This window comes from Schistocerca gregaria, chromosome 10 (genome assembly GCF_023897955.1).
Source record: "Schistocerca gregaria isolate iqSchGreg1 chromosome 10, iqSchGreg1.2, whole genome shotgun sequence".
In the NCBI taxonomy this organism is placed as follows: Eukaryota; Metazoa; Arthropoda; class Insecta; order Orthoptera; family Acrididae; genus Schistocerca; species Schistocerca gregaria.
Genome location: NC_064929.1, coordinates 169,205,377 through 169,277,465, shown reverse-complemented (window position 1 = coordinate 169,277,465; position 72,089 = coordinate 169,205,377). Strand labels below are relative to the sequence as shown.

The 72,089-nt window shown below is 45.8% G+C and overlaps 1 protein-coding gene across 1 annotated transcript; it reads left to right on the top strand.

The window, feature by feature from the left end:
- Positions 1-11,522: 11,522 nt before the first annotated feature.
- On the top strand, positions 11,523-66,352 carry LOC126293228 (trithorax group protein osa-like). Its single transcript, XM_049986349.1, has 5 exons — positions 11,523-11,706; positions 26,345-26,587; positions 44,877-45,386; positions 48,173-48,872; positions 66,207-66,352. The coding sequence occupies exons 1-5, from the start codon at positions 11,575-11,577 to the stop codon at positions 66,350-66,352; spliced, it is 1,731 nt and encodes a 576-aa protein (XP_049842306.1). The 5' UTR covers positions 11,523-11,574.
- The last annotated feature ends 5,737 nt before the right edge of the window (positions 66,353-72,089 follow it).

Here is a 72,089-nt window from a genome sequence, read left to right as displayed (position 1 = left end):
CGGCTCCGGTGTCGGAAACTGACATTCGACCGGGAGAGCGGTGTGCTGATCACATGCCCCTCATATCCGCATCCAGTGACGACTGTGGGCTGAGGATGACACGGCGGTCGGTCGGTTCTGTTGAGCCTTTATAGCCTGTTCGTTTTAGTTTATAATATGATATGTATAATGATTGACGTTCTTGCTTCTTTTATGAACATTCAACAAATGTACTGGTGCTGGCGACAACATATCAACATACTGCCCCCAATACAGTCTGCAGCGCCTTACTGCTTCATCCTTGCCGGAGCACATCGATAACCACTCGCGATCGTCTCAGTATATACGTCGTCCTCCTACTAGCGACTATCTTGACGCAGACGTCTCTATGGAATCAGCATCACGCAAATTTTCAACCACTGCTGCCACGTGCCGATCTGTTACCATTGGCTCTTTTAATCTGACGTGTTCTTACCTTACACGATTACAACCAATGAACTGATATAATTAGTTGCTAGCTACTTTTCGTATGGTGTGATAAAAATTTTTATATTTTGTTTAGCATTTTATTAGTTCCTTTGAACTCATCTTACGAAAGTCATTGCCCACTGACTGAGGCTTACGACATGCGGCGTAAGCGCGCGCTTTCCACTCTATTTAACCCGTGTCAGATTAGCCGGCAGCAGCAGTAAGCGATTGTGATTTCACGTAACTGTTCCGTGCGCCGCCCGCTGCAGCTATTTGGGTAAATGCTACTTCATTTTAACTCTTCTTGGTCTCTATTTTCTTTATTTTTTCACACGTTACGTGATTTTCTGACTTCCCAATTTAATTTGGTGCTTCTGATATCTTTACAGCGCGTTAGATCTGAAGAGGGCCAGCATAAAAGCCGAAACCTGTTATCATTTTTAAATAAATGATTGTTGCGATTGATTGATAATCTATAATAGATCGAAGTCAAATCTCAAAAACATGTTACCTAAAATTACTGAGTACGATGTCTTGGGGAAAGAGCCAAGACTATAATCCATCGATACCGAAGACAGACAGTAGCCAATTTCCTAAAAAGAGACAATAGTCTTCTACTTGTATATTGGAGACAGCGTGGGGAAGGGAATAGGTCCACACGCTAGACGTGAATTTTATATATATATATATATATATATATATATATATATATATATATATATAAATTTTTTTTTGAGAGGTCAGTGTTAAAATATCCAGACTAGTGAACAGGGGGTCGACAAGAGGTTCGCGAACTTATACCATTTATTGCCTGAACCACCCATTTCTGAGGCAAAAATATTCTTTTAGAATGGGAAGAGTTTCCCCAAATATAATACCATATGACATAAGCGAATGAAAATAAGCAAAGTAGACTAATTTTCGTGTCGAACGATCACTTACTTCAGATACTGTTAGAACAGTAAAACTGGCAGCATTAAGTCTTTGAACAAGCTCCTGAACGTGGGCTTTCCACAACAGTTAACTACTTATCTGAACACCTAGAAATTTGAACTGTTCAGTTTCACTAATCGTATTCCTATTCTGTCAAATTAAAACGTCGTGTTTTGTTGAATTGTGTGATAGAAACTGTAAAAACCGAGTCTTACTGCGATTTAGCGTTAGTTCTACAAGGCACTGCACTATTTGAAACCGAGCCAATGTTGCACTCAACATCCTTTACTACCAAGCTAGTGTCATCAGAAAACAGAAATATTTTAGAGTTATCCGCAATACTAGACTGCATATCATTTATGTAAATAATGAACAAGAGTGGCCCCAACTCTGATCCCTGGGGTACTTCCCATTTGACCGTACCCTCACATCACAGCCATTCTCAACAGTGTGAATAATGATCTTCTGCTGTCTGTTGCTAAAGTAAGAGGTTGACCAATTGTGAGCTACTCCCCGTATTCCGAAATGGTCCAACTTCTGTAGCAATATTTTATGATCAACACAATCAAACGTCTTAGTTAAATCGAAAAAACTACCTAGCGTTCCAAAACTTTTGTTTAACCCATGCATGTCCTCACAGAGAAAAGAGAATATAGCATTTTGAAGTTGCTAAATGACTTCTAAAGCCGAACTGTACATTTGATAGCAAATCGTGTAATATAAAATGGTCAATTATCCTTACATACATAACCATTTCGGTAACTTTAGCAAACAGTGATGGCATAGAAATAGGTCTAAAATTGTCTTCATTATCTATTTCTCCCTTTTTATAAAGTGGCTTTACTACTGAGTACTTTAAGGGGGGGGGGGGGGGGGTAGGACGTCAAACGGGCCGACTTGGAGCAGGAGAGTCACCACAGGACATTTTAATTTCCACTGTCTATACTTCTACAAATAAATTCATAAAACTTTGTCAGAATGACCAGCAAGGATTCAGAATTCACACTCATAGCAGTGTAAGTTCACAAACATGACAAAATAATTTGTTTTACATGTGAAATTTCATCATTTTTTCAGTTACTGTTGGTTGAATTTGATGCTTAGGTACACTTTTCTTCATACGTAGGAGAGACTCTTCGATGAATTTTACTCAGCATACAAACCATATTTATAGGTGTATGAAACTCTAGAATTTATTTAATTTATGAAAAAAATGAATAAGTTGTTACATTTTAAACTTTATGTTTAGAAAAAACTCAAATTTTATAGTTAATTGTCTCAGTTTTTACCACAGTTTTTAATAGATTTGGAAAATTCTAGAATTTCATACACCTGTAACTATGGTTCGTATGCTGTGCAAAATTCATCGAAAAATCTCTCCTAGTTGTGAAGAAAAGTGTACCTATAGGAACAAATGCAGCCAATAATAAGTGAAAAACTGATGAAATTTCAGATACCTGAAAAAATTATTTTGTTACGTTTTTGAACTTCCACTGATGTGGGTGTGAATTCCGAATCCTTCCTGGTCATGCTGAAAAAGTTTTATAAATTTATTTGTGTAAGTATAGACAGTGGAAATTAAAATGTCCTGTAGTGCCTCTCCTGCTCCAAGTCAGCCCGTTTGACGTCCTACCTCCCTTAATCTTTCAGGAAACCGACCATTCCTAAAGGAAAAATTACAAATATGGCCAAATACAGGGATAAAATGTGCAGCACAGTACTTTAATATCTGCTAGGCACTCCATCGTATCCAAGAGAGTTCTTAGTCTTCAGTGATTTAATTATTGACTCAATCTCCCCCTTGTCCGTATCACATAGGAGTATTTCACACATCAGTCTCCGAAAGGCATTTGCGAAGAGAGTTATATGATTCCCTGTAGAAAGTAAAATTTTATTTAATTGACCAGCAATCCTCAGAAAATGATTATTAAATACTGTACGTATTTCTGAATTATCAGTAAGAGTACAGTACCGGTAACTGTATGGTTGGTGATCGGAAATGTTCCACTGAAATTGCTCTAGGGGCCACTGGCTGCACCAGCGCTGCGAGGACAGGCGTTGTCACGGATCAGAACAATTCCAGAACTCAGAGTATCTATTCCACCAAGCCTGGGTGCACTACGGGTTCCCACCTTTCGCTATATGAGGCAACGTCCAGTACTGCCAAACGTGATCGTTATGGTGGTCCAGGTGTTACGATGTGATGAAGCCTGGTGTTACACGGGCGCACTGGCCTCTAAATCATTGAACACGGTCGCCGTCCTTCTCCATCTGCGTCTTTTTATGAGTGTCTCCGGCCCGGACTCCGTTTTTACGGATGACAATGCGCGACCGCATAGGACAGGGCAGGTGGAGGAGCTATTGAAACGACAGGACATTCGGCGAGTGGATTGGCTGTCCGTTCCCCGACTTCAGCGCCATCGAGCAGGTGTGGGAGACTTTGGGGAGACGTAATGCAGAAGGTCCACACTCCCCAACGAGCGTCCAGTGGGGCTGGAGGAGGATTAGCACGCCCTACCACAACAACTCCATACCAGTCTCATGGCAGCACGTTGTAGAGAATGCACTGCCATCCGCGGTGATAACAAACCCTTATAAGAGGGGACGACTGAGAAAATACACAGGTACATAGAAGCTAATGTAACTTTCAGCGTCTGAGAGATAACTGAACCTAATTTTGCTCATGTAGTCATTACATTATTGGTTACATTCTGCATTTTTTCAACTTTTTGTAAAAATAACTTGATCAGAACGTTGTAGGATGGTTTTGAAATACATACTGTCATATGAGGAACATTTTCTCAAAGCTAACTTTCTTATCAATTTCAAAATGTGTTAGACTATTCTTAATAACTAGATAAACAAATCCGTGTACAAGTTTTTTAATATCACTCTTGAACTCCCGCAACAATTTTTAATTGTATTTGTGTGATACATACTAATTTCACAAAAAACATTAATAAATTTGAGAGCACATTTCGTAACACAGTAAGTTTTGTTATACTGTGTACAAACTCTGCGACAAATTTCCTCATTTTATGTGGAGCAGCTCAGCAGAAAATGTGCCTCATATACTGAAAAATGAAAGATGCGACAATTATATAAAAAAGATTTTACTAGCATTTATGCCAAAGACAAGTACCCTAATAGTTCGCCATAATCATAGATCTTTGTGACGTGCCCTTCGCTGACATTTCAGAAACAGCAATACGCATATTATCGGTCTTTTCCGATAGGTTTTCAGTGAAGCAACTCGCCTCAAATCCTAGTCTCATGAATGTCCTGTTTCTTGCATTGTTACCACCACTGAACAGCAGACAAGCATCATGTGAGTAAATTTTAACAATAGTAGATGAGCAAAAAGTTTCGTAGTACATACTTTTTAATTGAGATTACCAAATATTTCATTCGCCTTTTACGTTCCATCGCCGGCCAGGGTAGTAGAGCGGTTCTAGGCGCTACAGTCTGAACCGCACAACCGCTACGGTCGCAGGTTCGAATCCTGCCTTGGACATGAATGTGTGTGATGTCCTTAGGTTAGTTAGGTTTAAGTAGTTCTAAGCTCTAGGGGACTGATGACCTCAGCAGTTAAATCCCATAGTGCTAGGAGCTATTCGAACCATTTTTCGTTACATGATGTGACTATTTCCTTAATAAATCGTAATTCATCGCATCATAAATGGATTCACAGTCTTATATACTCTAATGAAGTCTTCTCTTTTCTGTGTAAATAATAAAATATCGTAGAGAAAGACAGAGTCGTGTAGAAAACAGGATTGAAGTAAGAAGACTTTTACATCATTTGTAGCACGCATTGAACAATGTAAATTGGACATAATATTTCTAAGATGCTACAGAACTGAAACTTCCTGGCAGATTAAAACTGTGTGCCGGACCGAGACTCGAACTCAGGACCTGTGCCTTTCGCGGGAAAGTGCTCAATCATCTGAGCTATCCAAGCACTACTCACGCCCCGTCCTCACAGCTTCACTTCTGCCAGTACCTCGTCTTCTACTTTCTAAACTTTACAGAAGCTCTCCAGGAGTGCTAGTTCTGCAAGGTTCGCAGGAGAGCTTCCGTGAAGTTTGGAAAGTAGAAGACGAGGTACTGGCAGAAGTGAAGCTGTGAGGACGGGGCGTGAGTAGTGCTTGGATAGCTCAGATGGTAAAGCACTTGTCCGCGAAAGGCAAAGGTCCCAAGTTCTAGTCTCGGTCTGGCACGCAGCTTTAATCTGTCAGGAAGTTTTATATCAGCGCACACTCCGCTCCAGAGTGAAAACCTCATTCTGAATGCTACAGAACTATCTGATAGCAGAAGAGCTTTCGGTATTTTTGACCAATTTTACATACATGACCCCGTCAGATGCATGCCTCGCCTTTTGCAGTGTCCAGGGGACCATAATAAATCATGTGACTTTAATGTAATTACTGTCTTCGAATAAAAGTGTAATTTCTGTTCGCCTCAGTTACTTTGTGTACTGTACTGTAGCGGTTCTTTCCATGTCTGGTCCAAGTCTCATCGAGCTACGTTACTCGGCAGTGACACATCATGCGCAGCTTACTTTCGTCCTTAAGTTTTGCACTCCAGTGTATTTGGATGAAGAGCGACTTCCGCTCTTCGTATTAATTGAAATAACTAGTAAAAATGTCTCCCTCAGTTCACGATGGTTCACCTGAAGGTTGTTGACACGTGCATTGCCGTAATATCGAGCAGTGAAGTCAGTGACGACCGACTGCAGGCCCGAAACCTCTTTGAACAGAGTTACTCTGTCGGAGTAAGAACGTACTAGGAAATACACTATAACCCAAAAAAAGAAAAAAGCGCACCGCTAAGGAATTCAAATCGGATGGAAATAGTAAATGTGTTGTACGTGTAAGATAAGCAGTGATTAAAGTTTCATAAAAATTGGGTGAGTTACTCGAGAGAATTAACTTCACAAACTGGGCTTCGGTCTACTTCTGACTCTTTTACAACCAGTTATTCGGCTTGGCATTGATTGACAGAGTTGTTGGATGTCCTCCTAGGGGATTTCGTACCAAACTCTTCGCTCGTCATAGAGCTCATTGGGAAGGGGGCCCCATGAATGAAGACAATTCTACTCCAGTCAATGAGATCCCAGGCTAAAGACATGTCTCGAGACGCCTCGGACAGCAGTGCGATACGAACCCGATTGTCCTTCACCAAACCCCCCAGCAACCGGGGTGATAGACTGGGTTGCCATTTCCGTTCACAGCAGGTCTCCTTTGATGGTCATTCGCGGAACCCTTACATAACAGCGGTACGTGGACGTCATTCTACGCTCCGTTTTGTTGCCCTTCATGGGAAGCCATCTTCGGCTTACATTTCAGCAAGATAATGCCTGCCCACACACGGCGAGAGTTTCCACTGCTCGTCTTCTTGCCTGACAGTAATGAACAAAGTAAAAGCATATGGACTATCAGACCAATTGTGTGATTGGACTGAAGAGTTCCTAGATAACAGAACGCAACATGTCATTCTCAATGGAGAGAAGTCTTCCGAAGTAAGAGTGATTTCAGGTGTGCCGCAGGGGAGTGTCGTAGGACCGTTGCTATTCACAATATACATAAGTGACCTTGTGGATGACATCGGAAGTTCACTGAGGCTTTTTGAGGATGATGCTGTGATGTATCGAGAGGTTGTAACAACGGAAAATTGTACTGAAAAGCAGGAGGATCTGCAGCGAATTGACGCATGGTGCAGGGAATGGCAATTGAATCTCAATGTAGACAAGTGTAATGTGCTACGAATACATAGATCCCTTATCATTTAGCGACAATATAGCAGGTCAGCAACTGGAAGTAGTTAATGCCATAAATTATCTGGGAGTACGCATTAGGAGTGATTTAAAATGGAATGATCATATAAAGTTGATCGTCAGTAAAGCAGATGCCAGAGTGAGATTCATTGGAAGAATCCTAAGGAAACGCAATCCGAAAACAAAGGAAGTAGGTTACAGTACACTTCTTCGCCCACTGCTTGAATACTGGTCAGCAGTGTGGGATCCGTACCCGATAGGGTTGATAGAAGAGAGAGAGAAGATCCAACGGAGAGCAGCGCGCTTCGTTACAGGCTCATTTAGTAATCGCGAAAGCCTTACGAAGTTGATGGACAAACTCCAGTGGAAGACCCTGCAGGAGAGACGCTCAGTAGTTCGGTACGGGCTTTTGTTGAAGTTTCCTTCACCGAAGAGTCAAGCAGTATGTTGCTCCCTCCTACGTATATCTCGCGAAGATACCAAGAGGATAAAATCAGAGAGATTAAAGCCCACACAGAGGCATACCGACAATCCTTCTTTCCACGAACAACACGAGACTCGAATAGAAGGGAGAACAATACGAGACTGGAATAAAAGGGAGAACCGATAGAGGTACTCAAGGTACCCTCCGCCACACACTGTCAGGTGGCTTGCGGAGTATGAATGTAGATGTAGATGCAGACTCTACCTTGGCCAGCAAGGTCACCGCACTCTCGTCAGTTAAGAACGCTTGGATCATTGTGGGCACAGCCCCACAACCATCTCAGGATATGACGATCTGACGCGCTGATTGGATCCCTCAGGAGGACATCTACCAACTCTGTCTCCGGACACCAAGCCGAATAATTGCTTGCATGAGGGCCAGAGATGGACCAACGTGTTATTGACTAGCAGAAATCGTGAAGCTCTTTCCCTTAAAAAATCATTAAGTTTTTCTGAAACTGAAATCATTTGTTTGTCTGTAGTACATATTGGTCATAACTACCGATTTTCGATGCATTCGTGGTCATCGAGCTTATTGGGAAGGGGGGCCAATGAAAGAAGACAATTCTACTCCAGTCAGTAATATTCCAGGCCAAAGACATGTCTTGAGACACCCCAGAAAACAGTGCGATACCAAACCAATTGTCGTTCACCTACCCCCCCCCCCCCCCCCCCCCCCCAGCAACCACGGGTGATAGACAGCGTTGCCATTTCCGTTCATAGCAGGTTCCCTTTGATGGTCATTCGCGGAACAGTTACAGGACAGCAGTACATGGACGTTATTGTACGCTCCGTTTTGTTGCCCTTCATGGCATGCCATCTTGGGCTTACATTTCAGCAAGATAATGCCCGCCCGCACAAGGCGAGAGTTTCCGCTGCTCGTCTTTTTGCCTGATAAGGCCTACCTTGGCCAGAAAGGTCTCCGCACTCTGGCCAGTTAAGAACGCTTGGATCATTATGGGCACAGCCCCCCAACCATCTCAGGGTATGACGATATGACGCGCCGATTGGATCCCTCAGGAGGACATGTAGCAACTCTGTCTCCGAATCATTGCTTGCATGAGGGCCAGAGGTGGGCCAACCCATTATTGACTTGCTAAAATCGTGAAGCTCTTTCCCTTGAAAAAAAATCAGTTTTTCGGAAACTGAAATCATTTGTTTGTCTGTAGTACATGTTAGTCATATCTACCGAATTCCGATGCGTTAAGATAACTCCTTCGAGGTGCGATCTTTTAGTGTAAGTTTGGGTACCCTCGAAGTGTGAGGTGCGAGGCGAGGCTCGGATGACTGCCGCCTCCGAGCGCCGCTCTCGGGCCCGCAGCGTCCGCAGTCGGTGTCGGCGGCGGCGGCGGCGACGGTAGCGGCTGGTTGGGCGGACCGCCGCAGGGCGGCGCGCGCGTCGCCGCCGGCGCCGTCTGTGGGCAGCTCTGGCCGCCGCGTCTTCAGTCGGCAGGCAGAGGGCGTCCGCGACCCACCACTCCGCCTGCCCGCGCGTCAGCCGCGACACACCAGCCACGGCGTCTGCACCTCGGGCCACTCCGCCGTACCGAACGCCTCGACGACACCCGCGTCTCTCACCACATTCCAACGGCAGCTATCGAGCCCGTCTGAATGTTACACCACCCGCGGCACAGCACCTATCGCAATCTCCGATAACCATTCGCTGCGCACGGGGTTTCCGAGACAACCGGGAGCTGCGCTCGTTCCGTGACGAGACGCCATCCTCGCCTCCGAGTGACACCAGACTCTACGGCAGCACCAAACAGCAGGGGGAGCTGCTCTCTAGAACAGTGTCGTGTGTGTGTGCGTGCGTGCAGTACCAAAGAAATACCCTCCCGCGGTTCGTAGCGAGACAGCAGTGTAGCGTAGCACGCCAACGACAAGTGGAAGTTATCAATCATCGTGACAGTCTGCGTGAATAGCACTGCCAGAACAGTTAAGAATTATTTCGAACTGCTTTTTTCACGACCGCAGCACTTCGTAGAGGTCACCCTGTTTTGTGGACCGAACACGTGTGTCATTAATCAGCGTAAACAAACTGCTCCGGCGAGAGTTTTTACTGCCGGGAGCTGGTGTCACGAATAGAATCCGTCGTCACTCGCTTTTGGAAATTTGTCGCCTGTGACTGTGTCCGTTCGTGCGTGGCTGGCGCCCGAGAAATAAAATAACTTTCCCGTTTTGACAGCTAGCGCGCCAGCTGATACGGTTCGGCGGGAGAGCAAAGAGAGAGAGGAAAAAAAAGGTCAGCTGTGAGGAGGGCGACTGTGACCCATATATCAGAGCGCGCGCGGGAGCTCTCCCCGCTGCGATCAGCTGTTTTATTCGCCGTCGGGGAGCGGGAGCTATTAAGACCGGCCTCCCTCGAGGTCGCAGAGAGACGACCGCCGCTCCCCCATACGCATCGTCGTTCCACGCGCTGCTCCCTCTTCGGCGGGCGGTGACGTCATCGCACAGTGCCGACGCCACGTCGTCTGCCGGCTGATTTACGCGGCAGCCGTACGAGGAGAAAACGGGTCGGTCGATCAGAACAGCTCCTGCGAGGGGATATTTTTTGTCGCTCCGTTTACGGCTCTGACGTACTGAGCCTTCCTCCGCCGGCGGACTGAGAAGCTGTGCACGAGCTACTGGTTGTGACAGGAGAGAGGAGGGGACACCGAAGGACGAATAGGAGCGCATTAGAAGTAATTGCTGTGTAATAACAGTGATACCCTCTCCTTGTTACTTGTTGTGTGCTTTTCGACAGTGTACGTCACGTATGTTCTGAAGTGAATAGTATAAAAACATTGACTAGAAAGACTGCTTGCACGTTGGCTAATGGCATTAGTGTGACGGAGACGTGCTGCTGACTTCGGTGCGAGTGCTGGTGGGTTTATTGACAGTACGGGAGTGCGCTGCTCTTTTATTAGTCCGCTGTATCGGCAAGTTCAGCTCGCCGCCCAGAGGCGACCCTTCCGCCTGGGACGGCGGCGCGCGTCTGCCGCGCCGACGCCTCCGGCCGCCGCCCCCCGACGCCGCCCCTCGCTGCCCCCACCACCTGCGCACCTGCGTGCGCGCCGCGCGGCGTCGCTGCCAACCTCGCGGCGCCAAACTCGCTGCCGAGGCACCGACCGCTCCCGCCCGAACCGGCTCCCAATTAAGTCCCGCGTGCTAGCAGTGTTGTCCGAGCAGCGGCACACGAATCGCCGCTCTCCAGAGCGGTGCTCTTCGGTCTGGAAAAACTGTCGCGAGACAGCGTGTTTACATGTAGTTTCCAGCTGTAGACGGGCAGTTCAGCAGGTCTCGGGAGTGAATACTGAAATTTGCTGTGCTGCTTAGCATTTACCTGGAGAGGAGAGACTGGGAATGGAATCGGTGCGGAGTGGAACAGTATACGTCTGAGACGGACCCTAGGATAGCATAGATCGACGGCCGGGTATCGATCAGAGCACGCGCAAAGGAGACAGCCAGGGGTGCCAACCTCGCGGGCTATGCGCGCCCCCGCGGCGCCGGGACGCCGCCCCCGCCGCCGCCGCTGAGCTGCCAAGCTGTGGGAGATCAAGCCGAACCGCTCGTCCCCGACGGCCGCCGCGATTTTGTCCGTGGCCGACGTGGACGCCGGCGGGGGCGGCGCCCTCTACGACGTCCACCCCCACCACCTCAATCACCACCACCACCACATCAACCACCACCACCATATCAACCACTTCAACCACCACCACCACCATGCGGCCGCCTACCACCACTTCAATCACCTGAACCACCACGGCGGCGGCGGGGGCGGCGGCGGCGGCGTGGTGCCGGGCGCCGGGGGTGGAGGCCCTGTGGTCTCCGCCGCCGGCGCGCACTACGGCGGCCACTACGTGGACGCGACCGCCTCGACCGCCCCCGCGGCCGCCGTGCCGCCCCCGGGGGCGGGTGGCGTGCTGTCGCCGTCGCTGGCGGTGGCGGCGGCGCCTATGTCCTCGCCCCCGGCGCCGCCCGGCAACGGAGGCAGCAACAGCAACGGCAGCGGCGGCGCCGGCGTCACGTGGTGGGCCATGATGAACGGCAGCCTCTACGAGGACAGCCCACCGCCACCCCCGCACCAGGTGAGACTCGCCGCCGTCTCTGTCGAGCCCAGGACTCTCCACACCCCCTTAGTCCGACCCTAAACAAATGCATCTCCCCGTGGTCCGTAGTCCACATGGAACTGTAGGTTATTTTAATATTCTCCGTAAATCCATCTTCGAACAGATTGTGGGACGACAACTGTCACTGTACCTTTATGTAATACGGATTACATCTTCAGCTGTAATAATTTATCTTTTTTCATGTGTTACAAAAAAGCGAACTGTGCGTTAACTACATTGAGATTCGACCGACCGCCGTGTCATCCTCTGCCAGTGGCGCCATTGTGATTCGCTATGGTGGGGCGTGGCGTCATCACACCGCCCTAGCGGCCGTTGCCAGCTCCTCACAGTTGTCATGACGAACCTGATTGCACCCTGTTTCAGTCGTACCACTACTGGAAGAATCCCTGGAAGTACCGGAAATTGAACCCAGTTCTTTCACACTCAGAACACATTAACCTGCTTCGGACCTCTCCACGATGCCGAATGATCTCGTGGATAGTGGGCAGTTTGTACAGATGGCTCAGTGGTAAGGCGCCAGGCTATGGATGCGAAGACCTTGGGTTCGGTTCTCGATCAGACGCACAGTTTTAATTGGCCACTTTACACTTGTTAGTCCTCTGGCAAAAATTGTTGATGTGAAAAATGCCAAGTTGCGTCGTGATTAGGAATCCACATTAAACTCTACGAGTAGCTCCCCATATAACTGGTGTCTAACTCAGTTCAAAGGTCGGACGAAAAAGGCAGCGGCATATGACCTCCTAAAGGGCTACGATTAACAAAGCTCTGTACTATTCAAACCGACCTACGGGTTAATCACGGCTTTACCTTTATAGGGTAGAGGATGCAAAGTCCACTATCCTGAAACTCCTTTGCTGCTATGGTGTAAACGGTGGCATCTCATTAATAAGTCTTGTTGATTTGATTCCTTGTCCATACCATAGCAGAAAAGAAGCATAGCGGACATCGTTTTGTTTTTGTTTTTCTTCTTCTTCTTTTTCGTCTTTATGCTCTGTACTATTCAAACCGACCTACGGGTTAATCACGGCTTTACCTTTATAGGGTAGAGGATGCAAAGTCCACTATCCTGAAACTCCTTTGCTGCTATGGTGTAAACGGTGGCATCTCATTAATAAGTCTTGTTGATTTGATTCCTTGTCCATACCATAGCAGAAAAGAAGCATAGCGGACATCGTTTTGTTTTTGTTTTTCTTCTTCTTCTTTTTCTTCTTTATGCTCTGCGTGATGTAGAACGATGTTTACTATATACCCATATGATCACTTGGTATCATAGAGGTGCCTGAAGGTGGTGTAATATAACACGGAAAGCGATTGCAAATAAATTAAGATTTATAAATACAACTGAATGTGTCAACCCTGCTACATACAGATATTCAGTATTAGCCATGTGATGGATTAGCTGTTGTTAAGGCTATCGTTATATCTATTAAGCGTATGACCTCCTTAAGACAGTGAAAACACACTTCGAAACATTACGAAGGTCTCGCTTTCCTCATCTGGCTGTTCATTTCTAAACCATTAAAGAGGTGCACACTAATATGCTAAACAGCAGTCATTAAATGAGCCACCTGGCCAAAATGCCCTGGGCTCACATGATAGTCAGGAAATATAATGATTAAGATGAAAATCACTGGCTTACATTTACTTTTGTCCACTTTCGTCTCCTTAGATACGTCACACTACCGTTCGACACCTTTGGTGTTCACAAGTATACAACACTGCTTCTGTGGCCGCCATCTGTCTGTTGGCCTTCCAGATGACCTAGCGTAACGCGCCCGGAAGAGCTAAGAGGACGTAAGTGGGCTAACGTAAATGTAAGATCAGGGCTTTTCGTCCTGATCATTTTACCTCATGATCTGTAGTTCTCGTGTATCACAGCATAACTAGCTAGTAAATTGAAGTCAAACTTCAAATGAGGACAAGGGCATTACCACCACCACTAGTTCGATCCCAGGTAAACCGTTGTTCCCAAACATTAGAGTTGAACATGGCTTTAATCTTTACTGGATGCCGCGTTAACATGGAACACTGAAAAAGTAATCAGCACTGGAAAAAGTGATCAAGGAGTTATCATGACGCCGCTATCTTCACCCACGTCAAGTTCTAAAGGAAACAAATTTTTAAAGCACCTTTTCATTCAACACTAACTTATTGCGTGGCTGAAACTTCATCACAGATGAAATCAGTGTGCCGCACCAGGCCTCGAAATCTTTTACTTACAGATCTAGCCTAGCACAGCTTGCGACCCACTCCACACCTGATTCTAACCCAAAGATATTGAGCTATCCAAGAATGAAGTTTGCAACGTAAGGGGGGGGGGGGGGGTGGAGGACAGGTTACTGCAAGAATTGAAGCAATGAGGGAGAGCCGTGAGCCTTACCTACTAGGCAACTGAGTCGGTGATAGTTCACTAGCATCCTGGTTCGAATCCCGTGCCGGTATATAGTTTTAATAAGCTGGGAAATCTCAAAATAGCGCTCACTTCGTTCCAGAATGAAAGATTCAGTCTGGATCTTAATTCACACTTTCCAACCAGAGTATCAGTTACGAAACTGACATACATAACGAGTCACAACTGGCTTCATTAAAAATACACTACGGGTTTCGATGTATCCATACTTACCCTGGGGTAGTTCTCGTGTATATATGGATCGTGACTGTTCTCCCTACGTTTTTTTCACACAGTTTGGTACAACTAGTTCAAAAGTGCCAACGCAACCCTCAGGTTAGCTTGGTAGTACTCCTTTCGGGTAAGAGTGTCTGGTGTATGATTACACATTTAGTAAAACCAGCATACAGCAGGATAGAGTCTTTCTCGTTGTGAATTTTATATACATTTGCATCATATTTCAATATGGAGGAGTAGCGGAAGTGCTTTTTGTTCTTATTCTTTCATGCGTTCGCTAAACATAGATAGTACACTTACATATTTTTCTTGCCCACTTCGTAGCACTTTTGTCTGAGTTGCAAAGAACCACACACGTGTCAGTTAATTGAATAATGTTAACAGAGCAAGTACAAAAAATATGAATAGTAACTACAAAAACTACCAGTTTACCTGTGTAATACTTTTCTTGTTTCATCTATGAGAAAGGGTAATCTTGATCATCTTGAACTCCACAGCTAATTGTTAATATTAATAGGAAACCAACACAGCTGTATCAGTACACATTTATTATGTCACGATCTGCGTCCTTCGACAGAACAGCATTGGGTTACCTGCAGTTGTACCAATCAAAAATTATAGTGTAAACTATAGTAAGTTTTACGTATAAATGACATGAAATTCACACTGCCAAGAGGTTTATAAGTGATCTCCACAGAGTTGTGCCAGTATCCTGGCTTAAGAAGTCTAATTTATCTTACGTAAGACGAGAAACAAATTCTGGAACATGAAGATCATACAAACACTCCGTCAATAGCTTGGAAGAGTATTTAAGTCATGATATCATGATACCGGCACAGCTCTTTCGGGATTGCGTAAGAAAATTGTGGACAAGGAATGGGGGGAAGGGGAGGGGGGGTTGCATGCCATCTATACGTATAGCTTACTATAGGTTTCATGCTCATTTACGTTTTGTTGAACTGAAGTTTACATGATGATGTTCTGTCGATCGAAACCGGTCATATTAAACAGGTATCAATACACCGGCAGGGCTGTCTTATTAATATTCATGAGAGAATTTCATTAAGAGAGACTGCTTATATACGTCTGTACGTACTGCTATTAGTATAATATAAACGTGATGATACCTACACATGAAATCTGTCAGCTGAGGCGTGCACCCACAATGTTTTCCGAAATCTTAATGGTAGTGAAAAAAGGAAGAGGGATATTAAGTCCAGAGGCAAGTATTTTGTTGTGTGATTTACGAGCGTAACATATTTAGCGACGGAGACACTAAAGCAGTTATGTTATTTTGAACACAGCTACATACTTTTTAATGACGGTTGAGAGACGTTGAAAAGTGGATCGGAGGTTATCTGAACTCTTCTTGACAGATTTAAACTTTATGTATCACTGAAACTCGAACAACTTACGATGCAGTGTAGCACTGAACCTTTAAAAAAATCCTTTGTGTGTATGAAAGCCAATGGTGCTGAAACAACAGCGTCTTCCTTCAATTGCCACGTAAACATTGGGTAATAAACTGAAACATGCCGATGTGTTGGCGGCTGTGACCTTCATACTCCAGACGGTAACCGACTCTGTTTAACAGAGTTTCACGTCGAAACCGTAACAAGATGTACAAATGTCCTCTTGTCAAAGGGTTTCGAACGCTGTTGAAAATAGTGGAAACTTCCATATAAAATAAGACAGTTGCTTCATTGGCTCAGCAGATAAAGAAATTAATGAAACATGGCGTTAACAAAATATTAGAAAATTCCGCATTATTTCACGGAACTAGTTGGCACTACATTAACTAATCTTGTATTGTGCACACCTGAAGCACAACTGAATAAAAAAATAATTTAAATCACCATTATGGATTGATCGATTTACTAAGTTTGTGACAAAAAACAGTATTTACTTATTGTGGGAGTATTCGGCCCATCCCTGCCACAGTGAGTACACAAACATGAACAAAAATATCTCGTATCTCGGTCTGAGACCATATTTCCCCAGCTAACTTAAACAACGATAGACAGCGAATACATGGCGTCTGAAAGGAAAGTGTAACTAGAAGATAAATTAATGTGTTATTACATAAATACCTGAAAAACTGCGGTACTTCACCAAAAAGCATCGTGTCAACTAGTTCTCAGAGGTGACGGAAGCAAAAGTGGCAGTTTCTTAAAAGGGACAGTCACAGATATCGTGCAACGCCAGCGAGAAACCGGATAAACTGAAGTCACCATTAGAGCCAAATGTCGGGTCCTTTATAATTGCCAAAGTTTGAAAAATCTATTTCAGTATCTTCTGCATTTATATTTGAGTTTCAGAACAGCTGATTATGCCTCCCCAGTGTTGGTAGTCATTTGCGTTAGCTGTATCTGTCCCCCTACTCCCCCCTCCACTCCTTTCTACTTCCGAAGGTAAGCAGACGGAATAACTAACGCTTATTTCCCCGTAAGTTCGAATGTAGCTTCATTTAAGCGTGTGGTGTAACTGTTCCTTAATCATGATGTTTCCCTCCGTATTTTTATGTCTTGTGTTAACCTTTTCATATCTTCGTCACTACTTTATTCAATATCCTCTTTAATCAGTTTTCCGTATTATAGTCTTGGTGTGATTCTTTTATTTTTCACTTCTACCTCTCCAGCCTGCCAGGGTAATCTAACAGATGTCTCAGTAGTCTTTCACTTCTTCTGGTAACAATCTTCCATAAACTTCTTGCTTAGTTCTTACTTCATCCGTTAAATAAAACACCATTAGCACAACAATTCAGGTGCTTCCAGTTCGTTTTTCTGTGGATTTTTCGATAGTTTACAGACGCATATTCTCAAGAACTTGTTGCTAATTTCGATATCAATATCTGTTAACCCTAGAGTTCTCTTATAGAAGAAAGCTTTCTACATCTGCGTCAATCTTCTCCTGTTATTGTACATGCTTCAGCCAACCTGTGAAATATAACTTCCCAGATAGAAATACAATTTCACTACTTCCACTGACGTTCTTCTCCTTTCCACTACACTTTATCGCCTTTCATTTTGCGTTTTTTGTCCTTAAATAACAATACTCTCTGCCAAGTGTGTTGTCTGTTCGTTTGAATAGGCCTCACGAACTTTCATAACACCCGACCAGAATGTCTGTTATCTGTAACATAATTGGAAAATCTCGCCACGAATCAGATTTCGAAACAGCCTCTTAAGAGTCTTCAAAACTCTGATGCTCCTGCCTGTCTGTCACTCCCATCCGACGTATCTCATCTGCATAAACTATGTATATAGTCTACAAAGCACCGTAAAGTACATGGTAGAGGGTACTTCCCACTGTAACCGTTGTGTTTCTTCCCGTCGCATTCTCGAATGGAGTGCGGGAAGAATCATCGCTTAAACCTATATGTGGACGCTGTATTATGGATACCTGCAGGGTTATAGTACACTCCTAGATTCGTCACTCAAATCTAGTTCTTGAAACTTTGTAACCAGGCTCTCCCCGGGTAGTTTGCACCTATCTTCAAGCGTCTGGCGCTCCAGTTTCTTCAATACTTCCGTTACGCTCTCCCATGGCTCAAACAAACCTGTGACCATTCGTGCTGCACTAAATATATCTTAAATACCTCCATGTTGTCCTGTTTGTGTCCTAGGATGGGTCGCATGAGTGTTTTATAAACGGCCTCATTTGTAGACTGATTGCATTTCCCTAGTGTCAAACCAGTGGAACGAGGTCTACCACTTGCTTCACCTACTAACGAGCGAATGTGACCCTTCCATTTCAGATCCATTCAAATTGATGAACCAGGAAATTTATTTAAGCTGACCGATGTCAGTTGTGGCTCACTGACATTGTATTCATAGTAAAATAGGTATTTTCGTTTCGTAAAGTGCACAGCTTTACGTTTCTGAGCATTTAATACGAGTTGCTAATATTAACACCACCCTGAAATCCCTTCGAAATCCAAGTGGGCCTTCCCCAACAACTATGGGGTCACGAGTTAAAGAACGAATGGCTTGTGGCTAACACGGAAGAAAGTCGGGTATGCAGATTTCCTGGAAGACGTAATATCGCTCGTTAACGGCTGAGACTATGTTGGAAGCAACCACTAAGGTACGATGCCTGTCTTCCAGACTGACATTCTCGCAAACCTCAACAACTTTGTGGGCACCCTCACTCCATTCTTCACGAACCTTGTACTGCATCACTGTAGTTTGTGTGTGTGTGTTTTTTCATTATTTTTCTCCTGTGTGCACAGGGGTCCTGGAATGCTAAACGGAGCGTTACAGGATCAATGTACTCCGAAAAATAAGCAAGCGACGGCGGCTGTAGAATCACGGGAGCTGAATTTGTTTGCTTCAGATCAGAGATAAAGAGCTGAGACATTTCGTAACGGTTGGCTCGTAATCTGTGGTGTCTGTTGCGCAAGAATCCCGACAAGCTACCGGTTTTCTGAGTCAGCGCAAAACAGAACCAAAAAAAGGAATGTTAAATTTTTTGCGTGGCGCCCAGCTCATGCCTACAATGATGAAAATGCCATACTGTATGGGTGTAATTCCCGCTATGACTGTCTACAATGTAGCCAATTTCCTTCTCCATTTTTATATCCGTCTTGCATCAGGTATAGATTGGCCGCCTTCCACTTTCGCCTCTCATTTGTTTCTTCCTCGATTCGCTGCTAACTTCGTTCATTTTTAATACTATCCATCATGTTAAGCCACCTCTTTCCTCCCCATTTTTCCCAGTGACCTTACTTTCAGTAACTTTTTCGTTGCAGGGGACTTTGTCGTAATGTCTCACCCATGAAGTTTCTGGCACTCTTACAGTTTCCACCAGTTTTCTTTCCCCTCGTACTCCTACAAGTATTGCGTCATGCCTTCTTCTGCCAGTCTGTTTGACTTTAAGGATTTTTCTCCATAACCAAGTTTCAGAAATGTCACAGTATACTATTCCATTCTTTTTCACTACAAATGTTTCACAGCCATGCGATGTTACACTTTGCACAAAACACTTGATGAATCTCTTTCTTAATGCCACAGAAATTGATTTTGCTGTTACGAGACCTTGCAATTGCTCCTTTTCAAAACCTCTTCTATTCATAGATACTCCACTTGTTCTCGTTCATATACAAACATTTTTCATCATCAGACTTCTTCAGTGATGAAAAGCAAATTACCCAACGAAATTCTCTCACAATTTACAATTACTTGTTATCGACTCAAACTATTTCTGATGCATCTGTATTCTTAACATGTCTGTATCTTGACTAATACTTCTCATCCATTAATCGTTTAATTTATATCGTTTTCGTTTGCCTTATATTCAGTTAGAAGGTTGCGTATTCTGTATTCTTCTCTGTCAGTGTATGAAGGCAGCAACACTTTTCAACATGCAGAGTCCACGGAAAAGCTTTGGGTTCGACTCTCGACACTGCTACTCTGCTTACGCTCTTCTTATTCTCTCCACGATAAGAGCAGTGCAAATTCTCAGTTGAACCGATATAGGAGGCGCTATGGTTCTCACACTAGACTGCATTCGGGAGAACAACATTTCAAATCCGCGTCAGGCCATCCTGAGTTGTTTTCCGTGAGTCGCCTAAATCACCCTACGACAACGGCGGGACCGTTCCATTGAAAGCGAACGGCCGATTTACTTCCCCATCCTTGAAACATTCCGAGCTTGTGCTCCGTCTCTAATGACTTGGATGTCGACGGGACGTTAAACCCTGATCTTCCTTCCTTCCTTCCTTCATTCATTCCTTCTCAGTTACCGCAGTATATCATCCTTATAGTGAACCCAGTCGGCACATAGAGACTGTCGACCCACGTACTCGAGGTCATAGTCCTGTGGACAGTGATGCAATGGAAACTCTCTCTCTCTCTCTCTCTCTCTCTCTCTCTCTCTCTCTCACACACACACACACACACACACACACACACACACACACACACACAAATAAAAAAACTATGCTCTAAACCTATTCTCTGCGAGCCATATTCTGGACCGAGCGAAACAGCGCAGTGGGCTCGAATTCAGGAGAGCGACGGTTCAGACCCTCATCCGGCAGTCCTAATTTAGGTTTTCCGTGTTTTCCCTAAATCGCTTCACGCAAATGCCTCAATCCTTCCCTAATCCAATGGGACCGATGACCGCGTTCTGTGGTCTCCTTCCCCAAGTCAAGCAACCATCCTACATTCTTGTGTGTGACCGACTCTAAGAATGAGAGATGTCGAACGGGAGTGGCAGATACGACATTTTGTCAAATATCAACTCAACAAACGTCCTTGGGTAAGGTTACTACATGCTATTCTTAACCACGTAGCCACGATATATAACATCTTATCCTCTGCTACCAGCAGCCTACGGCCTTGCCGCAGTGGTAACACCGTTTCCCCTCAGATCGCCGAAGTTAAGCGCTGTCGGGCTGGGCTCTCACTTGGATGGGTGACCATCCGGTCTGCCGAGCGCTGTGGGCAAGCGGGGTGCACTCAACCCTTGTGAGGCAACCTGAGGAGCTACATGATTGAGAAGTAGCGGCTCCGGTCTCAGAAACTGACATACGGTCGGGAAAGCGGTGTGCTGGCCACATGCCCCTCCATATTCGATTCCAGTGACGCTTATGAGCTGAGGATGACACGGCGGCCGGTCGGCACCGCTGGGCCTTCATGGCCTGTTCGGGAGGAGGTTTTCTGCCACCGACACCTTCTCTTGTACATTCCACCACTGACACTGTACTGAAAGTCCTACAAGGTATTTTTATGCCTAATATACACACAAAGTAATTGTGATTCCATTTTGAAATGTCAAGAGAGTTCGGTAATGTGGAATTACATCGATCGGTATTAAACCATTCTGTTCGCTTCAGGCCGACTCACGAAGCAGGATAGTTGCAAAATTTCAAGTGACAGAGGCCAAAAAGGGGGCATTGTGCGTCATGAATAAGTTTACTGTCAAAATTCTGGAAGTGCCCTTCCAAAATAGTCAGGTAACTTTTTGCTTGTTCCTTTATGTGTTTCGCGAAACAGTCAAGAGGAAGAAGATGAAAGAAATTAGAGCTCACACGGAGGCTTACCGACTGTCATTCATCCCACGCATCTGTCACAAATAGAGTGTTAAATGGGGGGGGGGGGGGGCAGATAGTGGCGTCGCAGGTGTTCTCTCCTACTCACAGTGACATGGCTATACGAAGTATAGATATAGAGATATGTAGCCTACAGATTCATCGGCTCAATAGCGATACGTTACTGTTTTGACTGTTGGTGACATGTGCAACGTCCAAAGATATGCGCCACAAAGTCTGATGTTACATACACTGCCGGTTATTAAAGCTGCAGTACCAATAAGGATTAAAATTAACGAAATTTTAGTTATTCAGCGTGTACACCCTGGTGACAGGAACCATGAAAAACCACCTAATATCGTGTCGGACCTCATTTTGCTCGGCGTAGTGCAGCAACATGGACTCAACAGGTTGGAAGTGACCCGCTGAAATACCGAGTCGTGCTGCAACTATAGCCATCCGTAATTGCGATAGATTAGCTAGTGCAGAACTTTGTGCACGAAGTGAGCTCTTAATTATGTCCCATAAGTGTTTGACGCGATTCATGTCTGGCGATCATGGTAGCCAAATCATTCCATCGAACTGTCCAGAACGTTCTTCAAACCAACTGTGAACAGTTGTGGCCTGCTCACATGGAGCATTGTCATTCGTAAAAATTCCATCGTTGTTTGGGAACATGAAGTCCATGAATGGCGGCCAATGGTCTCCAGGTACTTGAAGCATAACCATTTCTAGTCAGTCATAGGTTCAGTTGGACCGAGGACAAAGTCCGTTCCATGTAAAGACAGCGCACACCATTAGGGAGCCACTACCAGCCTTGTGCCTTGTTGCCAACTTGAATCCATGGCTTCGTGGTCTCTGCGCTACATTCGAACCCTACAGTCAGCTGAAATCATGACTCATATGACTAGCACACGCTTTTCCAGGCGTCTAGGGTCCAACCGACTTGGTGACGAGCCCAAGAGAGGAGTCATAGAAGATATCGTGCTGGTAGCGAAGGTTCACGCGTCGGTCGTCTGCTACCATAGTCCGTCAACGCCATATTGTGGTTCACTATCCGAATGGATACTTTCGTCGTACGTACTACAATAATTTCTGCGGTCATTTGAAGCAGTGATACTTCTCTGTAAGCACTGACGACTTTACTCCAACGTCGCTGCTCTCGGTCGTTACGTGACGGCCATCGGCCACTGCGTTGTCCTTAGTGATGAGGAGTAACGCCTGGAACTTGGTATTCTCGGCATTCCCTTGACTCTGAAATGGAATGCCCCACGCGTCTAGCCCAAACTACCATTCAGCGTTCAGTTTGTTAATTCTCGTCTTATAGCTATAATCACGCCGGAAACCTCTTCACGTAAATGACGTGAGTACCAATGACACCTCTGCCAATGCACTGCCCTCTTACATCTCCTGTGACGTGGTATTACTGCCATCTGTATATGTGCATATCGCTATCACAGGACTTTTGTCATTTCGGTGTACAATTCAGTTAGAGGAAGACATGACAAAATATGTAGATGATTTAGGGATACAAAACGAGTCAAATTTAGTACACAGGCAGCAACAGCAGTGCTGACTTGGCTGTACACTGAGTCGAACTGAGCTTGAGTGACAGGTAGTGGTATGCCATTCAATTCTTTTTCGGTTGTGTGCCAGAGTTTATTAGTAGTAGTAGCTGGAAAGTATTCACGTGAAAGTCTCTCGGTAAGCCATGACCAGATGTTTTCAGTGAGTGAGAGATCTGATGGACGTTCTGGCCTTGCTAATAGTCGTAGTGCATCTCTACCGACAGCACGAACCAAATGCCGTCTTATGTTGACCTGTTGAGGGATAGCGAGATGGAGAAATGAAAGACGGAGCACAGCTACCTTCTTTAACACTTCAGAGGCGAAACGCATGCAGTCCGAAGTATCGATCATGCAAATCGGATGATCGTATTGTCTACCCACTGGCACCCTATGACATCACGCCAGGTGCTGGGCCTTCGCGACGACAATGACTGCAGCCTGGCAGAGTTACTTCTGCTTGGAGTCACCATTCAGCGATACGTCCTTTGTCGTGCTATCTTCAGTACTCGGACTCGTTGAAAAGTCGACGTTATGTCACCAAAGGGTCCAGTTTTCTCGTTGGGTGCACTATCGTCAGCACGCCACCCTCTACTGCTGCATGAAAGGAACCCAGAACAATGGTTTCCGCACTGACAGTCTGTCTTGTTCCATACGTCGTCGCACTGTCAGTCTCGATAATTGTAATGCTGCCAACGGGCTTATTTCGTGAATCTAGGTAAGCTTATTTCGTGAATCTAGGTAAGCGACGCGACACTACAGTCCACCACAGCTGGGTGAGGAATATGTCCTCTCGAGCGCTAGTCGCGTAGGCCATTCAGATGCTGCGTATGATCCTCCTAAGCTCATCGATTTCGTATTCGCATGACAGTCGTGTGGTCCTAACCACTGAGGGCATCGATGTCGCGGGACGGTATCCTGTAGTCTTACTACGCCACGATCTTGCACTGGTCGATTTCCTGTACATGCTTCTTGCTACACGTGGCGAACACGATCTTCAAAAACAATAGTCAAATGCTATTTCTGAATGAGAAACCCGTTGTGTAATCTTTCCTAGTGCACTATCTGATAAACAGTTTCAGGACAACTAGCAGTCGACATTAATTTGGGGTGTCTCCACCCTTTCGATGTATGACGTATTGAACTCTGCTTGCGACATTTTCAATGAGGGGCTGAAAGCCAGGCAGGAATGGTAGCTCGTACTTCCTAAAGAGCCAAAACCAGGGAAGGTAGTGATGTTCTACGCCGGGATCTGGAGTGAAGTCAATGTTCTAGCCCATCCTAAAGGAGTCATGGGTTGAAATAGGGATGTAGACAGGCAAGTCCACAAACCACTGCTCTCAAAGACATTGCTTTATGACAGGGTGCGACACGATCATCGTCTCCGAACCGTTCCTTTACTGTACGCTGTACACAAGATTGTATAAAGTATTCTTGTCACTCCGCATATTGTGTTTTTTTGTGTATAATAAAGGGACCGCAAGCTAATAGCGAAAAACAACCACACACTGTAAAACCAGCTCATCTGTACTTCACTGTTGCTACTATGCATGGTGGCAGGAAATGTTCTCTAGACATTAGCCAAACCCAAACCCTTCCATCGGATTGGCACAGGGTGTGTCGTCATGCATACTCCACATCACTCGTTTCCAGCCATTCATTGTCCCGTGGTGTGGCCCTTTACCTCAAGCGTCTCTCTGATTGCAGAAATGTGTGTCTTACGAGGAGCTGGTCGACAATTGCACCCTGTCCTTTCTTCCATACAGAGAGTCACTGTACTAGCTGGACTACTGGTAGCAATTTGGAACCCATGATTGATTCCTCCCGCTGAATTAATTCAATTTTTAACAACCACCCTCCCCTATGTTCGACGGACACTATCCGTCTGTACACGCAGTCTGTATGGTCTTGATTTGGTTGTGGTTATTCCTTCTCGCTTTCACTTCACAATCACCTCACCAGCAGACGACTAGGGCAGCTTAAGAAGGGCTCGAATGTCCCTGATGGATTTGTTACTCTGGTGAAATGCAGAGACTTGTTCACGTTCGACGTCACACCCATTCAGCAGTCATTGCTCCTCTACTAACAATAAGTTGGTTTGTGGGATTAAAGGGACCGGACTGCTACGGTCATCGGTCCCTACTAACAATAAGAAAGAAAAAAATTGAGAAAAAGCCACTCCACACCCACACCGGCATGATGGCCAACACAAAAGGTCTGCTGCCATCTCTGCAAAAGGGTTAGTTTTCACTAGAGTGACCTCCTTCATGATGTGGCTACTGCGATGTTTGCGTTCGTCTGTTTAAGGTTAACCATTAATACGCGGTCATCTGAAGATAGACTGGGTCGGAAGTTGAACGAAGGGTAGCTGTTTGAAGGGCAGAGGGAAAAAGTGCCAAGGAAAGAGCCAAGGGAAAAAGAACCTCTGCGATGGTTCGGTCGGGTTGTAAGACCAGTAACGGTTTTCTTGTTGCCTGTGGCAGGTCATGCAAGGGTAGGCTTTGTTAGTAGCGGGTATCATGCAGGTCGATAACCTTTGACGTTGTGCGGTGCTGATACTCGGCGTCTGCCGCTGGGTGGCGGTGTTAATTTCTCGGTCAGCCTCAGCATACCTGTAACAGATGCGTTCATCATCGTTTTGCGTCCGGTAAGTCATATATTAGATTCACAGTGTAGGGTGGTGTTAGCGATTTGTTTGTGCCGGTCTCCCTGTTGGTTCGCTTTAATAGCAGCTGGCACATTCAGTCAACGTTACTGATATGCAGGGGCTTGCCGACGTTTGTCTCTTGTGGGTGTATGTTAGCTTGCCATAGGTGGTTATGCCCTAGCTAGTAATGTCTTTGGTCGCTGATGTTTCCACCTGTGATTATTAACAATGTTCGCAGCTCGTGGTCTTGCAGTAGCGCACTCGCTTCCCGCGCACGGGATCCCGCGTTCGATTCCCGGCGGGGTCAGAGATTTTCTCGGCCTCGAAATGACTGGGTGTTGTGTGTGTCTTTGATCATCACTTCATCCTCATTCACTCGCAAGTCGCTGTAATGGCGTTAAAGAACTTGTGGAGCGGCGGCCGAACCGCCCCGCGAGGGGTCTCCCTGCCACCAATGCTATACTCTCATTATTATTATTATTATTGTTGACAATAAAATACTCCCTGCCTTTTCTTATATTACAATATTCCCTACCTTGTTTTATATTGGCGGGTCTGCCTCTAGTGACGTGAATTCCGCATTGCATAGGGGCGTCCAGATACTTTTGATCAGTATGTTTGGTCCACTTAATGCTAATTTGAAGCTTTTTGCACGCCGCCCTCATGGTGACGGGACTTCAGTGACCGGCAGTTAGTACAGCACCATGCAGATTGGGCTGCCGCAGAGGCTCGGCGCACTGAGTCACCGCGCCGGCCTATACTTACCTCCGCCTTCTGGGACTACCGCCGCGGCCTTGGCGTCGTTTCTGCAGCCGCCCGGGCGCGTGGGCGTCGCGGCGCCGCCGGGAATTCAGAATGAGCGCGTCCAGCTGCAAATGTCAACACGGTCGCCGTCGCTCCCCACCTGCGCCGCCTTGGGCAGAGAAATGAATCCAACCTGCACACTTCTGTCGTCCTTGCTGCTCTCCGTGCACGGACAGTAGAGTATGCAGTACTTTGCTACGCGTTGACAAACACAAACCTGGTTGCGGGATATATGAAAACTGCCCTAAACATGACTGAAAATTGAATAACGAAGTGACGTATTTCTCGAAACACAGAGAAATGCGAGCCATCGTGTTCATCACATGTCTCGGTATACCACGACCGCTGATTAAATCAACTCAGTTACAACAACTGAAAGTCCAAATCCTCTACACAGAGAAGCCGACGTCGTCACACTAGACAGGCCTCAGACGTGAAGTACCATGTCGAGGAACTTCGCAAAAAGGGGAAATCCTCTAATCTAAGTGACTGTGACAAACTGTTGTGCTCCGGAACCTCGGAACGAGCATCTCGGTAAACGGTGAACATGATCGACTACTCACGTGCTACAATCATGAGTATACATGGAAAGTCAATGAAGGACGGTGAAACCTCGGGTAGGCGACCAGATGTTGGACGTCCACAGCCCATCGCAGGTCGTCGAAGTCGGAGACTTGCCTCCTGCGTAAAGCAGTATAGGGGGCGATATGTGGCAGGTCTGACGACAGACTACAAAGCTGGTGCAGCCATAAGTGTATCGAAACACAACGTTAAATATGCGGTTCCGCAGCGGACTAACCTATGTGCTCCAATGTTGACCCAACAGCATCGTCAGTCACAGCTCTAATGGACACGGAATCATCGAAATTTGACCTCGCATCAGTGGAAACGTGTCATCTGGTCGGATGAATCAGGTGTCTTATTAGACCAGGTCTATGGTCCCATCTGGATACGGCCATATCCAGGTGAGCGGCAGCTCGAAAAATGCACTGCACAATGACGCGGGCCTCTGAGGGAAGTATTATGATATGGAGGATATTGAAGTCCCATGACAGCTGCGGACTGCAGAGTACTTATTCCTTGATGTCTGATGCCTTTCGCAATGACATCTGCAGTAGGATAAGTGTTGGCACTTTCCAGAAGAATAAATATCAGTGTCACAAGCACAGAATCTTGCCACAGCGGTCATAGGAACATGGGTGTGAAGTGACACTGATGTCCTCCAAATTCAGTAGTTATGAACCCGATGGAACACAACTGCGACACAATCAGAAGCCAGTTCCGGGCCCATATGATGATTTGGTGGTAATTTACGGGAATTATGTGATCCCTGCGTAGACAGTTGGTGCCATGTATCTCCAGGAAACTACCGAGGATTTGTAGAACCTATGCTGCTGTACCGCCTTGTAAAGTTCTACCAACGCGCTATTAAGCAGGTGTTTATGGTGTATTTAAAGTGTGGGGCTATTTAGGCTTAATCGTTACAACGTGACATGGCGGCACATATGATACCTGGTCCCTACACGGTCCCAGAGGTGCGGCAGGGACTCATTGTCTCTCTGTGATAGAGTGAACTGATACCTTGCATCTTGCTGTCGTTGAAGCGCTTATCGCCCCTAGAACCACAGCAAAATATGACGAGAGGGGCAAGGAACGCACACTCGCCAATACAGGCAAAGCAAGTGACGTACCGCGTTATGATCCATACAGGTCAATCTGGGGATCGACCGCCATCTCATCCGCCATCATTGGCGTCATTTGGACTGTATGGAGGTTCAAACGATTAGCTCGGGGCCATTGTCGGCTTTCTAGATCTAGGAGCCGCTACTTCTCTTTCAAGTAACATTTCAGTGTGCATTCCATTCCTCCTAATAATGAAACGTCCCTGGCAGTACTGTGAATCGAACCCGGGTCCTTGCACAGCAACCAGATACTGTGACCACTGAGCTACAACAGCGGTAACCCAAACAAGAGAGACCTCTTATCCAACTGCGCAGGAGTGTATGTCTGATTGTATGATGACTATTAAATCTTTGTGCTAATGAATTCAATTTTCTGAATAGATCAGCGTTCCCAATTTTATCTCAGAGTCCCTTTTAGGCTCACTGTCATCAATTTTCCTGATGTTTCTGCGTCTGTCGCCGTAAACTTCACCTCATAGTCTCTCTTAGTTTTCGTTTCCTGTTGAATGGGATTTTCATCGATAGCAGGATTTCGTCGTCTGCTTCCGGTGCTGAAAGGAAATTGTGTCTGACTGCAATGCGGATACCTCGGGATTCTTTCTCGGTAATGGCTGGGGTTTTTTCCTTGGCTGAGTTCTAGAATGGGGTCAAACGAGGCCCCTTTATTCAGAGTTTATTTACAGATATCGTTATGTACTATTCACTGGTTCACTATATTGGGATCTGAGAGCCAATTTAAATGGTCTTATTGTGAAGTGCAAACTTTGATGGCCGTCAGTGATATATCATCGTGTGCTACAGAGCTCCTTCCTTGAAGATATTTTCACAGGAAGAAACGAAACGCTGGGTTATCTAACGGATCCAAATAGACCACGGTATAACATACCAGAGGATTGTGCAGTTGTGATTTAAACGTCATTTGTCATAAAACTGGAAACTGCCACTTTTCACAGCTTCTTAGTCGGTCCATCACAAGTCTTCCCGCCGTGCGCTAAACCACAACGTTTCAGCGATCTGTGCACAAACACTATGAGCATTTTCGTCTTTAGTGTTCCATGCATAATAAATATAAATAACATCAAAACTGTCATTCTAGTTTTCTGGAAACGTATCCAGCGACCACATACGCGCACACACAAACGCAAACAAAACACACACACACACACACACACACACACACACACACACACGTACGTACGTACATGTACACACGTTCGTACGTACGTACGTACATGTACACACGTTCGTCCAGTCGTAAGTAGGAGTAAAAATTAATAAATGTTTTGTACGCCGAATCTGTTGCATACAGTCCGACTTGGCATGTTTTTGGCGACTTGTGTTTTAGATTTCGCAATTTATTTTATGTAGTATCTTTTCATTGGAGAGACTGAGTAGACGACATCCCAACACTGACTATTATGAGGTGGTCACCGGCATCTCGACGATGGACTTCCGCGATACTTGCCATCAGCGTTAAATATTAGGCCTCGAAGACAGTTTCATATGTAACAGCGAATGAATAATTCAGTATATTGATGTGTAATCACAATGAACGAAGAAATGCAGGCAGTTCCAAGGGATTTAATTTCCCTAGAAACATTAAAGTGACTTCAAGACAGGTCTACAAGAAGTAGGAAGGACACAATCGCTTTTCATTAGTGTTGGCTGTCTGACTGTATTCAAAGCTCTATTCCAAGTGATCAAGCTCCGTCTTCTATTTCACTCTTTGTACCCTGCCATCTGCTTTCTAGTATTTTCGTAGCTACGTTATTTTTATCACTGCGAAAATATACTCTGTGCTTAGATAATGGTCAAATAAACATTTGATACATTTATCAGCGAAAACATTAAGACCACTGCCGTGCTACGGTCGCAGGTTCGAATCCTGCCTCGGGCATGAATGTGTGTGATGTCCTTAGGTTAGTTAGGTTTAAGTAGTTCTAAGTTCTAGGGGACTGATGACCTCAGATGTTAAGTCCCATAGTGCTCAGAGCCATTTGAACCACTGCCCACGGCGCGGTTGAACGGCGTCTGGTGGCCCCGTGGACACGTGATGAGGTAAAAAAAACTATGTAAGCGGAAAAGAAATGGATGGGGAGTCATTCCAGCGAAGATACAAGCCGTGAATGAGCAAATCCACCTACATAAGGGACTGTGACAAAGGGTAGATTATTATCTTCATCAGGAGACTGTGAACGAGTATCTCGAAAATCGTGAAGCTGGTCGAATGTTGGCGTGCTACAGTCAGAACATCTACGGAAAGTGGTGGAAGGGCAGAGAACTACCACCAGGAGCTAAATGGCTGGACGTCCTCGACTCTTCTCAGAACGTGGGGTTCGGATGCTTTTCTCCTGTGCAAAGTAGGTTTAAAAATGGTTCAAATGGCTCTGAGCACTATGGGAGTTAACTTCTGAGGTCACCAGTCTCCTGGAACTTAGAACTACTTAAACCTTACTAACCTAAGGACATCACACACATCCATGCCCGAGGCTGGATTCGAACCTGCGACCGTAGCGGTCGCGCGGTTCCAGACTGTAGCGGCTAGAACAGCTCGGCCACCCCGGCCGGCTGTAAAGTAGGATAGATGGCGATTTGAAGCGTCCCTATCGAATGAGCACAATGCCGGTACACGCACATACGTTTCAGATGACACTGTTCAGCGCACATTGTTTACCATTGGGCTCCGCAGCAGACGCCTCTGCGTGTTCATAAGTCGATCCAACTATACCGTCCATTACGAATGCAGTGAGTGTAGTGAGTGTGGCAACATCGGAACTGGACCAAAGATCAACGGAAATGTGTCACCTTGGCGGATGAATGACGTTTTTGCTACACCATATGGATGGTCGTCTCCACAAACCCCGTCATCCAGGTGAACGTCGGCTCGAGGCATGCACCGCGCCACGCAGGCTGCTGGGAACAGTACTGTGTTGTGGGGAAAATTCTCCTGCGTTTGCATGGGACCTGTGTCAGTAATGGAAGAGAACATGTCAGCTAAGGATTACCTGAATACCTTCACGCTCGATGTCTTCGCCGGCGGCGATGTCATCTTTCAGCAGGATTTGTCCGTGACTCGAAACCGTAATTGCGCTACAATGTTTCGAGGAGCATGATAGTGAAGTCACGTCGATGTCTTGGCCACCAAATTCGTCTGATGTGCGTATGACTCAATCAAAAGTGGTCGCTATACGGAGCCATTAGCGCGTACGCAAATCAGCAGGCTGTTTTTATGGCAATTACATGACTTGGCGTAGACATCTGGTGCGAAATATCTCCGCAAACCTACTTACACTCCGATGGATGAATGATTGCCAGGATCGGTGATGTATTGCGTTCCAAAGGTGAACCAACAAGGTATTAAGCAGATGGTCATAATGTTTTGGTTGATCAGTGTAGACGACGATACTAAGAAACCCTGGTCGGAGAACGACTGACTCGAAAACCATAAGCAGGAAAGAGAAAATTGGTAATTTACCGTTTGTCTCCTGACGATATAAAATCGAAGTACATACATTTGTGCAATAAATTTATTTGCCTGGACAGTTTGCACAAGGTCATGCTTTTAAACCACTTGTTCTAAGCTGCGTTTCCGGCCTCTGTGAAATCATGGCATCACTGCGGAAAATTCTGTCGGAACGGTTAGAATTACACTCGTGTTGTTCGAGAGCGAGGATTCTCACCACAAGATCCTGTTTTGCGTCAATAAATGTCTCGCTCGAAACTCTATTGGCAGGACTCAACAAGAAAGACATCGAGTGGGGTCAGATTAAGTGAACGCAGTAGCTACGGAAAGGACCTGCTTTTCGGGACCACCAATTCGGGGCGACATGTGACTCCGCAGATCACCAGCAAGGTGCGTAAAGTGACCTGCGACTCGCCGCGCGGGGTAGCCGTGTGGTCTGAGGCGTCTCGTCACGGTTCGTGCGGCTCCCCCGTCGAAGGTTCGAGTCCTCCCTCGGGCATGGGAGTGTGTGTTGTCCTTAGCATAAGTTAGTTTAAGTTAGATTAAGTAGTGGGTAAGCCTAGCGACCGATGACTTCAGCTGTTTGGTCCCATAGTCCTTACCACCAATTTTCAGGTTTTGTTTGAGCTGCAGATCCTTCGTATTGGGACAACGTATACCCAACGTATACGCATTGCTCTAAGCACCTTTTGCGCACCCGACCTTTTTGTCGCAATCGAAATGGCGTGGCAAGTGCGTCTACCCCAGAGCCCCTGTCGTTCTGTTCCTCTACTGTGCCTCGTCTGTCTCGACCGACCGTTTTCCTTTAGATGCCAGGGCCGAAGTTGCCTGTGTTGTGAGAACTGTCCGCTTTGCAGCTTGATACCAGAAAGGAGAAACTAAGGTTACAAGATACCGCCCTTCTTATAAAAAGTTGTAATGCACTAACAAAATAAGAAACTATGAATGAAAACAGAGTTTATTAATGAAAGAGGAAAGTTAATATTGGATATTCTTGAAAGAGGTCGTACTGTAAACTCTCCACACTGCTGAGAACTGAAAAATAAGGAAAGCATTAGCATTTACTTGCTCGAGAAAATGTATACTTAGAAACATATTGCACAGTATTTAGAATGCTTCACCCTTTGTATTTTGTTTTCATTCTAAATGCCAAAAAAATTGCAAACTACTTTACTCCTTCAATAAATGTGGCATTTTGACTTTTCAAACAATTTTCACTAAAAATTTTATCTATCTCCGTTGTTGTTTACGCACTGTCTAGGTTGTTTCTTAGTCTATGTACCGGTACTGTAAAACGTAAAAAAAAATTTTACCGTCAGATATTTTGCCTCTCTTGGGGGAGGACACTACTAGGAAAAATACTAAGTCGTCAAGCGAACTTTGCAAGATGATAAGACGGTACATGGAGCAATAAATAATGATTAAGGAGACACAAAAGCCCAAGAACTATACTACATAAGGGGTGAGCTGGGCCAGAATAGGTTAACTTCCTCTGTAAACACACAACTTCCCAGTCGCCTGTTTTTACGCGTTCGGTGTGTGCAGCACACTCTGGAATTTACAGCTCCTCACTCCACACAGTCAGTTCATCACACGACGTCAGTTATCAACTTGCGACGTGACTGGCAGCTGATTTACACGCGGCCGCCTGACGCGCACCTTCCAAGAGTAGCCTATTTTGAACAGAAAGTCTCTCGTCTGAAACGATCTTCAATCGGGTGTCCTGTCTATACGTCTCATAATACAGGTCTGCATTGATTGGCTTTCACCGCCCTACTTCGTTAGCTCTTACGTAAATAAGAAAAAAAAATTATGCGAATAACGACTTGTGCGTTCACGTATTCGACTGCACTAGCCATGCTTCATAACTTCCGACTCAATCATTTACCGGAATTCCCTGTTTAAACCTATTCATTCGCCGTCCTCCATCATTCGTAAAATTTGTATCATAATAACGGAAACACCTTATGTATGATCGTCTTGCAACTGAATTCTTTGAATCTCCGTATTGTGGGAGTGCCAACGGCCTTGCCGCAGTGGTAATACGAGAACCCATGGCATCACCGAAGTAAAGCTCTATCGGGCTTGGCTAGCACTAGGATGGCTGACCGTCCGGGTCTACCAAGCGCTGGTGGCAAGCGGGGTGCACGCAGCCCTTGTGACGCCAATTGAGGAACTACTTCATTGAGAAGTAGTGGCTACAGAGACGAAAACTGACAACAGCCGGTACAGCAGTGTGCTGGGGACGTGCCCCCCCCCCCCCCCCCGCTCATATCCACATCGTCTGAGGATGACGCGACGGTCGGTCGGTACCGGTGGACCTTCCGAGGCCTTTTTGAACGAAATTAAGTATTGTGAGAGAGAATGTAAACGTTATATGTCATTGTTGGCTGGGAAATACCACGGGGTAAGTTCAGCCGGCTGTTAGAAAGGATATTCTTCCTCCACACACATAGGTTTCTTTCCTCGCGGATACATCAGACTTGTGTCACATGTGGAGTTGAGGAACGCAGGTGAGTGGAATGGATGCGTGTATGGTGTAGTATTGCATGATGCCCTCCCTCTCCCCCCCCCCCCCCCCCCTCGAATAAAACAAAGTGGGCCGCAGCGCTTAACGTTCCCGTCTGATTGATTGATCACTATCAACAATGTCACCTGCCATCACTTCATGAGACGTCTGTAATTTAACACAGGGGGTTGGCAGAAAGTCCGATGATCGGTAACTTTACGCGACCATCTGTCCGTCCCTTGCCGGCCAAATACTGACTCTGAAAATTTCATTCACCACCATGATTCGAATCACCTTACCTCCGAGTCGAGCGCCACCACACAGGCCTGCCTTATCGACCTCGACCAAGGATGCGGCTGTTGGGAGAGTGATAAAACGCATATGGTCGGCTCGTAACTTCGGTCCGTTAACGCAACTAAGAATGCGGAACAGTCACATAAATAGAAAGTAGTGCAGAGTTCAACATTGGAACTGCCAACTTGTGTGTGGTTGCCGGCAAGACAGGATTGCATCACAGGGTCAACTTCGGAACTGAAATCGAGAAACGAAAGAGGAAGAAGGAGAAACAGGTGGTTGAAAACCATGAGTATACAGAGCCAAGAGGGGTCAAACGTAGGACAGTCCACAAACAAAACAATCAGTGACGTCGCGTTTCGACACACGATCCGTGCGTGTAAGCTATCTGTGCTTTTACCTTGCGTCATCAGCGCCCAGAGTTGGTCGTTTGCGTCTGATACATTTGCGGGTTTCCCGCCGATGTAAGACCTGAGGGTCACGAAGAGATGTTCTACAATGTCGCTGGCGTTTCATTTTAGTGAGCGCTAGAGCATTAAGGACATGCTTAATAAACTCTAGTGCCAGGCGCTACAAGAAAGGCGTTGTGCTTTACGGCGAGGCTTACTGGGAGAGATGGTATTTGCCAAGAAGAGGCGGACAACGTATCGCTCCCTCCAATATACGTCTAGTGAAATTACGACAACGTTATAATCAGAGAAATTAGAGTCTAGACAGAGGTTTCCGCCGTTCATTGTTCCCATGCACTATTCTCGAATGGAACGGGGAGAGATGATAGTGGAACCAGAAATATCCACCGCCACACCCTAAGGTGACTTATGCACTTAGATGTAGAAACGGAAAAGGGGTAGTGAATAGTCTCGGAGGATCTACGATAGCTAAAATTTTACAAATCGTCTGAGGGTTTATTCCACTAGTTGTCGACTAACTGTGGTACTCAGTATATCGTCACGAAAGCATTGATTAATCAGTTTTAAACATTAGGTGGCGATTTTGTCACACAACTAATAAGTTAAACCTTTTCGGGATCTCCGAAAACGAGCGAAGGTGCACACAAAACAGATCCTTCCATATAATTCTGGACCATACAATTTTCATGTCACTGTGTTTTCTCGTATGTCTCAAAGATCATGATGTCAAGGAATAAGTCTTTTACCTTGTAGAAGACGAGTTCTGCTGGTCTGTTCCGAAGAAACCATCGCTGTTGGTATGACCCGCTTATGCCTGCACTGATGAGCCATTGATATGGTATAACGATATGCGCATACACAGATAGTGGTACAAAACGGCAATGCAATGGCGGAGCTTACATTTGTACTCAGGGCGTTTCATGTGAAATGGTTTCTGATGATTATAGCCACACGGTGGGAATTAACAGACTCTGAACACGGAATGGTAGCTGGAGCTAGACGCGTGAGACATTCCACTTCTGAACTCGTTACTGAATGCAATATCTCCGGACTCAAGAGTGTGCCGAGAACACCAAATTCCAGGCATTACCTCTCGTCACGGACAACGCAGCGGCAGAGAGCACCGGCGTTTGCGTAGAGCTGTCAGTGCTAACAGACAAGCAACACTGCATGAAATAACTGCAGAGATCGACGCGGGGACGTACGACGAACGTATCTGTTAGGAAAGTGCGCAAAATTTGACGTTAATGGGCTATGGCAGTGCCTTTACTAACAGCACGACACCGCTTATAGAGCCTCTTCTGGGCTCGTGACTATATCCGTTGGACCCTAGGCGAGTGTAAAACCGTTGGCAGGTCCTCTGAGTCCCGTTTTCAGCTGGTAAGAGCTGATGCTATGGTTAGAATGTGGCGCAGATCCCAGGAAGCCATGGACCCGAGTTGTCAAAAAAGCAAGCTGGTGGTGGCTCCATGCGTGGATTGTGTTTCTGTGGGATGGTTTGGGCCCTCTGGCCCAACTGAACCGATCACTAACTGTAGACGGTCATGTTTGGCTACTTGGAGAAAATTTGCAGCTTTTCATTGACTTCTTGTTCCCAAATAACGATGGAATTTTATGGGTGACAGAGCACCGTGTCAGCGGGCCACTATTGCCCGCGATTGGTTTCAAGAACATTCTGGACAGTTCGATCTAATGGTTTGGCGACGCAGATCAACCGACAGGAATCCCATCGGACATCTGTGGGACACTTTCGCACTGACGGACGCCTGTAGAGGCAGCATGGCTCAGAATTTCTGCAGATGACTTCCAACGTCTTGTTGAGTGGCTCAAATGGCCCTGAGCACTGTGGGACTTAACTGCTTAGGTCATCAGTCCCCTAGAACTTAGAACTACTTAAACCTAACTAACCTAAGGACATAACACACATCAATGCCAGAGTCAGGATTCGAACCTGCGACCGTAGCGCTCGCGCGCTTACAGACTGTGGCGCCTAGAACCGCTCGGCCACCACAGCCGGCTCTTGTTGAGTCCTTGCCACATTGTACTGCTGCACTACGCCGAGCAATAGGAGATGCGACACGATATTCGGAGGTGTTCGAAAATGGTTCAAATGGCTCTGATCACTATGGGACTTAACATCTATGGTCATCAGTCCCCTAGAACTTAGAACTACTTAAACCTAACTAACCTAAGAACATAACACACATCCATGCCCAAGGCAGGATTCGAACCTGTGACCGCAGCAGTCGCGCGGCTCCGGACTGAGCGCCTAGAACCGCTAGACCACCGCGGCCGGCTCGGAGGTGTCCCATGCTTTTTGTCACATCAGTGTAGGCAAGAGAGACGCCACATGCGTTCTGTATCTGGGGAGAGATTACACAACTGTCTTCTCATTCAAAAATCGCATTTGAATTTATTTATTTGATAGAAGGCCGTGTTCTGTCTCGTGTAAGTAGGAAAAATTTCCACAATCTCGTTTCGAAATTCGATAGTGAGGGATCGTAGCTTGTCGATCCTGCGATTTGTCATTCAGCGGTATCGCTACTCGCATTTTTCGGGATTCTGTGACCGTTAGGCAGATATGAAATCGATGAGTTCAGGAAAGTGGTACTAACCCAGTGCATCGTCTTTACTGTCGTATTGCTCGGTCAGTCAAGCAGCACTACCGCGCTTAGTAGCTCGAGTCAGTAAATAGATTTCTTTGCAGCACTACAAATATCCACACCCACACTATGAAGAAGTCTGTAGGACCATGGTCTTTGTTGCGGCAGCAGAGAGAGGCGCTCCGACAGTGAAGCGCTCAGTGGCAACACTGACACCATGTACACTTATCTGATGAGCCCCGATGCTACGTGGACCGTTAATTACACTATCCAGTCACATTACTGTGAACACCTGTCAAACGACATTTCGCAGCAGGGAGCGCCAGGCAGCGATGTTCTGCGAGGTACCGACAGGGTTGTGAAGACATGGTGACTCCAGTGCCTTGGCCAGCTGCTCTTGGTTTCTCCCCACCAACAGCCCGATTACGGTGGTCCCACAGATTCAGGGAATTTGGTGGACAGGGAAGCACGGGAAACTCACTCTTGTGCTTTTCGAACCACATACGTACACTGCGAGCTGTATGATACGCAGCATTATCCTGTTGGTAAATACCATCATGAAGAGGAGAAACAGCCTGCGTGTAGGGGGGGAACATGGCTCCAAGAACAGGACAGATGCATACGGGGTGTCGGAAAAGTTTTTCCCTGATTACATAAATTGATAACTCAGGCTACAAGTAAGATACAAATATGGAACTTGTCTCTAATTGTTAACAAACTATCAAAGTTTTTTTCACAATCAGTAAACATCCACATGAGCACCCTTGGTAGCACGTAGCACATCTAGGTGATATTCAGTTTCCGTCCACACAGTCAACATCACAAGAGGGATCGATTCAACGACTGTGGTTATCCGTTGCCGCAGGGTTTTAAAAATCTGGTACACGTGTTCGGTAGACCTCGTCCTTGACATAACCCCATGAAAAGAAGTCTAATGGGGGTTATGTCAGAAGAGCGTGGAGGCCAACCCGGTGGCCCATCGCGACCAATCCATCGCCCAGGAAAGGTCATATCGAGTTATGTACGGACGTCCAAACCCCAATAAGGCGGTTCACCGTCTTGCTGAAACAAGACATCGTGTTCATACTGAAGCAGCTGAGGAACAGCATAGAGTTGCAACATATCCAGATACACTGCAGATGTGACGGTAGCCTCAGCGAAGAAGAATGGCTCGATAATTCGATCGTGCAATAGCGCGCACCAAACATTCACCTTTGGACAGCCTCAGGTGCACTCCATGACCTCGCCAGAGGGTTGTGTACCCGAAATGCGCACATTATGGTGTTTCACTACTCCACTGACAAAAAAGGTCGCTTCGTCGGAAAAGGCAATACGTCTGAGATAACCATCATCGTCCCCAGTACGTGATGACCGCAAAGTCATATCGACGTGTAATGTCATTGGGCAACAAGGCCTGAACGATTTGCACTTTGTATGCACGAAACAGTAAACGTTTGTGTAAAATGTCATGGAGAGAGCTTTTTGGCATCTGTAATTCACGTGAGGCCGTGCGCACCGATTTCTTCGGACTTCGCACAAAAGACTGCGTTACAGCTTCCACCTTGTCTGCTGAGGTTCTTGGTCAACCAGAAGTCAGGAGGTCAGCAACCAGCCTTTAATGTTCTTGACATCAGGTGGATTCCTTCCAAATGTTGTCTGGAAGTGTCTCTGCACTGTGGTTGGTGATCGTGTCTCATAGTACCACAGGACACACTGAGCCTTCTCCTGATTGGTTAACGTGGCTTCTTGGGCACTGCACCTTATCCACTACTTACGTACTGCGAACCTAAAACAGAAAAAGAACTTTGATAGTTGTAAACAATTCGACACAAGTTTCATATTTGTATCTTACTTCTAGCCTGAGTTATCAATTTATTTAATCAGGGAAAGTCTTTTCGGACACTCTGTACTTTGCCGTTCAGAATGTCAATGTCACTCAGGGAATTCAACAAAAACAACGCTTCCCAGCCCATAGCGATTGCAGAGTGCTTGGTTTCAGACGCTTCACGCCGTAAGCGCCAATGGTCGTCTGTTCGACGGAGCTTGAAATGTGATTTACCAGAAACGGCCATTTGTCGTCACTCAGTGGACGTCCATTGGCAGTAGTGACGTGCAAATTCCAGCCTTCGTCACCGATGAACAGCAGTCAGCATGGTTGCGTGAACGAACCGGCCGCTTCGGAGTCCCACATGCAGCAACGTTCGCTAAATGGTCATCGAGCAGACATCATTTGTAGACTCGTGGTCCATCTTGGCGGTAAGTTGCTCAACAGTTGCACGTGTATTCTCTGCACTCGTCCTTCCCCCATGTCATCCATCGCCAGCGGTGAACAGCAGTTGACTCGACGCCCGTTTTGGACGGCACCGTTTTGTCATGCACGGTATACGTTTACCACGACAGCACGCTAAGTTCACAAACGGAGCAGTTTCGCAAATGGTTCCATCCTTGACCTGAAAGCCAAGGTCATTCCCTTGATGTAAGTCAGGTAAACTGCTCCGTTTTCACATTACGACCACGACTCCACTGTTCTCTGCATCTCCCCAATGCGCTTTATACCCCTTCTAGCTGCGACAAGTGAGTGGTTACTGCTCGTTGGCTACGAACAAAGGCGGAGTATACAACTATGTATGTATCGGTGAGTGGAGGCTCCGAGGAATACGAACGTTGCCAGACTGCATTCTCCATCGTCCTACTTGTCAAACAGCGGGAGTGATGTTTTGGTGTCACGAAAACATGTGGAGTGCCCTATATTTCAACTCTCTATCACACTGTCTTTCATCAAGATAACCCAAGACCGCATGTTAACCTTACTGTTCTGATCTATCTCGATACAGAGAATGTACGGTTGTGGCCCAGGTCAGCACGTGTCTAACTGCATCACCCACTGAGAAGATCTAGTCATGGGTTGCCAACACACTAGCATACAACAATCCCCAGCAGCTAGTGTTGACAAACTTTCACATAAGCTTGTCCGTATCTGTCTTCCATGGCCATTTCCGGACTGCCGCTCGCAGAGGTGGCAGCACTGTGTACTAAATTCCTCACTCTGTGTTACACATCATCCCCTATAAATTTAATTATGTATTCTACCTAATGCACTATACAAGTGCAAGAACTAAAATTTCGCTGTCAACTGCCGGTCTTTGTGTGCAGTTTTAATAGCTAACTTCTAACGTATAGCGGGCAATGTTGCGATATTTCTGACACATTTGGTCGTATATTAATAAAATACCGCGGATCAAACAAGTGTCCTGCCAACGGGAGATGAGATCCGACAAGCTAGGCTTTCTACTTATTACGTTTTCGTTGTGGCCTAACGTCAGTATGATAGATAACAGTGTGCAAGTTAATTGGGACAAACTCATTTTACAAGGAACTGAAAATGATTAACTGTAACAGATTTTATGCACCCAATTGTTGGACTCCTGGCCGACTACTGTGGCCTTGACTATGAACAACCATTGTAGGTCCCTTCCAGTTCAACTGAGCGCTTGCATGTATCAACAGTGTGTGTTACTTCCATGTTCTCGACACAAAAACTTCGTGTTTTGGTTAAAATTGATATTTCGCCTAAGCAGCCAAAAAATAATTGGTCTTCTAGAACACACAGATCTGTGACTAGAGACTTTGCCTCTGTTGTTGGTATGGGGGAAACCTAGCATTTCAAGTCTTCTCAGTACATATAGTGATACTGTTCATTGTATCCAAAGAGAAAAGACAGATGTGGTCGTAAACGAAAAACTACTCCCAAAACTGACAAAACTCTATTTAGGAACAGTAGAATTCATCCTCACAAGTAATGACATCCAGAGAGATTTAATGGCTACTGGGGTTCAAACTGACCCTTCAAAGGTACGGTGTAGGCTTCTTGATCGTGGGTGTAATACACGAAAGCGGTTGTTAACACCTGCCATGAAGAAAGATGGTTGGTACGGACCAAAATATATAAATATTGGACCTCCAATAACAGGGAATGTGTAATTTTCAATGATGAGTCACATTTTATTGTTCATTGTTACAGAGCAATATTTGTCAGGCGAATAACTCATGAGGCATTGAGAGTAGAGCTTCTTGAACAGACTGTAAAATACTCTTCTCAAAACATGCTTTGGCGTTTTTTCACTGGTTGTGACTCTGCGCCACTTGCTTCAGTTGCTAACATGATGACCTACACTAAATATATGGAAATTCTTAGTTGGAGGATTGTGCCATTCGTACAGACCATTGCTGATGGTTGAGCGACGTTTCAACATGATTTGGCCCCGTGTTACACTTCTAAAGCAGTCAAGACGATCAGTAAAGAAAATAATATTAATGTACTTCAGTGGCCTGGTAGTTCATCAGACTTAAATTCTATGTCAGTAAATGTTGTAAAATTGTGGATACATGGCGTCAGGCTGTGAAACATTTGCTCTAGCCTGCTCGAAGCTATGCTACGACGTTTTCGGAAGCTCATTAAAAGCAAGTAGAGAACACATCAGTTTTTGATATTCACTAAGCATCTAACTGTATTGTACATACAGTAGTAAGTGTGAACAGTTAACGTTTAATCGTCTTGTCCCAAATAGTACGGACACCGCTGTAGTCTACCTTCGTGTAATGTGTAACTGCATGTGTTTCTTTGGTTTTAATTGTGCTGTTTTCTTGTGTTTTATGAGAGACAGACGGAGTCACTGTCTGCGTTGGTATTGTCATTGTGAGTTCTCAGCAGTGTTACTCTGCGTGGGCAAGTTGATCTGTACTCCTTGCGTAATTTGTCACCAGATGTGTTGAGATCGGCCCATTTGTTTCTGAATGTTGGTGTGTCATGCGATTGTGTCTCAGCTGCCTGCACCACACACTACGAAACAGTGTGTTCCAGGATTGATCGAGGTGTATCAGTGGTTATCATAATGGATTCACATTTGGGAGAACGACGGGTCAAACCCGCGTCCAGCCATACAGATTTTTGTTTTACGTGACCTTCCTAAATCACATTACATGCTGGCGGCACTGATTGTGACGGGAGATTTGTGACGACTTTAACATCTACATTTTGTACTTTATTGCTGCATTTTGGTTTGAATCACAATCTCTTTTACGTGTACTGCTCCGCAGTGGAACACATTTGGTACAGTATCAACTAAACCAAAGATTACCGATATTTTTACTTCATGTTCTGTAACGTACCGCTTCTTAAATAACTTCTGAGGTATATCTAGTCTCTAACAAACAGAAAAGATATGCCAGCCTATAAAAATATGAAGAATTGGAGCAAAATTTCACGCGTTTGTGGTTATGTGGCTTTATTTCATCGATTGAAAACTGAGCCCGCTGCTGGTTCCTTCTCAATGGCAAGCTGCTGAACTCACTGGGGCCAGAATACGTGCAATGATTTGTTTGGGAAGACACTGACAGCGCAGTTTTGGGCCTCAACTTTGTAACCGGGTTTCGATGTGCTGGATATTGGCACTGGGGTCGATTTGAAGTCAGAACTGGCCCCACAGATGTTCTTTTGGGGACAGATCGAGCAATTGTGGTGGCCAAGGGAGTATCTCAACATCACCCAGACTGCATATAGCGTCGTGAGCCTTCTGAGGACGAGCGTAGTCCTGTTGACGATGATACTGTCTCGTGAGGGCACAGGATGTCTGTGACGTAATCACCGCCATAGGTGACCTGATGTAGTCAGTGATTGCGCCCTACATCATGGTACTAGAGGTAACACCAGTGTAGCTCTCCAAAACAACTGGCATACTTTGTCCCGTCCCACATACTCTTAGCCGGGGAACATCCAATGTAGTACAGAAACCAGACTCCACTCGACCAAGTACTACACCACATTAAGGCCAGCAGCCGATGTTGTTGTGTTAAATGTCGCATACTTATTGGTTGGTGATCCACAGCTCTGCTTGAGCTAGTCTCCGAGCGATGACTCGGGATGCCAGTAAGTCTATTATTTGTTACAAGAAGGTAGGCGCAGGTGAAGGGCTTGCGATGTGCTAGGAGCACAGTATGATAGACCAGAACCGTTTTTTTTCTAATATCTTAAAAGCTTCATTTGGTCTACTAGCACTCGCAATTAGCTGTGGAGGCGGCAGTGGTTCACTCATTCCACTTATCCGGAACCAATCGCAGCAGTATATTACTTATAAATGTATTACAAGCTACATCAGATCGAAAATAGGTGATTATAAAAGAAAAAAGTGATTTAAGAAGAACGATAAAAGATAACAGGATAGATTGAGAAGTAGGAGGTCCAGTTATGTGATGTTGAGCCTAACATCTCTGTGCAGTACCTCAGAAGGTTTCTTTATGTTACTTTTCAATACATTATGGGAGTGACATTGATCAATATGTTACAAGTATTTACTGTTAAAAACAGTCTTGATCACAATTTATTTAGTGCGGTGACCGGTTTCGACACAGTAGGGGTCGAAACCGGTCACCGTACTAAATAAATTGTGATCAAGACTGTTTTTAATAGTAACTTTGTTTATGTTGCCAGTCCAGTTGGGCCACGGACACAATCAGACAGCACACATGCCTGGATTTTTGAAAAATACGCGTACAGCCACCCAGATAATATCAGACCCACAATCACGTCTCTTTCGAACTCTGTCAGTTACTCGTTACGTCATCTCACACGAGCACGAGGCATTCTTTCTGACCCTTCACAAAGTTCGATAACGATCTGATGGACTGAACTACCGTTATCCACACTGACCTGATAAAGAGGGAAGTCGGTCACAGCGTTCATGCACGCTGGTCATTGTTGCAACTCTGAACCATTTAAATACCAGCGCCGGTACGTACTTGCTTGTGCAAAGATGCGTCTACGTCGAACCTTTGTTCCTACATCCTTACTGCTCCTTGGCAGTGTTTACGGAAATGCAAGAGTTAGCAGTGCCTGAGTGTGACATTATGACAGTTTCTCAGTCTCGTCTCTGAAAGTAATATGCAAAAACAGTGTAATTACTGTAAAACAGAACAAAGTTTATACGATTCACGACTACCCATCCTTAGGTTAACTGACTGGTATGGCAACAGTGAGGGCGTTTCACTGCAAAGTAGAAAATAAAATAATTTTTTTAGAAGACGAAAAATCTTGCTCTGACGAGAAGAACACAAGGAAAGGGAGAGAGAGTATGAAACTGGCAGAATTACAAATATTGAAGCAAATTAATGCTAACAAACGACTAACAATATTTTTGTTGAGGTTAATCATCTGATATGAGTGGGTGTGTCTTTGTGTCAGCATGAATATTTGTATTAGATTATTTTTAAAACTGCGCATGACCTACCCTACTGTTTTAGTAAGCATCCTGGAAGAACATCAAGTCTCTCATTCGTTCACCAGCCAGAAGAAGTTAACCACTTCTATTAAAACCTGGGCCCCTCTGATCAAACCCATCTCCATCGACTGTTGTCTCGAGCGAGAAGTACAGCAGTCGACCTCTCGCTCGCCTCCGGTGTCGTCAGAAAAGTTAGCGAGCTCCCCGCTGTGTTGCAGGTGATAGTCCAGGCGACGCCGCCCCCACCGTCCGGGCCCCCGCCGCCCCCGCAGCAGCAGCAGCCGCCGCCCCCGCAGCAGGCGCCGGCGCCGCCACCCAGCAGGACCGCCGCGACGCCCGGCAGCCCCCCGGCGCCGCCCCCTCAGGCCCCCACGACCGGCGGCGGCCCGACGAGCGCCACCTCGACGAGCAGCGGCAGCGCCAGCGGCAGCAGCACGCCCGCCGCCCCCGCCGGCGCCCTCGCGCCGCCCCCGCAGCCGCAGCAGACGCCGCCCCCGCAGCAGGCGCCGCCGCCGCCGCACAGCGACGCGAGCGTCGAGGCGACGCCCGCCAACACCGGCAGCACGACGACGTCGGCCGGCCCGCTGCACATCCCGGCCAAGCGGCTGACGTACGCCGACTGCCCGCCAGACGTGGGCCTCGGCGGCGCCGCGCCGCCCGGGCTCGCCGGCGGCAACGGCGCGGGCGCCGCGGCGCTCGCCGGCGCTGGCGTCATCCGACACTCGCAGGTCAGTCGCCCTCGTCCGGGGCCTTCTCAGTGTCGACCCCGCATCCGATGCAGGAAGAGTCCTCTGGTGCCAGTCTGAACCACTCTGGTTGAACCATCGGGACCCCACACTGACAGCCCCACCTCTGGGCCTATCAGATCCATTCATTCGCTCATCACTGGAATGGGACAACGAACTCAGATCCTCATATAGACCGTTCAGAACATGCGGAATCACCCATCACTGGCACCATTGAGACTGCAAACTCCAACCGACTCGCATCTGGACCATTTAGAACCGATGCCCTAATTTCTGAAGCGCCCATTATTTCGACTATCTGCACTCCAGATAAAATAGATCGTCATTATGGCTATTGACCTTGCTTTGAATCAGTCGTCACTTCGACTGTTTGGACTCTGCGTAAAAACAGTCTGTGAACTGATCAGTGCAAAACCTGTTGATGAACATCTGATTTGCCCATCACTTGGGTTATCTTAATTCCGAACAGAAACAACTCTTCATCTGCACCATCCAGAAATCATAGAAGCTGCTCAGGCTACAACCCTTCATATCAGCTGTGCAGAACCTATGGATGCTCCTTCGATTAACTCATCATCTTGACAATCTGAACTCCAAATGGAAACAATTCTTTCCCTGAGGCATTGAGAAATTGTCGTGTCTGCTCAAAATCACCCAATTACTTTGACTATTTGGTCTCAAAATAGATACAGTTCTTCATCTGAGCCATTACATTGACTGTCCTGACTGCAAATAAGTAAGGTCTCCATTTGGCTCTTAGGAACTTGTGGGTACTATTCTGAATTTCCCATGATTTGGACTACTTATACTCCAAACACATCCATCCTCCGAGCCTCTCACTAGCCTCAACTTCACATCACTTGTACAGTCTGGAATCTAAATACATACAGAGACTCAGTTTGTCTGTTGGAACATATGGATGCTCCTCTGAATTTCCCTATCACCTCATCCATCTGACTCTTTAGAGTCCCATTACTTCCGCTGTTTGGTTTCAAAAAGTGAAGCTGTTGGATGTAATATAGTCGGTGTTTAAAAAAGTGTCACATATCCCTGCAGGAGGTAGTATTTGTCAAAACTAGAAGACAATTTCCTATAATTATGTGCCTGGAAACGAGTCCCCTGGCACATATAGATTGTTTCACTTGTGACGAGTAATGTGTAGTATTCGTAGATGTAAGAAGGCTACAGAACGAATGGATTGCATAGCAGATTACTACGATACATGCGTGTAGGCGGACTCAAATTCTCGAGCAATCATGGATATGAAGCATCAGGAGCCCTTAAGTATAAATTTATGTGAGTAAATTGATGACAACGCTTTACCAGACAGATAAGCAGGTGCTACATACCACGGTTAATGCGCAATGAAGCACCAGCACTATTGGAGTACGTTACCCTTGCACCATGACAACCACTGTAGTTTATGCACGACGTGGTATTACTCGATTTTATTCGTATCATGCGGCAGACTCTTATTGCAACATTTTACGTTCAATGGACTGCTCAGTGAGATCCGACAGCATGGCCTCCCCATACTCTGCATCCGCTGCATTTCTGGCTATGAGGCCATTTAAAGGCGTTGGTGCATGCCCAATCCACTGACTATGCACAGAAGCGCTGATAGGTGCGCCAGGATGCGTGGTAACCACGTGCAGCGCCGCCTATAGTGTCTGCTTCTATGTGTTAACCGATTCCCCCGACACCACGACGCTTGGGATAGCGCCACTGCGCCATTCCAAACCACTGGGAGCACGCCACATCTTCCCAATCGCTGCCATACTCGCCGACGATGACCATTCGGGGTGGCACTGAAACGCTAAACACAATGCTCCGCCATTCGTCAGCAGTCCTTGCTTTCCGATCTGAGTACCACTCTAAACTCAGCTGTTTGTAGGGTGGTGTTGACGGCAGCCTACGGAATAGACGGTAATTCCCTAGTCTGGTTGCTGCCAGTCTCTGAGCAGTGGTGCGGGATGATACAGAACGCAGCAGGATGGTCATTACGGCAGGTGCTGACCTGAAAGGGCTACGATTATGGTGTATTGTGCTTGGTGTGCAGTACGGTGATTCTCCCTTGTAGTCAAGTGTGGTCCATCTCAAACTTGACGCCGAATGTGCCTTACCTCATGTTCCCATGCTCTTACCGACACTGCCGTGTCCTTCAGAGTGATCACTCCGTCTTATTCTGTTTATAATTATATACGCCCACCTGCCGCTGCTCCTATTCGTGACAAATCGCCAAATTTTGGTGAGAGGTGCTCCATCCATACAGACCGGACCTTGCACCGCAAACTTTCAAGTGTTTGATGCCACGAAAAAGTTCCTGGCTAGCTAACGCTTTGAGACGGATGTGGAAGTGGGATCAGCAGGTCGCGGTTGGCCACGTTCAACTAAACTGACTTCTACGAACAGGGCATACTGAAACTGGTATGAAGATAGGAGAAATCGTTTGGGAAGGGTGATAGAGACGAGGAGACGAGGTACTGGCAGTAGTAAAGCTGTCAGGACGGGCCGTGAGTCGCGCTTGGGTAGCTCGAGTTCGAGTCTCGGCCCGGCACACAGTTTTAATCTGCCAGGAAGATGTAAATTCATTTGTGATAATTTTTATTTTGTTACATATTAAACTTTTTGGTAGTAAAATTATTGTACGTCACTTTCCGATCTTCCTCGTATGTTCTTTATTCCCTGAAGCCCCTCATTTATGCCCTCCTACCTTGTCTGGTGAGCACGGTTGTGAGGACGTTGGCTGACAGAGCGCTGTGTCGCAGGGCTCCGGAGGAGGCGCGGGTGGCCAGCCTTGGTCGGCGTACGACTCGTTCGAGCAGCACTACCCACCGCCCCCGCCCACCTACTATAACCTGGCAGCGGAGCCCGGCGCGGGCAGCGGCGGGGGCGGCGCGGGTTCCGGGGGCGGCGGCGGCGCGGGCAGCGTCCGCTCCTCCAAGTCTTCGTCGTCCACTTCCTCCACCTCGATGGCGGCCAACGCAGTAGCGGCGGCCGCGGCGCTCAGTTTCTGGTCGCCGGCCAACGTGGCGTCGTCGGGCGCCGGGGGCGGCAGCGCGGGAGGCGGGGGTGGCGGCGGCGGGGGCGGCGGCGGCGCGGGCAGCGGCGGCAGCGGCACCAACTCAGGCGGCGGCAACACGCCCGAGTACAAGTACTCGGCGGCGGTGGGGGCGGGCTCCGGGGGCGGCGCGCAGGACTGCCACCAGGGCTTCTCGCCGCAGTCGTGGTGCAACTACTCGGCGTACGGCTCGCGCCACCACCCGGGGGCGGCGGCGGCGCACGTCGACCCGCACCACCACCACCACCACCACCACCAGTACTCGGCCGAGGACCGCGGCCGCGTCGCCGCCGCCATGGCGGACGCGGGCTTCGCCGCCGCCGCCGCCGCCGCCTCCCACGACGGCTACGGGCTGCGCCAGTACGGCGCGCCGGACCCCGTGCCCACGTCGCCGTACCCGCCCCCAGGTAGGACGCGCTCCGGCGCAAAGCGGCCGCCTCCGCCGGTATAAAATACGCAATTTCCAGTCACTGCGAGGTGGTCGCACCAGTGCCTCAGTCAGTAACAGTGCTGTGCAAGTAAGAAGGCAGACGCATAAGAGAGAGGCGGAGAACACGGTATCGCAAGTGTGTTCTCCATCTCTGCCCGACGCCACACACTCCAGCTACGTAACTGTAAGCCCACTGTGTTCTCCCGGCCGTGCATATGCCACGAATTGGTGCTATGCACAGCCTCGATGCGCGCCCTGTACACCTCGCGCTGCTTTGTTACGTACGCAACCACCATATTCTCCTACCAGCGCGTAAGGAGCAACGGACCTGTTGGGTCGTAGTCGCCCACGTCACAGCGAATGATACCGAGCGATGTGGCGCAGTGGTTAAACACTGGACTCGCATTCGGGAGGACGACGGTTCAATCCTGCGTCCGCCCGTCCTGATTTAGGTTTTCCATGATTTCCCTAAATTGCTCCAGGCAAATGCAGGGATGGTTCCTTTCAAAGGTCACGGTCGACTTCCTTCCCCGTCCTTCCCTAATCCGATGAGACCGATGACCTCGTTGTCTGGTCTCCTTCCCCAAACAACCCCCCCCCCCCCCCCCCCCAACAGCGAATGATACAAAACCCCAACGACAATGAGTGCATGGAAGCGACTGTCACTGCTCCGCCACGTGGATACAGTGATTTAGTGTCCGCCATACTGGGCCATTGTCGCTGCTTCTGAATTTTCTTACATAAACTTACCTTCTTCGGAATCTATCGCTGTCACTAGTGAGCTTAGTACTCATCGTGTTTGCTTTATCCCACCAATAATGAACACCATAATCCTCAGTGCTTTCACGATACCTAAACTCAAATGAAAATGAAAGCTAAATGCCGTACTTGTCCCCCAAAGAGCACGCGGCTAACAGACGTGACAGGATGACGCTGTTGGTCACAGAAATCCACCACCTGCCTTCTTATGAGCGCACCACTGTATACTGCACGACGGCCGTCACTTTAGGCTTCACTGAGCGTTATTAGCAGAGGGATCAACTCACGGTCTGGAGATTATCATCGCTGAATGCTGATCCTGAAGTCTTCATTTCAGCCTTCCTCTGTTAGACTGCTCTGCCTCGGGTAGCGAAACGGTAAACTCCTTATCGGAAGTTATCCAAAAAATTAACAGCAACACCCACACTGAAACCAATGAAGAGGCGTCTCTTACAGAACACTGTGATGCATTAACTGCTCAAAAAAATTGCACCACCTAAATACCTGCGAATGTGTGTGAACTTACGTTTAAGGGAGGCGTAGAGTGAAGTAACACATCTGACAATATTTCAAAATGTTTACTGTGAGGAATAAACAATAAAAAAAAGAAAGGCAGTCTCTCCGTATGTAAATTTTTTGCCCACCTTACATTCCGAATCTCATCTTACGTAACATTCGATACCTTGTTTGTCCACACTGTAAACTACGTGGTAAATATATCCGGACAACCCTGTCTAATACAGACTTGACCACGAAACATCACGAGACGTGACCTCCATAATAAAAATAGGCACGGAGTACTGTGCTGTCAGCAGGGAAACAGTAATAGCGGAATTGATCGGTCAGGAGAGCTCTGCGGTTCCGATGTGGACTAGTCATTTAATATCACTTGAGTAGCAAAGCCATCACGGACATTTAAGTCCTAAAACAGCCCTTGCCGATAGTGATGTGTTCATGAACTGGGAGCCCTAACGAACAATCACAGGTAACCAAAGACGAGACACATGTCATGTACTGAAGGACTGGCACGAACGAGATGGTAACTATAAAAAAATCGCAAGAAATCAACGGAGGAATCACTCAGAGTCCTTAGAGCAGCTCAGCTAGGACAGTTAAAGTTAAAAAGTTAGTGTGCAGAGGTCGAGCACCTCCACATAAACGAGACATTTCTGCAGTTGGTGCTAAGCCGTGCTTCAGGTGGGGTAAAGAGAGACGCCAGTGGAGAATGGATGACTGAAAAAGAGTGAATTGAATCAGATCATCCCCTCTCGTAGTCAGATGGGAGAGTTTCAGTTGGACAAATGCCTGGAGAACCTCGCCTACCATACTTTGTAGTGCCATCAATGAAGTGCTGGGGGAGGTTTTGTCACAGTATGGGGCTCTTTTTTGAAATTAGGATGTGATTCATCTACTGCGCTAAAGAAAAAGCGGAAGAATATGAACACTTTTTACCGGATTGTGTAGTGCGTACAGCAGAGGAACATTTCGGATACCTTCCTACATCACTGTCATATCTGGTTTCACCTCTTGAGGAAGACTGGGATGCCATTGCTCCACAGACATGTAGACACCTCACTGAAAGTATCTCCAGCACATTTCAGGCCATCGTAAAAGTGAAAAGTGGACTCCATATTAGTGTCCTGATGCCTTTGATTAGCTACTGTACAATGCATGGTAGAGGGCACCTTGTACCTCTGCTAGTCACTGCACTTTCTGTTCCGCTCTCATCTGTAGCAAGGGACAAACCACTGCGTTGATGCTTCTCTCATCTTGTGTTGGTGACAGTAGGATCTTTCTACATTCATTTGCAAAAGACGGTTCTCTTAAGCTTCTCAACAGTGATTCTCGAAAACAACGTCGACCTCCCTCCAGAGATTCCCGTTGAAGCCCACAGAGGTTTTCCGTAACACTCGTATGTTGATCAAACCTACCGGTACCAAATTTAACTACACGCCTCTGAACTGCTTCGACATCTTCCTTTTATCAGGCTTCGTTGGGATCCCAAGCACTCGATCAGTACTAAAGTCAAGGCTTCCAATCAAATGAACACATACTATGTGAGATATAAGGGTGGTTCAGCAACTCAGAAGCAGTGTATATTTACAGAAAAATTGTAAAAAAATTGTTGTCATCGTGTTATTATTTGTCATAAGCAGGAAGAATGATAGGCTACATGGGCGAATAAAAAGTGATTTCTATCGCTCTTAGCAGAGTTTGTTCTACTGTTCCACACAGTTGCCTGTCACCAGACACCCGGATGCAAGTTTGTTTCATTCACTGTTCCTTTTAAGGAAGGCCGTACATAAAGTATAAAACATTGCCGCTGTAAAGGGTGTCTTTGGAATCAGCGTAACAAAATTAGCATATAGTCACATTGTCGCGACTACTGCATTGTGTTTATTGCCTTGCGATTTGATGTATGAAATTTTAGTTTCACACCGTAACAATAAATCAGCATTTTATGAGTGATAGGAAACTCTCGCTAAATGTGTTGTCTGTTCCAGCTGTTTAACGGGACTCCTACTGTCAGTGAATGTAGCGCTCGTTAGCGTGTTACGTAGAAGCGAGTAAAGTAACAGCCATTCGCATTTCTTCTGTGCCATCTTTTGTTGGCTTGACCTTGTAGATATTGTTTGTAAAATCGTGGACATCAACAAAGGGTGCTGAGGAACACTCTCTCAACGCGGGGCTCATGATACACTATCCTGTGTTGTGTACATTACGTTTAGACTGTAAAGAACGATAACTAATTTGAGATACTAAGTGATGACGTAGGCAGGAATAGATTTCAAACAGTTGAGAGTATGGAGTCATACAAGATCCACGTGCGAACCACATTACTGTACGTTAGTACTCCAAGTAGCACCGTCGCTGTGGTTATTGGCGACGGAACCTTGCTCATGCTTCTTTTACAGTCTAAGGGTTTGATCGCACCTCGTAATAACATAATTATGTACACAGCTGTCAGCGCTGATATACGGAAGCAGTGAGATTCCCTCTGCCGTGGAACTTGAAACCCATCTGGTTACGAACCCTTTCTACTAATCAATTCCATCTAGAAATCACACTTAAGTGCCTGGCAGAGGGTTCATCGAACCAGCTTCACAATAATTCTCTGATATTCGACTCTTGAACAGCGCGAGGAAAAAACGAACATCTATATCTTACCGTGCGAGTTATGATTTCCCTTACTTTGTTGTCATGATCCTTCCTCCTTATGTGGGTCAGCGGCAACAAAATATGTTCGCATTTAGAGGAGAAAGTTGATGATTGAAATTTCGCGACAAGATTCCACTGTAACAAAAAACGCCTTTGTTTTAATGATGTTGTGAGCTAACATCCCAAAGATGTTCGGGCACACATGCGATTCCTCTTCGTCGAAATGTCTTGGCTCGAACTCGTCTAGGGGTTGAACCGCACGTGTCGCATTACACGCCATAAATTAGACACTTGTGACCCTTTGGTTAAAATGTCTGGCTGGGGGCACGTTTGCGAAATATGAAGTTAACATAACATAGAATAACAGTAATAACAATATCGGGAACTAAATGAACGACCCAAATAATGTAAGCCACACAGTTTCGATTTGGCTAGAATAATATTTATTCAGAAAGCAAACTAACAGTGAAAGAGGTCGTATTTAGAGTTATTGCTACACTCGAGCGCATATCCATTTGACACAGTTCGATCATTCACAATCTCATTGCGAAATACCCACACGAAAAGTTCACACCAGGCGCGTGGCTGCTCACCGCTCAGAGACTAAGTCCCGCGATACCACACAACGGGAAATTTTCTGTCGTTTCACTTCCTAGCTGCCTAAAGACCGACTGTCCGCTTTCGCCTTTGTGGCACGCGGTCCTGGACGACGGGGTTCGTTTCACAATTCTTCTAGGCTGACTTTTCCGGCCATATATTTAAACGAGATCGCTATGCTCGTTAACTCGCAATGTCCACCCCAAATCCTGTATCTTGTCCGTGATAAACTCTCCCATATTTTGCCGTAATATAAAACGTGCTGCTCTTCTTTCAACTTTCTCAATGTGCTCCGTCAAACTTAGGACGTTGTCTATATTGACTTCCATACTTCGATAATCATACGACGTTTGGCGGAGGGAAATTGTTTCCCGGAGGAAGTTCAAATATTGATGGAAAATTAAGAGTAGCAGTAAATACGGCATGCAGTCAAAAGTATTGATATGCATATTAGAGGATATTAATATGGAATGTGTCCGTCCTTCACCATTATTACAGCTTGAGGTCTGCTTGGGACGCTTTGAAGAATGCGTCTGAATGTCTGTGGAGGAATGACAGTGCACTCTCCGTCAACAGCCGAAACCAGATGAGGCAACTGAGTGATACTGTGGGCTGTGTAGTGAAGTCGGACTTGCATATCGTCAGATGGTGTTCCGTTGGGTTCAAGTTGGGATTGTGGAGAGGCCACTCCATTTCAGGAATTTTGCTGTCCACAGCTTTATGATAGGATGCATTGTCATGATGATACAAAAAAAAATGTTGTCTCAGAATTGTTCCTGTACTGTATGCAATATACAATGTTGCACTGTACTTTTGATACAATCAGAGGTTTTGTATCCCGCGTGGGTCTGCTCCTGAAAACTGAAAGGTTGGCCTAATGAAGGAAGCGAGTAGGAGCAGGTGAGGTAAAACACGTCGGTAATGCAAGTAAGTAAAAGTGGTTTACTGGTGCATGAATATATACAGAGGCATACATAACTTTGTACAGATGAGCACGTAAGTGCGAAGCCTTAGACCCGTCCTAACTAGTGCAAAGTCTCTATATGAACCGAGGCTGAAGAGAAGTGTCCCGGCCGTCTGCTCTTGATCAAATGGGCTGAATCTGGAGCTAGAGGGCGCTGTCGTCGGTGTCGGTGTCGTGCTGCCAACCTAAGAACTTGCACCTACGCCGTGGCATCGTAGCTATCGATACCACAAGAGGAGGAAATTTTACTCTTCGTCACCCTTAGCTAGTTATAGTGCACTGAGGGGAACACTATGGAGGAGAACGAGGAAAACAGTGAAGCACTGATATTGATTAGAGAGAAGAACACACATATTTATTGGCGAGTACTAATTTTTTTACAAAACTGCTCAGGCAGCAAATCTTGAAGTTCAACAACTGTTGCAGAAGCTGACGCAGGATAGTAAACAGTTCTTGTCCCAGCAGAGCGATCACTGGAGACGGGCTGGGGTGGACTCGCTAGAAGCAGACGATGCGGCGCCAAGTACACAAGTAGAAGGCTGTGTTCCCGGTAGTCGAAAGGACTTGTAATTGCCCCGTCTGCTGTGGCGCCAACGCTGCAGCTCTCTGGTTCGACAATCGCTGGCTATATGGCGTCTCTGGAGTGGGTTGTCGACCTGTCGACGCCTGTGGTGGTGCATGGTGCTGCGCGCTGTGTTTACGACACCGCATACAATGCGTTTACTTCTGCATTTAGCGTTTTCTTAAGCGCAGTAGAGGGACACGACCTGAAACATGAAAAGCACCCCCATACACTCGCATACCGCAACACAACCCTTCTGTACTTCACTGTTGGCACTACACATGATAGCCGGTAACGTGCTCCAGGCATTTGTCAAACCTGAAGTCTCCCTCTGGATTGCCACAGTGTATGGCGGGATTCGTCACTCCAAATTACTCGCTTCCAGTCATCCACATCACTTCAAGCATCACTTACTATTAAGCACTGAAACATACAGGTTATGCAGACCTGCTCGCCCATTGTACCGCATTCTTGTACTCCCTACGCACAGACATTGTGCTCACTGGACTGCTAGCAGCGACTCATTCCGCTGGTTTCGTACGAGTTTTTCAACCATCCTCCCCAACGATCGACGATCCCTGTCGTTCCGTACACGAGGAATCATAAATGCAAACAATTTAGATTAGGCTTCATCGTTACTGTTATTGATAGTAAATAAAACAAAAAGTTTACTGTTACCAGTCACTGTTTATTTATATCCACGGCGGGTTTCAAAGGCTTAAACCTCAATCATTTGGTAAATTTACATTAGTTAGTATGACGTGTGTGTGTGTGTGTGTGTGTGTGTGTGTTTTGTGTTGCGGAATATTTTTTTTGCCACAAGTTCCTCCAAAAAAACCATAACACACACACACACAGAAGTGTCATACTAAAAATATGTAAATCCACCTGATGACGGAGGTTTAAACCTTTGAAACGCGTGTTTCACTTAGCGTGACTATCATATCATGATCAGTAGACTTGCGCAGCTTCAGAAGTGTTGAATTATACCTGATGTATTCGTTACTCAGGTGACATCCAGTGACTAGCGCACGTTTCAAGTCACTGATGACCCATTCAGTCAGGCTGCTGTTCTACTGGCAACACAGTACTCCAAGGCTACTTTTTTACTGTCTGGAGTGCGCCTCGCGACATCCAGCAGTCAATTCCGTATTACATAGGGGTGTCGGGACACTTTTGATCCTGTGCGGCTGGTCCCGGCGGAGGTTCGAGTCCTCCCTCTGGCATGGGTACGTGTATGTGTTTGTCCTGAGGATAATTTAGGTTGCGTAGTGTGTAAGCTTAGGGACTCACTACCTTAGCAGTTAAGTCTCATAAGATTTCACACACATTTGAACATTTGAACATTTGAACACTTTTGATCAGATAGCGTAAATATATGTGAACAAGCTTTTAAGCTTTTTACATTGTCTATAATATTTACTGTAGACGATCATAGAAGCAGACAGTCTTTCTAATCGAGGGAAAAGCTGGAATGACTGGCTTTTAATTGCTGTATTCATTGCTTAATATTTGTTCTAGTTCCATTTCTTAACAAGTGGAGAATTTTGTTTAAAATACCGAGAGGTAAACAGCGGTAAAAGTGTAAGTTTCTTCTTATAATTTGGCTCTGTCGAGCCACCGTATTAAGAGGCCTAATTAAAAATCCTCATCGAAAATTACGTTACCAGTATAACAGGCATAACTGGGAACCTAGATTGTCATCTGACGGCAGTAAAAATGTTCCGTCGCTAAGGCGCGGCTAACTAAACAACTGAACAAAAAACGTGAACCCAAGAAGTAAAAGATTGTAGTAGGTTGCTGCGGCGATTTAAAAATAGCGCACCACGCATATAGACTAAAAATAAAACGAGCGCAGTTTCACGTGAGGTCAATTTGTAAAGGAAACGTCCGACTGCTGTGGACCGAACGAAGAATGTTTGCAATAATATTACTCACACTGCGCCCTGTAAAACCGATCTTTGTAATCGTTATAATCGATAGTAGCTACAATTACCACAGGCGGGTTCAAATTTCCAGCAAGACAGTCTAACAAAGAAACATCGCCAACTCGACCTCAGATTTTAAGGAGAAGATATCAGGTCCAGCAATTGGTCCCGCGCAAAACTTGGAAAGTACAGCTTTGAAATTCCGGATGCACCGTTCGTTTGTCACTCTGTCCGACCCACAGCAACCACCTATTGCCTGAGAGCCAAGTACTGCACAGCGGAATGACATGCGTTCGAGGAATCTTGAAGGCCAGGGCGCTTCAGTCTGGAACCGCGCTGCTGCTACGGTCGCAGGTTCGAATCCTGCCTCGGGCATGGATGTGTGTGATGTCTTTAGGTTAGTTAGGTTTAAGTAGTTCTAAGTTCTAGGGGACTGATGACCTCAGATGTTAAGTCCCATAGTCCTCAGAGCCATTTGAACCATTTTTTGAATAGAGTACCATTCAATGAAAAGTAAACAAATGCCACTAATTTCAGTTTGAAGAGTGAAAATGATATTGAAATATTAATTTTGGATGGCACCTCTCCAGATTCCGCAACAAACACAAAATTTCTAGGAATGTATATCGACTCTCACGAACAGATGAAGTAATGGGAACAAACAAAGTAATATACTTGCAAACAGGATGTCCTGTCATGAGTGTATAGGTCAGGGTCTTTTAGTTGCATTCTGTTCGTGTGTACACTCATTTCGTAACTGTGGAGTTCTTTTTCGGGGAACAGCTGCGCAGAATGAGAACATAGTTTCCAAACGACGTAGAATGGTCATAAGAATAATAACCGACTAGGAACACATACCAAAAATAACAGTGATAATTAGTGCACGAATAGCACTTCCAGGACCGTGGAATAAGATCTGGACTCAACTTATGTTTACACTCAGTATATCTCCTGGAAAATGTAATACCATCACATCAAGGAAGAAAATCAATTCATCAAACTAAACAATAACTTCTTTCACCTAAAATTCCAAACAAACCATCTGGTATGAAGGACTTCAGTTTTGTGCGCTCTCCATGAGATGTACAGTCATGACTACCGGTATCCACAAGATTTCCGGTATCATAGAGGGCATAATGTAAAAGACAAATCGATTGGAAATAAAGTATGACCTATAAATATAACTGAAGGTTTCATCCCTTCTACATAAAAACATAACTGCTGTCTTCTCATGATCTGTCTGAAGATGGACGTACGGAGACGGAATATTTTAAAGTCTCCTAAACTATGAACTTCTTTCTTCCCTACGGTCCAGACTTTTTACATATAAGAGCTGCGCTCCTCTCTTAGCTTTGGTCGCCTCTTAGGACCACTTAGAAAGAAGGTACTGATTGCACAAAAGGGAATATAAGAATAATAAAGGGTATTTGCCCGTAGTCATCACCTAGGTAGGTCTTCGAAGAGATAGGTGCTTCGACAACACTGTCACAACACATACAGGTTGGTAGTTATTGAACTATATCAGAAAAACGTTAATTAGTCATGAACTATGGCGTGCACACACTTTATTCAACATGTAAACGTCACTACAGGCGTTCTCGCTTCCCACGCCCGGGTTCCCGGGTTCGATTCCCGGCGGGGTTAGGGATTTTCTCTGCCTCGTGATGACTGGGTGTTGTGTGATGTCCTTAGGTTAGTTAGGTTTAAGTAGTTCTAAGTTCTAGGGGACTGATGACCTCAGATGTTAAGTCCCGTAGTGCTCAGAGCCATTTTGTTTGCTCAAGGCAGAATTCTATTTTCATAGAATATAAATCTGCATACTTTACTTCCTACGTAGCCAAGTTCAATCACTGGTTACGAAAAAAGAAAGGAGGGTAGCATATGAAAGTTCTGATACGAAATTTTTAAGAACTGCCGAAGTACATTAGAGGACTTATATACTCAGAAACTAGATGACTTGGAAAGAACCACTAGTTAGTAGTGTGTAAGGAAAGTTACAAGAAAACAGAAGGATATGGAATAAATATCTGCAGGAAATGAAAAAAAAGTCAGGTCAAACACGGGAAAGATGTGTTGACGGCCCAAGGAATAGGTGGGGATATTAAAAGGCTCGATATATCTTAACACGATAAATAAAGAAGAAGAAATTAATGCTGTATACATCGGCTGATGTAAGAGATACAGAATCTAAACAGCTACTATCTGAATTTTTTGTTCAAAACGTTCAAATGTGTGTGAAATGCTATGGGACTTAACTGATAAGGTCATCAGTCCCTAAGCTTACCCACTACTTAACCTAAATTATCCTAAGGACAAACACACACACACACACATGCCCGAGGGAGGACTCGAACCTGCGCCGGGACCAGCCCCACAGTCCAGGACTGCAGCGCCTCAGACCGCAAGGCTAATCAGCCGTGGCGAATTTTTGTGACACGAGGAATCCATCTAGGCATTATCGGATTATTAAGTGCCGGCGATTCGTGTAGATGGTCCACTGTGACAAAGGGTTTTGAAATATATGGTGGTCAGGTATCACATTATTTAGTTACGAAGGCTAAGGCATTGTTGTAAATAAAGTCAACAGACCCAAGCGATCTGTACCAAAAAAAATCATGTTTGTAAACTTAATCACTGCGTGAGTCGCCGTACAGCAACTCAACTACAACCAACAGCGATTAACAAACTTAGTATCAATCACGCACGCAGGGGCGGTAACATACGCGCTGCGTCTTACACAAGTGAATGCCTGACTACTTTCACTTTGCTAAGAAGTTACGGCCGCCAGACGGACGTAAATCTCTCTCCTGGACAGCAACAGCCTCGTGTAATAACATACATATTCTCGTTAAACTGTGCACAATTAAGAGCGATTGTAGACGTCCGTGGGTCGGTTCGACCGCAGTGCACTTCGTCAAACCTGTCGTGAGTTCGTGCTGACCCATCACAACCATTCTGCGCTTTTTCGATACATTACCACATTACGGGAAGTGTTCGCCGAAAAAACCGAGAATCAAAATTTCTAAAACTTTCGCTCCAGGACTTACCAGACAAAATATGACCCACTCCACTTCCAGAGAACACAGGTCGCCATGGAGGGCTGTGGACGGTGTAGGACTGGTACCACGCTGGCGTGTCACCCTCCATCGTCGACGTTAATCGTAGTGAGGTAGTCTGTGTGTAACAGCCGGTTATGTGGAGCCAATATAGTAAGGTGTGTCGACGTGTCAGAATGTGCCGAAGGAACTGCTGCGTGTGGACATGCCCACTACAACACCATGAATGAAGCTACCCTATTTGTTGGTCTATCATCGCGGACCGTCCACCTTGTCTAAACGGGTTAGTACTCCGTCGTGGCCACGCAACACGGCGTAACAGCAATATTTGAAACCCAACTGCAGCTACTGTCACTAAATACAGATCCATCTCAACCAGTTGGCGAGCGAACACTGCGGAGAGAACTACATGTAACGAGAGTTTGCGGTCGGGTATCTCGCAAAAGAGCATTGCCCACAGCAGCACATAAAGCTGCACGTCTGTAATGGACCAGACAACACAGAAACTGGACAGTAGCTCTCTGCAGGCGGGTGTCGTTGTCAGTTCAGAGACGTTCAGAGACGATGATTGTATCAGGATGAGAATGAATCCTAACATAAAGCAGCATATGTGAAGTGATGCCTTGTGGACAATAGCATTCCGCAGATGGGCCGGTCTGTTCAGAATCCCTACATGGACCCTACTGAATATCTCTGGCATGAGTTAGAAGATCGACGTCGCTCCAAACCCCAATGGCCAAACCCACTAACTTGTCTGGTTTCAGATCTTGAGGGCGAATGGTCTATCATTCCTCCATAGGCATCCAAGCACCTCACTTAACTTGTGCTGAGCAGTGTTAAAGCCGTCGTAATCGTGAAGGGAGTGCACACATTACACTGACGCTCACTCGCAGGTATCCGAACGCTTTTTATCAGAAGTGTATGCAGTAGCTAATAGGAATCACTAAATTAATGATTTCTTTCGGCGGAAGGCACAAATTGATCACTTGTAATTTCGGTGTGTGGAGCAGAAGATTAATTATTATTGATCTGGCTGTTATGGATGTTTAGGTTGATTATTGGTTTTCTTATTTATTTGTTTTATTCTACGTTTCTTGAAAAATGACAGGATTGCTGGAGTCGTTGTTATTGATTTGCGATGTTGTGGTTACGTTGGGGCCTGATAGCATATGTTACATTGTTGTGAGTGAAACGAACAGCAATCACTTTTAAATTCGTAATTATCGGCTAGAATATGATCCTCCCTTCCCACCCTCCCCTCTCCCCGCCCGCACTGTTCCTCCTCTCCCACCGATCCTCCCAGAAACCTTAGTGACAGATTGACCGGTAATATAGCCCTAAGTCGAAGCTAATCTGAAAGGTGGTAAAGTGGTTCTGAGTAGGCCAAGCCATCGAAAGGGCAGAGCAGAAAATGGTTATGATAACAGAGTGCTCTGCAGTGTAACCCTAGTACTAGGTTGGGTTGAAATGTGATTACTTTGTTATACGTTGACGAAGGCAACGAAAGTGAAGACAAAAAAATTATTTTGGTAACAGGTTGATCTGTGGCGTACCTGAGGTCCGGGTTAGCCTTTAATGTGACAAATTCGTTGTGAGTTGGTGAAGGACCTGAGGACTACATTGGGTTGGGATGTGTTATTTTGTTGTGAGTTGACGAAGGGAACGAATGTGAACACCAAAAAATTATTGCCGTAACAGATTGATCTGTGGGGTACCTGAGGTCCGGGTTAAACTCTAATGCGACAGATTCGTTGTGAGTTGGCGAAGCCAACGAATCGAAACACCAAAATATGATTGTAGTTACATGTTTGTCTTCAGCTTAGTCCCACGTATGGGCCACGTTGCAATGTAATAAACTGGTTGCGAACTGGTATAGTCAACGAATGTGAACACCAGAAAAAACTTGTGATAACAGACTGATATGTAGCGTAGCCCGAGGTCTACGTTCGTTGTTGCAATCATCTACATCTGTGTCTTACATTCGACTTTAATGCAGTTTTCGAGGATATGGTTAACTTGAGATCCAATAGCATAAAATAACAGCTACTTATGTTTCTAAAACATAGAAAATTCCAAATGAGCAATGTAATTGGTTACCTGCATCATATGCATGATTCGTCTTGTTCATTTCCCATCATTCTTCTTGCGAACCGTTACCAACAGCAGCACGCAACTGAATATTCGCGGACAGCGTCAATCCACTTTTACCTAGAAATGAATTAAGCTTCAGTTTTGTTGGCAATATGTCTTTTTGTTAACAGACCATGATTCTTCAATCTGCTTAAGCCAAAGGATCATAACTACTTCTCGGAGTTCACTCGCACTCCATTGTTTGCCATTCGAAGACTTCACAACAATCTTAAAACTAACTGAAATTCCATTTTCGGGTTGTTGGAGGCGATTTCTTCCCGCATCGTCGGAGCAGCAAATGTGGTGCATTCTTACAGTTTTGCAGTTGTGTTCAGCTCGGCGTGGACGCAGTAGTGCAGTTCGGTCTTCACATAAGTGATTGCTGGCAGCAACCGTACGGCCACCAGAAAGAGACGCCATTATCCCTGGTCGCCAATGATTTCAGCATTGTCTGGTAGCAAACCATCTCACAATCTGTGAATACTGCTCAGGTTGCATAGTATTGCACGACTCCTTACGTTCTGATGATGCTATATAACATAGAAATCTCTCTACCAATTTAATTCAAAGTACTAAGACAGCGTTTCGGTAAGAATAGTTGAGGCAGACAGTGCAATCAACCTCACAAGGGCAGGCCAGCTTCGACAACTATGCTAGAGCTCCGTCTCTAATAAACTACCTATCGACGGCGCGTTTATCTCTAACTCCCCTTTCCATTTTTAATTATTAGCATTTTGCCTCGTCCATAGCATGCTGAACGTTTTGCTGTGATCCTATGATGCTTTTCCTGTTTGAAATCTCCGTAAAAAAGATTGTTTATACAGGGGTTGGACAACACAGTAAGAACACCTCGATAAAAACATGTACTTTCCGGAACATCGTTTCTGATAAATTTTCAACACACTCACGTTGTACCTAATTTTGCCTCCTTCTGTAACATCGTGCGCGGTGCTCCTGTTACCCAGACATTTGTCGTACTGGTGTTATGCTGACTTACCAATGTGGACCTTGCAGATTTCCAGCGATGGCAAACAGTCGATGCTGGGTTAGGTGCTACAGCAAAGAAACCGGTCGCGAAAGCGGTAGGGGCACTAATGCTGCTTTATTTGCTATCATGCCGAAGTTCTCGCGATAAATATAGCAGTAAAAAGATATAAGCTTATCGATAGAGAGAAAATGTATTATGCAGAACTGTTATTTCTAATACGAAGACCACCATCTCGCAAGTAAAACCTGAGTTTTATATGCCTCCTGTCAAAACACTGCCAACGAAAATAGCACCACAGGAACTGGTTAAATGAAAGTTTCATAGTCTCACTACAATTTATAAATCACAAGTAGCCCAGGCAAACGCACAGCAGTTTCCCCAGTGGTGCACATCGTACAAAGCCTGCACTATCAGTTAAAAAATGCAAGCAAATCCGATGAATTCAAGTGTGAATTGCTCCCCGACTACTGAAGATCCTCATGGCGATACGTACAGTCCACATTCTCTATTGTATTTCTCACTGATCTTTTATATATACTGATAAAACCAGACGAATGTAGAAGTGCATTAGTTCGCGTTATAAAGTGGATGATCTTAGTAGTCTGGATACTCACGTCGTGGCTTCCACCAGATCCTTCATTCCAAAGGAGGGTAGTTTATAAGCTTTTGTCTTACATGACACCGAAAATTACCACGCATCTATTCACATGATAATCATGAGGATGAAATATAGACTACCCTTACGAAGCTGAACCGAAGAAGAGCGAAACATCCTGTTCACACGTTTCGTGGAACAGACTCCACGAGACACGGAATGCGTTTCAACCGCCATCCTCAGTGAGCAAAGATTGGTAACAGCTGGGCTCACATCTCATCAAAGACGTCCCAGATGCGCTCTGTAGTCTTCGAGAATCGGACGCACACGATCAGACAACAGTATCCTATATCATTTGGCAGTCAGAAAAGAAGGTAGAATACCACGGTTCGTCCCATGTAAATACAATCAACTCGAGAATACCTCCATCACCTGCCTGAAATAAGCCCAGCAGGGCGTGTTCATAAAGTAATGCATGTATTGTAAAATATTTTTCATTCAGCGTATAGTTACAAATAGGGGTGTACCAACCGCGCATCGACACTTCTTTCCAGCCATTTTTCCAGGCACGTTATGAATGGTGCAAGGCATCGACGGGAACTTCGTTCAGGCATGTAGTCAGGGCAGTTCATTTGCCTAAATGAAGTCAAAACGGTGTTCTCTGAGGGCGGTATTAGTCCTTGGAAACGAAAATAAGTCTGCCGAAGCCAAGTCAGGATTGTAGAGGGACTCGGCAACGTCACCAATTCTTCCTTCGCCAGAAACTCACGCGCAGAACGGTGTGGCTGGGATTTCTGTCGTGATGGACCATAGCGTCGCCAGTCTGTTCTGGAAGTACAAACTCTTTGTGGATGACAAAGAAAATCAGAATTATTTTCACTTTTAAATTGTTCATTCTTGCCTTCTGAAGTCTGGAAAATGCCGGGGTGTAACACTGGGCACTCTGGAGCTTTCTCTTCACGTCATGGATTAGTTACGCTGTCCCAGATACCAGCACTGTGTGCTGGTCCGGGAGAGTTAAAGTGAATTTTGTGTGTGTTTTTGATAACAGCATGTTTACGTGAATGATAGGTTGTGACAGTTTTTTTTTCGAACAGGTGTTGGAGAGAGTAGGTTGACTACGGAGAAAAATGTAGGAAGCTATTAAAAAAGACAGCTGTTCCTATCTTCGGAACGAACCACGACACAAGAAAGGCAATCATTAATGTCCCTCTGGGATCTAAACATTTTTTTAAATATTTCTTCTATTTTGATTTTGGTCACAGTTCTTTAGGGTGTTCGACTCAAACAGGGGACGCTGCATGTGTATACAGGGTGTTACAAAAAGGTACGGCCAAACTTTCAGGAAACATTCCTCACACACAAATAAACAAAAGATGTTATGTGTACATGTGTCCGGAAACGCTTAATTTCCATGTTAGACCTCATTTTAGTTTCGTCAGTATGTTCTTCCATCTACGCTCAGTGGATCACGTTATCATGATTTCATACGGGATACTCTACCTGTGCTGCTAGAACATGTGCCTTTACAAGTACGACACAACATGTAGTTCATGCACGATGGAGCTCCTGCACATTTCAGTCGAAGTGTTCGTACGCTTCTCAACAACAGATTCGGTGACCGATGGATTGGTAGAGGCGGATCAATTCTATGGCCTCCACGCTCTCCTGACCTCAGTCCTCTTGACTTTCATTTATGGGGGCATTTGAAAGCTCTTGTCTACGCAACCCCGGTACCAAATGTAGAGACTCTTCGTGCTCGTATTGTGGGCGGCTGTGATACAATACGCCATTCTCCAGGGCTGCATCAGCGCATCAGGGATTCCATGCGATAGAGGGTGAATGAATGTATCCTCGCTAACGGAGGACATTTTGAACATTTCCTGTAACAAAGTGTTTGAAGTCACGCTGGTACGTTCTGTTGCAGTTTCCACTCCATGATTAATGTGATTTGAAGAGAAGTAATATAGTGAGCTCTAACATGGAAAGTAAGCGTTTCCGGACACATGTCCACATAACATATTTTCTTTCTTTGTGGGTGAGGAATGTTGCCTGAAAGTTTGGCCGTACCTTTTTGTAACACCCTGTAATACGTATACATTGAAAAAATACGAACTACAAATCCAGAAGTATTAGGTTCGATCCTTGATCTGTCAGAGAATTTTCAGTGCCTTGCCTCGTCTTTCAACTCTGAGAATGACTCGTTAATGTGAAAAATTCCAAATTACAGCGCATTTCGAAATTTCGAAGTTCATGTTAAAGTATGGGCCCGCCTGTAACAGACCGGGGAAGTCACTTCAGAGTTCGAAGAGATGCAAGGACCATGTCTAATGAAGCACTGGGGTGTTCAAAGCAACCTTCTGGTCGAGGCCACGTTTGCCCGATGTCCATCCATACTCAGGAGGATCTCGATTGCCACTGATGACCCTGCACCGAGGCAAGTGGTTGTTCACGCTGTTTTGTCCAACCCCTAGTGTCGGTCCAGCGAGCTGTGGGCACGCCATCTTCTGCTGGGGCAGTGTGTGTGCAGCAGTTACTCATTTGCTTTTTGTTTTTCGGTCCACGTATGCGAGGAACTAAAGGCAGCGCGCAGTGGGCGGCGAGCGAGCATTACCCGCCGCGGGGCTTCTCAAGGGACGACATGCAGAGGTACCTGCGCCACCACCAGTCCGTCATCCAGGACCTGCGGCTGCGCTCCGACTCAAGTAAAGCCCTCTGACTCTCTCTCTCGGCTCGTACTAACACCGCGGTAGCCTCACGTAGCACTAACACCGCCCACTGGCTCCGGCGGCGCTCCGGCCCTGACACCCTCTCCACCAGTCCACTTCTCTCTCCTACTCATCGCTTCGGCGCGCGTCTTCCAGCACTAACACCAGTAGCAAAGCTGTAGATCTTCTCTTCGTCGAGCTTTCTCAGTTGTGTTTTTCGATTTTTTTTCGCATAGTAGAGTTGTTGGTTAACGCTTTTGAAATGTGTCAGTTCTATATCGTCTTCGTTGATTCTGTCTGAGTCTTAGATAGCGCTGTCTTCGTAGTCTGTGTAGATTGTCACTGAACCAGTTCTAAGCTTGCGCTGCAATTTTGTCTTCGTATTGTCTTTTCAGAAAGGTGTGATGGCAGAATATCCTTCATTGTTTATTGTTTGCTACACATTTTCGAAAACATTGTTTATTCAGAAAAAAGTTTGTGAGTCTTTTTTCTGGGTTATAGAGACCGCAACTGTACTCTATTTTGGGCTGCTGCTTACAGTATCGGTACAACTTTCTGTAAAAAAAGCTCAACGAATTAGCGAAAACATTATGACCACCTACTTATTAGAATTTCTGGATTCTTATCTCCACAACAGCTATTCATCGTCCAGTAATGTGTGACATTGATAAATTACGACTTACATTTTTTCCTTTATTTGGAGGCTTGATTGGCCTGATATGTAATTAGGCTGAAAAACACTGCGTTACTGGAAAATGCTTATTTGTCTGTCAGTTGTCAAACAGACTGTTGGTAGTCGAAGAAAGAAAGGAAGATTCAGGCTTATCGAGCCATCGACGAGAAGTCATCAGAGATGGAGCACAAGCTCTGATCGGGGATGGTTGGGAAAGGATGTCGGGCGTCTCATTTCCAAAGGAAACACCCCGGCATCTGCCTTAAGTGATTTAGGGAAACCACCAAACACATAAATATAAATGGCCATCCTCAAGGATGTGAATTCACTGTCTTACAATTGCGCCATCTTCTTCAGTATCAGTGTTCGAGCCTGATAGTCTAAGCTTACCCACTGATCATCGTGTGCAGCACTCCGTCTTCAGGCCACGAGTGGCCTACCGGGACCATCTCACCGCCGTGTCATCCTTAGTGGAGGATGCGGACAGGAGGGGCGTGGGGTCAGCACACCGCTTTCCCGGTCGTTATGGTGGTTTTCTTGACTGAAGCCGCTGCTATTCGATCGAGTAGCTCCTCAATTGGCATCACGAGGCTGAGTGCTCCCCGAAAAATGGCAACAGCTCATGATGGCCAGGATGGTCACCCATCCAATTGCCGACCACGCCCGACTTTGCTTAACTTCGGTGATGTCACGGGAATCGGTGTATCCACTGTGGCAAGGTCGTTGCCACCGTCTGTAGCACCCCTAGAAACTAGCTATTGCCTCAGAAGGGTCGGTAATAATACAACAGGCGACCAATTCCAAACTGTAACAACGCCGAACGGGTGCCAATGGGGCATCGACACACTGAGTGCGAACCTAAATCCCCTGTCTGTTGTACACACACATTGTCGACTGCGCACTGCACAAGAATAGTAATCTGAAAGTGGCAATGTACAAGAGCACAGTATTGCGCAAGTTTGCTTAATTTTATAATACCCTAGTAACCCTAAAACAGGGGCTTGTTCCGTGTGCAAGAGGATGGTTCAGGTTGTTGACAGACCTCAGATCCCAAAGGCATCCTCCAACCAGCTCATCCGACATGCCCATAGTACAACTAGAGGAAACTTCACTCTTCCACTACCTGATATGAGGAAAGGGATGGTGACTGACTTGAGGTCCCATTCTGAGATTACTACACCAGTGAAGCCTTTTTAGAATGGGGAATCTCCTTGTGAAATACAAATAGTGATCTCAGATTCACTTCCAAGGTACATATATGAAAGGGTGTGCTGATTTTCGGTTTTACCACACATCCGGCAGCGCAGTTGTTCATTCCAAAGTGAATTCTACTCCTCGGCGACTTGTTAAGACCTGAGACAACTTCTTTGTTACTAGTCTCAGAGGAAGCGTATTGCTACGCATTTACAACGTATAAGTGTCAAGAGATTGCGTTGTGTGTTGCTGCGTTTTGTTTGATTGATCGTGCACCACGTTTTCACACGCTGTAGGTATCAGTTTTATTTTAACGTGATCTTTGTTTATAGAGGCGATACTTAACTTTAAGAAAGGATTCGTTCCTGTTTCTTCGTAGATGCGACGGCTACATTCATATAAAAATATTTTTAGGTAGAAACATTTTCTATAGTGTCATCGTCATCGTAAGCAGCCGATGATCTCCTACACTTAAGGTTACCTCCTCATTCAGATTGTGGTTGAAATACTAGTTGTCGTGAGAACATTCGAAGTGAAATAAAAGGCGTCCGAGTATGGACCCATTACTGAGTGAGCGTTCGCAGAGACCGCAGATGCAGACCTCTAAGTGTGGGCACTGGAGTCTGTTGGAGCCAGGGGTCCCGATGCATGGTCTGCAGTGTTTCAGTTTGCGAGGGCCAGCCAGTAAGACGGGGCGTCGGTGCATCGCGCTAATCGCAAAGTAGGGGCTGTCTGGCGGTCCCTGGGGCCGCGGATGGCGCGTTTCGTTTTACAAGAGCCGCTCTTGTGAAGAACCGCGGCTATCGACCTTCCTCCGTCCCTCTCCAATGTCTGGAGAGTCCAAGACGCAGGACTTCAGAGAGGTTTGCAATCTCAACTAAATTTACCGAATGATTCAGCTATAATCGTCAAGTTCGTTTTTTCTCCCTCCCTCTTTTAACTCTGATACAAACCAAGAACCCTCATTGTAGCCCTCCAACCGCTTCCCTGTGTGATCGACTGGTAAGAATTTTACCATCACGTATCTTCTTCCTCTTTCAAGTTTACGACAAACACGACTTCTTAAAACCAGTGGCTCATCACTAGACAGATAACTTCCTCCATAGGCTTTGTTAGGTTGGTGTACAATATTAAATGTCTTCCAAGCAATTACATCACGAGTTGGAAACGAATCCAAAGAACTCTTCTTACCATCACTAGAACGTGGGCACCAGATAGTATAGAAGCCTCGTCGGTTGCTTTTGGAGAAAGATTAATACTCTTACACACTTTAAAAACAGAGGGCCTAAAGCGCCAAATATTCGAGAGATTGTTTTCAAACAGACATGCTGCCATAATCTAAGTAAATTGTTCGAAAACCAGTGATCGACAGCATGTACCAGAGTCGTACATAATGTTATTTATTTATTTTTATTCGTCCAACGATCATCTCACAATGAATGTAAAATTAGAGAGATTAGAGCGCGCACGGAGGCTTTCAGACAGTCGTTCTTCCCCCGAACTATACGAGACTGGAACAGGAAAGAGAGGTAATGACAGTGGCACGTAAAGTGCCCTCCGCCACACGCCGTTGGGTGGCTTGCGGAGTACAAACGTAGATGTAGATGTAGATGTAGAAATTTTCATGGCAGTACAATGAAAATCATTAGTTGAATATATGGGTAGGGCCTACAGAGAATATTCAAGTTTCTTCCATGAAGTTAGGAAAGGTGTTAGGCCGTCGCTTTGATGAAGAGACCATCCCGGCATTTGCTCGAAGTGATTTCGGGAAACCACGGAAAACTCAAATCAGGATGGATGAACAGAACGAACTCTATGCTCCCGAATATTAGGTCAATGTCTTAACAACTGCCCTCCGCCTCATGCGTCCTAGGGGACTGATGACCTCAGATGTTAAGTCCCATAGTGTTTAGAGCCATTTGATCCATTTTTGTTAAATCGAGCGATCTGGGTGGTCACAGACTTGTAGCACAATTTTACTTGTAAAATAATCTTAAGTTGTCTGGATGTTCTGGGAAACTACTGCAAATACACATCTGGGACATGTTTTATTGTATTCACCAGATGAATGCACAACAAAATAAATTTGAATCGTGCTTTACTTGAACCTCGTACAGTTTTGCGATAGCTTTATACTAGTGAAGGCGCTAAATTTCAGGAAAAATTGTTATCACCCGTAACTCCGTAACTAAACATTTGCAGACTTATGATCATATGAACTATTTTCTTTAGTTTTACTTGTAGAATAACATTCTAAAGTATTTGCATATCTTCGTGAATCACCCTGTACAGATGTGAAAATTAACTTCTTTCATTTAAATTTTCTCCAAAAGAATTTGTTTTCAAAATTTATTATCTCTGGAAAACACTTTTGAGCGATACTGTATGTCTATAGTCCTTGTACAGGTTAAAATCCCCGCGGAACGGCACCGTAGTACGACGCTAGATTAGCGAAAAGTTAAACGGTGCTACACACTGATGAATATCGTGCGCTAAATCGTTTGCGGCGCCAGCGGATATGTAGCAACATGTTGCAACTACATTCCCAAGGCGTTAGAGAAGGCCGAAACCTTCCATCAGACTGCCACAGATTATCGCGTGATTCATCACTGCAGGTCACTCGTTTCCTGCCATCCTCTGTCCACTGATCTTTCCACCATGTGAAGCGTCGCTTACACCCAAACCTCCAGATGTCAGACACTCAGATGGGTACCAAATGTTGTATATAGATGAAATATCAACCAAAGTGCCGATTTAGTTCGTGCTATGTGCTGACACCCAGTAGAACATACGTAAACGGTAATTAAAAGTAACCCGGAACTACGGAACACAGAAAACATGTATCCGTGAGTGGCAGCTTCGTACATCTCGTGTGGGTGCATTGTCAGAGGGTGAGGTCGTCATGGTAAAGGTCTCACGTGCAAACCCCACTGCTGACAATTTGTTTTAACTATTTACGCGTCGAACTGTTACATGGGTCAACATTTTCCTGACATGTAAAAGTATTTTTCGGAGTTCTTAGCAGTGTTCTTATAGCCGTCAGCTTTTGCTTCGTTACTTGAAAATAGCAAACATACTTACTACATTTGTATAGATAGGCGTGGTGTTCTGTCGGACTCGTGCTGAAGCAGCCAGTGCATTTGTGGTTACACAGAATAAACATAATCAGTCGGAAAAGTAAAATAAAGGAACAATTACATCACACATCCGTAGGTATTAATAGTCCCATGTAACATTTTCATGCATAATACAGTAAAAAATTCATCATTGGGATATGAACCCAGGACCCTTGGTACGACGATCTGACGTAGGACCAACTTCCCCACGGAAGCTATATATAAGGGACATTCAAATGAAACCTAGTCACTAGTGTACAGTAATGGTAACGATTTTATTAACTCAAAAATGTAGTTATACACAGTACACATGCCCAAACTGCTGGCACATTTATCCCATTGCGACACTAGCCGGTCGATTCCATCCTTAAATAAGCTAGTAGGCTTCTGTCGAATTCAGACCTGGACCCCGTCACACACTTCGTCGTCCGTTGCCAATCGATTTAAGTGAACAGCTTGTTGTAGAGGTCCAAACACATGAAAATCACACGGTGGAAGGTCGGTGCTGTAAGATGGATGTTCCAGTGTTTCCCACAGATACTCCTGCAATGTCGTATTCACCGCATTGGCCGTATGTGGGCGGACACTGTAATGCAGGAGGATAATGCCATTGGACAACATGCCTCGGCGTTTCGACTTGATGGCTTGTGTAAGGTTCTCTAAAGTGACTTGATAACGCTGGGCATTGATGGTGGTTCCCCGTTTTAGGAAATCCACAAGCAGTGCGCCCTTATGGTCAAAAAAGGACATCATGACCTTGCCAGA

Bases quoted from the DNA above. Each gene is read 5' to 3' on its own strand.
- LOC126293228 (XM_049986349.1), top strand. From the start codon at position 11,575: ATGTCCTCGCCCCCGGCGCCGCCCGGCAACGGAGGCAGCAACAGCAAC. The intron at 11,707-26,344 runs GTGAGACTCGCC...GGGCTGCCGCAG, and splicing joins CACCGCCACCCCCGCACCAG to AGGCTCGGCGCACTGAGTCA. The intron at 48,873-66,206 runs GTAGGACGCGCT...CACGTATGCGAG, and splicing joins GTCGCCGTACCCGCCCCCAG to GAACTAAAGGCAGCGCGCAG.